Genomic DNA, 70203 nt, shown 5'->3' with positions numbered 1-70203 from the left:
CAAAGTAGAGCTGTGCTCCATAGGCTTTTCAATGGCTGATGTTTTGGAAGTAGGTTGCCAGGCCTTTCTTCTGAGGCACCTCTGGGTGGACATTTAACCTTCAACCATTCAATTAGCAGCAGAGCACGTTAACCATTTACAGTACTGGGGGACTCCTGCCCCTTTAATACCAGGAAGGGGGGGACCCTTTGAAACAACAATAAAGGAAAAAAACAAGAGGAAAAAAAAATCCTTTGATACCCAGGGTTGGTGGTAGGGGGCAGGTTTGGAGACCATTGTTGTCGTTAGCTGGTGTAGAGTTGGCCCCCAACTCATGGTGACCCCATGCACAACAGAACGAAACGCTGCCCCATCCTGCACCATTCCCATGATTGGTTGTGGATCAGACCACTGTGATCCATAGGGTTTTCATTCTAGTCCTAGTCTGGAAGCTCTGCTGGAAGCTGTCCAGCATCCTGGCAACACGAAAGCCTCCACTGACAGAGGGGTGGTGGCTGTGCCTGGCGCATTGGCCAGGAAGCCAATTCCGGGTCACCCACCCGGAAGGTGAGAATTCTACCCCTGAAGCACTGCATCATGGTCATTGCATGGCAGGACAGCTATCCCCACCTGTTACAGACGAGCCACAGGGAGCGGGGAGATGTGCAAGGTGGGGATGAAGGATGACGGCAGTTATCTGCGCTCTGCATTCCCTGAGGGTGTGCATGCAGGACGCCAGGGGGCGCCATTCAGATCAGAGTGACAGGAGAGCGATAGGGGATTTGGAGCCACAAGATCCCCTGACGGATGACGGCAGAGCACACTGAGGAAATGGTACTCTTTCTAACCTGCACAAAGGCTTCGCACTGCAGAGACGCAGCCCTCAGTCCCTTCATTGTTTCTCTCTCCTCCCTTGTGAAACATCTCTTCTGCCACTCGGACCAGCTGCTGGTGAATCAGTTCCGACTCATGGTGACGCCGTGTGTATCAGAGCAGAACTGAGCTCCAGGGAGTCTTCAATGGCTGGTTTTTCAGAAGTAGATCACCAGGCCTTTCTTCTGAGGAGCCTCTTAGAGGGACTCTAACCTCCAACTTTTCAGTTAGCAACTGCATGCATCAGCCATCTGCACCACCCAGGGATTCCTCTTCTACCACCATTTCCTGGTATTTCCTGGTTAAGAAACTGGCCGATGAAGGGAAGTCAGGAAGTAGAGGCTGAGTGGTGGGGGACTTAGTAGGAGGAAGCCCCTGAGGGCGGAGCTCTCCCCTCACTGGCAGGGAAGGGCCTCAGAGCCTGCACCTCTCACCCCAGGAGCTGAGCGATTTCCCCCCCATTTTGTAAACCAGGGCTCTTTTCCCTGAAGTTTCTACGAGAGACCCAGAGCCCTCCCACAGAGCCTGTTTACACACAGACTGCCCCATGCTCTGGTACAGTTCAACTGCCGATTACTCTCCTGGGACACCGGTGAAGAGCCCAAGGAATGTTTATGAGCGCGGTTTGTTTGGAAATCATTTCCACAGAGGCCGCTTGTCTCGCAGCCTGTCAGACATCCCTGAGAGAACAAGAAGGCTCTTCCTCTTCCCACCGTCTGCAGCTCGCCTGAACGTCCAGGGCAGCTCAGAGAACGCCCTTCCTACTACTTTTACTTTACTGGTCCAGCTCAAGGGGCAAGACTTTTAACTATTCCAAAGCCTTCTTGAGAGTTTGTCTCAGAAATAAAAATGCCAAAACAAGAGCTTCGGGATGAACAGCCTGGTTTAAATTGCAGCTCTGCCCCTTAATAGCTGTGAGACCTCCTGTGTTGGCTTATCCTTTCTCACCTCTGGTGTCCTCAGCAGAAGGGAAACAGTAAGGGCTGTCTCTTGTGCAGCCTAAATGGGATAACATGTCTGGCATTACCACAGCACTGGGAGCGTCTTAAGAGTTCAATAAATAGTAGTTATTATTATTATCATCAATAATAATGACAATAATACCAGCTATGTTCAAAACCGAGCTCCTCTCCAGCCCCCAACCTTCACATTAGGAGAAGCTTGAGAGCATTTGAAACGGAAAACAAAGATGAAGCTGGAAGATTTGCTTTTCCCTACAAGTGGGGGTCCTGAAGTCACTGTAAAAAGATTCCCTCGCAGAGATAAGGGGATTCTCAGAAAGGGTCAGGGGCCCAGAGTTGATGGATAAGAGTCTAGGCAGGCAGAAGGCACTGGTGTGGAGCGAGTGCATTTCCCAAACCACAAGACAGCCAGAAAAAGATAACATTCTGGAAATCGGCCCTCAAGCCCCACTCCTCCAGGGGCAGGAAGCCGAGAGGCTTTTCTCTGTGACACCCAGAAAGAGGCGGCATCAGCCTCCAGGTACCACGATATGTGTATTAGAGACTAATGTTTGCTGAGCACGGCTCTGTGGGTCAAACCTTTCCTCAAGCTCCAGGCTGGGGTGCTGCCAAGTGGGCAGTGCCAGGCATAGGGCATCTTTCCTGGGGCTGCATGATGTCAGACCCCCACTCTGTCCTTTGCCTTGGTTCTTTGCCTTCAACACAAGGATTCCACCCTGGTCCAATCTGTTAATAGTAAGACTTAGCTTCTACGTATCCCACCCACCCCCCTTTTCTGGAAGAGTTTTATCTTCAGTCCTCGCACTTTCAAAAGCTGAAACTGAATCAGAGAGAAGTAAATGACTTGTCCAAGGTCACAGATGGCAGGGATAAAGCCAAAGGAGGTTCTTCCATTCTGTCAACACCCAGCCTAGGGCACTTTCTACTACACTAGCCTGTGGCCAGCTATCAATTGACTCATGGCAACCCCATGTGTTAAAGAGCAGAACCGCTCCATAGGGTTTTCTTGGCTGCAATCATGGGGTCGCCATCAATCGGAATTGACTCAATGGCACAAGACAATAATCTTTATGGAAGCAGATTGCCAGGCAGGCCTCCCTTCTGCAGCACTGCTGGGTGGATTTGAACTGCCAATTAGTAGTCAAGCACGAACTGTCTGCACCAGCCAGGGACCTTTTCTACTGCAGCAGTGGTTCAATCACTGACAAGCAGCATCAGCATCACCTGGAAACCTGTGAGAAATGCCAATTCTCCACCCACTGAACTGGATGCTTTAGAGTGGGGCCCAGCAACCTGTGGTTTCTCAAGCCTCCCGGTGAAGAGAGCTGTTGAACGTTCAAACTCAAGCCATAAATTCTGGCCAAGCTCACAGTAATCTCAGACATTTTTCCAGGGCTATTTTACAAAGCTGCACAAAACTCATGCCAAGTGTCCTAGGTACGGTCATACCTACGTTCCCGGGTAAGGTACATACCTTTCTCAAGAGTTAACATACCCACAGACTTTGAAATGCACTAATTAGGACCTAAGAGTCCGGTTTATATCAGCTTGATAGCTGGAAGTCCTTCTGAGCCACTCAACCAGAGCCAACCAATCATGAAGAAACCAAACACCCCGTAGTCACCAATGAATTATCTTTCCCCCCCAAATTAAAGACTTCTCACTTAGCCAATCACTCAGAGCTTCTTGGTTAGCATTTTCCTCACTGTCTTTAAAAACCTTTCCTTCACTTTCTAAAAACGCTTCTCTACCAGCAGATTAATCATTCACTAAGCCCTGTTTAATGGACCGTTTTCCCTACTCCACAAAGCCCTGGTATTTAGTGTGTTCCCAACCCACTGATGGTAAGAATCCCCAGGAGACAAGCCCCCATAGGATCTGCTTCCCGGCCTTATCCAAACATGGAATTTGCTTAGGTCTCACCTACACCTGCTAATATGGTTGAGGAGTCAGTCTTTTTAAAACTGCCCCAGGTAATTCTTACGCTTCGCTAAGTTTAGAAAACAGTGACTAAATCTTGCTGCCTAGAGGGCCCAATGTAGGAAGGCTTTATAAAAATCCTGGTGTGCCAAGAAAAAGTATTGTACACCCAAAACACAGGCTCTCACTAAACGTACAACAGCAGGGACACCTGCCTATGCTTTGCCCCTCCAATCGCTGTGGTCTTGGGCCCCTTGGGTTAACCTCCACCTTCCCTCAGTGGGATCGAGGTAGGGAAACCAGGGCGGAAGAGTCAGGGAGATTCTACACGCCTGCTTTCCCCAGGGGTGGGAGCTAACTCAAGCTCTTCATCGTGCAGAGTCCTGTGCAAGAGACCAGGAGGTGGCGACCACTGCCAGGGGACACCCCTTTGGAAAAAAGAAGCTGCCATGTTAGTCACCTAAATTCCGTGGGACAGGGCTGAGAGTCATGCCTCATACCACTCTCTGCAGCACTGGGCTCGGAGGAGGTTGTGCAGTTTTTCTAAATATGATGTGGGGTGAAGAGAAGGGAGCAGCCTCCCCTAGGAATTCTGCCTTGTGTCTTCGGTTCATGAAAATTTGCCCGGGGGCCTTAAACCAGTTGCTATCCAGTCGACTGTGACCCATGGCAACTCAATGTGTGTCAGAGTAGAACTATGCTCCATAGGGTTTCCAGTGGCTGATTTTTTGGAAGTAGATCCCCAGGCCTTTCTTCCAAGGCACCTGTGGGTGGACTGGAACTTACAATCTTTGTTAGCAGCCAAGTGCTTCAGGAACAGTGTGGGCAAAGTCTCCTAGAAGATGGATGGGCTGCATAGGAGGCTCACCTGCGGGTGTGGGTATTTTAAAATAAAATGCCAGTCTTGGGCCAGTGCGCACAAACTGAATCAGAATCTCCAGAGGTGGGGCCACAGCACTGGTATCTAAAGGTCCACTGTGATTCTGATCTGCAGACAGGGCAAAGAAGCACTACCTTAGCTCACTAACTTGAAGATGAAAACTGGCGGGCGCGGCCTCCTCCATCCCTGGCTCCCCCGGGACCTGTCACCCCTGAAAACCACAACGAGGTGGAGGGCAGACTAGTCACCAAGTGTACACAGGGTGCACAGCCCGCACCAGCCCTAACGCCCCGTGGCTCGGAAGGCTCTACCTGGAGCCACCGGTCACAGTCCAAACGGCGCATTTTATCAGTGAAAAATAAACACACTCAGTAAAGTAGTAAGGCTCGGCTGGCAGTTTAGAGCTAGCCGGCCAGACGCCGAAAGCAACAGCCGGAGCACGCTGACAGGACGCTCCGTTAACTCCTGGCGACCAGAGGCTCCCGGGCCGCCGTACGTCAGCGGGGCGGGGCCTGGGCGAGAAGCCCCGCCCCGACAAGCCCCGCCCCGAGGTGGCCCCGCCTCCGGCATGGCCCCGCCCCTCTGGCTCACGCCAAGTGTGTGGGCTCGACGACCCGGGCGGCGGAGCCGACTCCCACCTGGGGGCTGTGGGATCGCGGGAAGCCACGAGCCCGCGGGCGCGTTCCCGCCAGCCCTGCCCGTCGCCCGGCGGGCCACTTGACAGCCCGGCCGGGCCCGGCCCACACCGTCTGCCGCTGCCCCCTCGCCGGGCCGTCTTACTTGGTGTGTTGGCGCGGCTCCCTGGCGAACCACACGGCGGGGCGGTAGAGGGACGTGGTGGGGCGCGGACACCCGCGGCCCTGAGCTCCCGCACCGCCCCCCCAACCCAGCACAGCCGCCGTCACCGCCCCTCGGGAGCCGCCACGGTTACATCATCCGGGTTATGTAAGAGCCCCGGCTTCCCAGGGCGTTTCTCTACTGGGAATCCGGCAGGGTCTCCGAGCTGGTCCGTCTGCGCCGCAGCTGAGGACACCCCCCCCAACCCTGGCTTTGAAGAACGCTTCTCCAGCCCCAGCCTCGGAGTATCTGGGGATGCGGCCCTGCTGTGGGTCCTCGAGGTCTGCGTGGAAATCGGGCGTTCAGTACATATTTGGGGCACACCTGCGTGCTGGGGATGTCGGGGATGCAAAGATGGCACCACAACGCACCTTCTAGAATTTGGTGACCCATAAAATCATGTGAACTAAAAAGGCTGAATGGTGCTATAAGGATTTCTCCATATAATGGGTTTTATGAAAAAGGGTTATTGTAATAACTAGCATTTTCTCAGTTCCTAGACACTTGATTTCACTGAATGCCCTAACTCAGCGGAGAGCACCGCCAGGGGCTATGAGCCTGGGTGGTAACGTCCACGACACGCTGGCGGGAGGCAGACCCGCTGAGTGGTAAGCCTGTCTCCAAAATCCAGACTTTTCCCTGGAGTCCTGAAAGTAGTGACGGTGCCAGAGAGACCCTGTATCTCCCCTCAATCTCCGCCAGCACCCCCCACCCCAGCCCAGATAAACAGTGAAGTAAAAAAGAGCATGGTAGCTGTGCTGACTCAGATCCCAACAGTGATGAGGCCCCCTTTCAACTCCCCTTTTGTAGGAGTCACGCAGCCCTTGCGCACACCTTCCCCCATCTGACCCCCATCACTATCACCAAGTCAGAGATAGGTAGGCCTTCCTGCTGCACTCTTTACCAGTCACTTGGTTCAGTTCTGTACGGTTTGCCCCCTTTCCCAGAGACTGGGCCACTCTTACATAAGACGTGCTGAGCCCGGCTGGTTTGATGGCCTCATTGCCCAGGATATAGGATCACTACCTACCCCACCCCCAGTGGGTATGTTTTCATTTCAGAATAACTTTTGAAATAAATTTCTCCAGAACAGCTTGCCTCTCTGCACAGGGCTCTGAGGTTCCTCTGCATTGCCCTTATTCCTGACAGAGTGTTGAAAGGAAGTTTAAACAAGTGGCGTTTTGCAAAACCACCCAGCCTGGTGTGATTTTTAATGCCTGTCCGGCTTGGCTGGGAGAACATTTTAGATCCCCAGAGTTACACCGCTGTGCTTTCTACCCTTTGTTTTGTGTCAGTGATGAAAAAGGTGTCAATCTGCTCCGAATCCCTCTTTCCACCTCAGGAAATACGCTTTTGGCTCACAGAGAGGGCTTGAGAAATAGTTTTCAACCACAGAATCTATTGAGGGCTTCACAGCACCTTGAGGAAAAGGGGTGGGTGGAAACCCAGCTCTCTCAATTAGCTGCATGAGCCTGGGCATGGGCAGGCTTAGCAAAATGCCTGGCTTCATAAGAGGCGATAAAAAAAATCATCTCCTTCCTTCAGTTTTCTTCTCATTCCTTGCTCCTATTACAGTACAGCCATGCAGTGAATATTCAATACATGCTTGAGGTTTAGCCTAAAATATCCACTAGGTACCAGACTAAGACTAGGAAGAAAGGCCTGGCGATCTGTGTCTGAAAATAAGCTAATAAAAGCCCTATGGCTCACAATAGGATACTGTCTGATATAGTGCTGGAAGATGAGCCCCCAAGGTTGGAAGGCACTCAACAATGGACTCAAACCCAACCAAACCAAACCCACTGCTCTCGAGTCGATTCCAACTCATAGCAACCCTATAGAACAGAGTAGAACTGCCCCCACAGAGTTTCCAAGGAGCGCCTGGTGGATTCGAACTGCTGACTTTTTGGTTAGCAGCTGTAGCACTTAACCACTACACCACCAGGGTTTCCCAATGGACTCAAGCATACCAGTAATTGTGAAGATGGCACAGGACTGGGCAGTGTTTCATTCTGTTGTACATGGGGTCGCCATGAGCTGAGTGGACAGCAACTAGTAACAAGTACCTGTCTTTATACACTCTTCCCTAGGAGGCTTTACAGAAAGGCAACCCTCATCTCAAAAGGGGCTTCCACTCTTTCCTGGGAGATGAGTAACACAGAAAGAAAAAAAAAAGGGTGGTGTGGGGTTAATGGAAAAAGGCTCCAGTTAAATAAGAGTCAGCTGATCTGGATTCTGGTCCTGCCACTGACTCCCTGTGTGACCTCGTGACAGTGGTAATGTGCACCGAGGGCTTACTATGCGCCAAGCACCATGGATTCTCTCACTTAACTCTCACAATGACCCATAAGGTTGTTCTTGCTATTAGCCCCATTTTATAGATGAGTAAACTAAGACTTAGAAGGATCAAGTACCTTGCCTGGGGTCACAGTATATACATGGTAGAGCCCAGGCTGTGTGACCGGAGCCCTGACTCTCACCCACTGTACCATACCACCTCCTTCTGACAATGCTGTATGGGAGCAACTCACTTAGCTCCTTTGGGCCTCAGTTTTCTCATCTAAACAAAAAAGGGGTCAGACTAAGTGACGTGAGTCCCCTTCCAGCTCCGACCTTCTTTAATAAGAGAATTACATAAAGATGTTAAGTAAGTTCAGCCCAAGGTACTTTTAAGACTGACATCAAAGTGAGTGCAGCTGCTTCATTTCACAGGGGTAGAAAGCCTCTAAAGTATTTCTTATGTGTCCCAGGCTCCAATTTGCTGCTCAAAAAGCCAGACAAAGAAAGCATTCTCCAAAGCTTCCTTCCAGTTGATTTAGAGCACTGAAGCTCATTTTGACAAAACTGGATGGAGAAGCAGAAGGTATGGACTAAGAAATCTATGGTTTCCTGCACAACACAGACGCGTGATTGGAAGTCTGCATGTTTCTCTCTCTCTCTCTCTCTCTCTCACACACACACACACACGCCAGTGTTCATATATTGCCTTCCACTGAAGCTCAGTACCAGTTTTTCCAGCCAAGTTGTCATGGCAACACCAGCTGCCAATGAGATCATGGAAGATGGGGTCATAATGGCAATGGTGCCTCAATATTTTACCTAGCAAAGCCACTTAGTTAATAGGATGAATAACCATAAATCCATAGGAAGCCCAGGCACAAGTCCGTGTCGGCACTTGGTGTGCAGTTGGGGGTGGGGAATAGAAATGAACAAGAAGGGAAAGGAATGAAAAGGAAGAGAGGCTGAGGAGGGGTGGGAAGGAGAGCTGTGTGCTGACCCTTGCTGGCCCTCATTGTGGACCATGAATAGGACCTGACCCTGTCTGTGTGTGGGTTAAGAAACTGGTCATCTTTAGTGACAAGAAGGAGGGGTGGGGGTGTGGTGGACTCCCAGCCTTAATCACAAAGGGCTTCTAAGAAAACCAAGGCAACTGTTTTGTGGTGTTCACAGTAGCGGAGGAGAGAAGCAGATGTACCTGGTAGACAACAACCTGGCCTCCCGTTCGGCGGCTCACACAGTCGCCCATTCTGTTCAGAAACACTTTTCTGGCTGCCTCCCTATATTCCTTGATGTCCATCAGCTCCTACAGACCAGTTGGCTGCTGCCCATCTGGACCAACTCCCTGAAGAGAAATCCATTGGAGTTAACTTTTATTTTCTGCTCAAAAGAATCCCAGTGGGTGCCTCTGGCTAAAACTCTGGGTAGCAGGGTGGGAGAGAGACTGTTACACTGAATACCGTCTGTCACTTTGGCTTTTGTGCCATGTGCATGAAGTACTTACTCAAAAATCACGAAGATCTGCTTTCTTTCCCCAGCCTGTTCCACCTCCAAGGACTGGACATGTTGGCAGTGAGTGGCCAAAGGTAGGGGCACTGGTGAAACCCGGGTCCCAGTCTCCATGTAACTGAGTTTTCAGGAAGTGGCTTCCTACAAACAGGGCTTCTGGTCTTAAACATGCATGGAATCTGTTCCTAGGGCTCTCGTTTCATGTCAGGCAGGTCCTGCCCCCCTTGTAGAAAGCAGCAGGTTTCCTCTGGTGGCGCTCAAGGGCAGGAGCAGAACATCAGCCTAGAGGATGCTCCGCGAGGCTGTGCAGCTCGCCCTCACCAGCGCCCCACAGACAACCTACCACCACCTTTGGCCTGGGAGAAGGGGCCCAGCACAACCCCTAGTGCAGCAGAGAAGGTGCAGACACCGTGCGGCACCATAGCAAGGCCGGGACAGACAGTCAGAAGACTGTGTTCAGCTCCGACTCCTCGCACTGGGACACTCACCCCTCTGAGCCTCAGTGTGCCCTCAACAGGAAAGCATAGCTGAACAGTTCACACAGCAATATATTGTTGCTGTTAGCTGCCATCCAGTTGGCCCCTGGCTCATGGGAGCCCATGCACAGCAGAATAAAATGCTGCCTGGTCTTGCACCATCCCCATGAACTGTTACAGATGTGAGTGTTGTGATCTGTAGGGCTTTCATTGACTAACTTCCAGATGTAGATCACCAGGCCTTTCTTCCTAGTGCATCTTAGTTTGGAAGCTCTGCTGAAACCTGTTTGCCTCATAGCACACACAAGCCTCCACTGATGGGCGGTGGCTGTGCATGAGCAGCACTGGTCGGGGATTGAACCTGGGTCCTCTGCATGGGAGGTGAGCATTCCACCACTGAACCACCACTGTCTCACAGCAGAGTAGCAAGGATGAAATAAAAGGATTTATCTCATAACAGATGGTTATGCTCTACTTACTGTGCTCATGACAAATGAGGAAACTGAGGCACAGAGAATTTAAGTGGCAAGTCCAAGATCACACACATCTAGAAAGTAGCAGACTTTCTAGATGTGTGTGATCTTGGACTTGCCACTTAAAGGATTCCAGTCAGTACTCTGGCTCCAGACTCCACATGCTTCACCTTTTTTTTTTTTTTTTTTAAGGATGGGGGACATATCCCATGGAGGCTTCTCCTTGATTTCTTCTTTTAGTCACTGCTGTGGGGATGGAAGCTTCCACTAGCATCCCCTCCCCTTTTTTTGGTTGGTTGATTTGTTCCTGTGTGTGGCTGGGTGACTTAAAAGTCCCTCTACCAGTGACCCCAGCCCACATCTCTCCCCACCCCCTACACACACGGTCAGAGGCACTGAGAGAAGGAAGGCGTAACATTAAGACCTGCAGGCAGCTAAGACAGCTTGGGCTTTGAGCCTGTGAGTGTACGGGCCCTTTCCGTATGCGTGGAACAACCAGATGGCGGTGCGCTTGCAACTATTTCATATTAGGTGACTTGGTCATTCTGGGGAGATGTGGGAGGACTAAGGAATACTGATATTATTTTTATGTTTTTAAATATATTTTATAATTTCTGTGATGTTCAGGTGCTGCCTCCATTTTATATCTGTTGCCTAATGTATCCTAATTATACACACACATAAGATATTGAAAGGATAAATAGGAATTACTGTTGTTCGTTGCCATGGAGTTAGCTCCCTCGCATGGTGGCCCCATGTACAACAGAACAAAACGTTGCCTGATCCTGCACCATTTTCATGACCATTGTTATGCTCGAGTCCATGGTAGTGTCTGCTGTGTATTCTGAGTGTCTTCCAACCTAGGGACTCATTTTCCAGCACTATATGGACAATATTGTGATCCATAGGGTTTTCATTGGCTAGATCACCGGGCCTTTCTTCCTAGTCTGTTTTAGTCTGGAATCTCTGCTGAAACCTGTCCACCATGGGTGACCTTGCTGGTATTTGTAAGACTGGTGGCATAGTTTCCAGCATAGCGTCGTGCAAACCACCACAGTACGACACACTGAGAGGCGGGTGGTGGGAACAGATGTCAGGCGTGAGGTTTTACTGATGTGCACAGGCGCATTCCTGGGGCCTCCGAAGGATGACAGACAGCCTAATATGCTTCTCTTCTCTCAGGAGCTTCCATTCGCTGTTGAGGACGGTGGAGCTTCCCTCCAGTCAGTCGCATCACCTTATCCAAGAGCCTCTGCAACTAATTCCATGGGGGGCTTGGTACAGCCAGAGGTTTATTTCATTAAGCACATGAGGGAGAATGACAAATATTTTCTCAAACTGAGCTCTCAATTATTCGTGTGGCAAAATAAATTTCAGATGATTGGGTTTTCAATTTTGATTCACAGAAGCGATCAAACATGTTCACAGCAGAGAATGTGCCTACTTATGTGAGTCTTAGAATATTGGCCATTTGTGAGGCAGATACCTCTTTGCACTGGTAATAAAAAGGCATCCGTGATATATGTCATGGATTGAATTGTGTCCCCCCCAAAATATGTGTCAACTTAGTTAGGCCATGATTCCCAGTATTGTGTGGTTGTCCTCCATTTTGTGATTGATGTAATTTTCCTAAGTGTCGTAAATCCTAATCTCTGCCTATGGTTAATGAGGCAAGATTAGATTATGTTAAAGAGGATTAGGGTGGGATGTAACACCCTTACTCGGGTCACATCCCTGATCCAGTGTAAAGGGAGTTTCCCTGGGGTGTGGCCTGCATCACCTTTTATCCTACAAGAGATAAAAGGAAAGAGAAGCAAGCAGAGAATTGGGGACCTCATACCAGCAAGAAAACAGTGCCAGGAGCAGAGCACGTCCTTTGGACCCAGGGTCCCTATGACTGAGAAGCTCCTAGACCAGAGGAAGATTGATGACAAGGACCTTCCTTCGGAGCCAATAGAGAGAGAAATCCTTCCCCTGGAGCTGATGTCCTGAATTTGGTTTGGCCTACTAGATTGTGCGGCCAGAATGCTCATTAGAGGCAAGGATGGCGAGACTGCATCTTACATACTTTGGATATGTTGTCAGGAGGGATGAGTCCCTGGAGAAGGACATCATGCTTGGCAGAGTACAAGATCAGTGGAAAAGAGGAAGACCCTCAGCGAGGTGGACTGAGACAGTGGCTGCAACAATGAGCTCAAGCATAACAACGATTGTAAGGATGGCGCAGGACGGGACAGTGTTTCGTTCTGTTGTGCATAGGGTCGCTATGAGTCGGAACTGGCTCGACGGCACCTAACAGCAACAACAACTAGATTGTGAGAGAATAAACTTCTGTTTGTTGAAAGCATCCACTTGTGGTATTTCTGTTATAGCAGCACTAAATGACTAAGACAATATATTAAGTGGAAAAAAAGCAGGTTTCAAAATAATATGAATAGTCTGATATATAAAAATACTTAAATATACATAGACATGTGCTGGAAGCTATTAAAAATGAAGACTGTTTACCTTTCAGGGAACAGAAGTAGGAGTTGGGGTAGGTTTGAACTCTTCTACATTTTACTTTGTACTCTTTGATACTATTTGAATTTTTAGCCATAGCATGAATCACTTTTATAATAAAAATAAAGTTTTGAGATATTCATTTTAGGAAAACAGACGGGTTGTAAGAGGGAGCGTCTAGTGATTCATATCATGTTTCCAACTGTGGAGAAATACCGTCTCAGGTCGGGCCTCTTGGAGGTGTAGCCTGAGGTGGGCTTCAAGTGAGGTGATTCACTGAGGCAGTGGTCTCAGAAGAAACCAGAATGAGAGGAGGGAAGCAGGGCAGGAAAAGGGAAGAAGCTGAGAAAGGATTTTGTTACGGATTAAATTGTGTCCCCCCAAAATGTATGCTGGAGTCCTAAGCCCTACACCTGTGGATGTAATCCTGTTTGGAAGCAGGGTGTGTGCTAAACCTAAACCCTTCTAAGTTACATGTAGGGCAGCGTAGGCAGAGAGGCGCACACCCAGGGTAAGGCAGACACCACCTGAGGATTGCCAAGGAACCCAGGAATGCCTAGGCTACCGACGAGGAGGGAATCCACATGGCTGAGACCCTGTTTTGGACTTCTGGCCTCTAGAACTGTGAGAAAATAAGCTTCTGTTCCTTAAAGCCATCCACGTGTGGTTGTGTTACAGCAGCACTAGGAGACTAAGCACAGATGTGGTTTCAGATGAAGTGTAGCCTCCGTCTGACCCCACGAGAAGCACTGGCGCATGAGAGCGCCACAGAGTTTGATGTGCCCTGAGTTACCCCTCCTTGCCCATACTCAGTCATTAGCTATGGGTACCAGGGTTGGGTGGGAGGAGGGTGGTAACTCACACAGATTTCCTGGCAAGCTGGCTCTAACCAACCAAGGCCAGGCCTCCAGGAAAGGCTGCAGGTGTCAGCCATTAGGGCAACACCTGCTGCAGCTGGGGACAGTCCCACTTGGCGGGCAGAAGAGGTCCCAAGGGAATCCAGGTGGGGCTTCAAGCCTTTTCCCCAATCAGTTGGGAATTGAACTGAAGCTGGCTGCCTTGTAAACAAACTTATAAACTGTAAACAGATTTGTGAAATGCCTTTTTTTTTTTTCCTGGGTAATGGAAATCCATGAGCTATAAACCATTTTAAAAGCTGAAACAGTCAAATGAAGAAAGAAGGAGTACAAACATAATTGTTTGGAAGAGTCCAACCAGACTAAAAAAAATCTTGGAATTGTGGGGAAATCATTAAAGGCCTGAGGAGAGGAGCTGCTTCCGGGGCAGTGCTGCTCACGCAGGAGGTGGCCAGTGGCCATTGATGGTGGTGGAGAAGGCAATAAGTTCACGGGCAATGCAAATCTTAGAGTAGGTTATATCTCACTTCCTGTTTTGGTTGTTGAGAAAGCTCAAGGCCTGATCTGAACCCAGGGTGTTGGCTCAGCAAAAGGAATATGGCTAATAAAGGCAGGGGTTGATCTAGGAGGGACCTTTGGAGCCATGAAACTTTTTAGGAGGCTTATAAGAAGAGATCAAGTGTCTGCTGCTGTTGTTGTTAGTTCCACAGAGTTGGCTCTAACTCATGACGACCTTGTATAGAATGGAAGGAAACACTGCTGGGTCCTGTGCCAGCTTCACGGTCATGATACATGTGTAAAAGCCCTCAGCACAGTGCCGGCTACAGGACAAGCACACAGAAGGGACAATTTGCCTTTCCTTTGCCTGTGAAGCTGAGCTTTGCTTCCGTGCAATACAGTAAGAAAGTTCCAACTTTAAAAGGTGAATGGGCTAACAAAGGAGATGTTCTTTTATATATATATATATATATATAATTTTTATTGTCCTTTAACTGAAGGTTTACAAATCAAGTCAGTCTCTCACATAAAAGCCCATATACACCTTGCTACACACTCCCAATTATGCTCACCCTAATGAGACAGCCTGCTCTCTCCCTCCACTCTCTCTTTTCGTGTCCTTTCACCAGCTTCTAACCCCCTCCACCCTCTCATCTCCCCTCCAGGCAGGAGATTCCAACATAGTCTCAAGTGTCCTCCTGATCCAAGAAGCTCACTCCTCACCAGCATCCCTCTCCAACCCATCGTCCAGTCCAATCCATGTCTGAAGAGTTGGCTTCGGGAATGGCTCCTGTCCTGGGCCAACAGAAGGTCTAGGGGCCATGACCACCGGGTCCTTCTAGTCTTAGTCAGACCATTAAGTCTGGTCTTATGAGAATTTGGGGTCTGCATCCCACTGCTCTCCTGCTCCCTCAGGAGTTCTCTGTTGTGTTCCCTGACAGGGCAGTCATCAGTTGTAGCCGGGCACCATCTAGTTCTTCTGGTCTCAGGATGATGTAGTCTCTGGTTCATGTGGCACTTTCTGTGTCTCGGGCTCGTAATCGCCTTGTGTCCTTGGTGTCCCTCATTGTCCTTTGATCCAGGTGGGTTGAGACCAATTGATGCATCTTAGATGGCTAAAGATGTTCTTGAGATAAAACAGAAAATATATTTGAAAAAGACCCCCCTCCTATTTCTAGAAGTAGCAAAATGCAGTCTCCCAAGATAGCTAAGATACCTCGGCTGCTATAAAGACATCAGGCTGGCCTGACATGTGAAAATACTGAAATTCAATCTCTACAAAAGAGAGATTTGTTTTCTTCTTAGCTGTGCACTCATAAAAAGAAATATTGCCACTAGAACCAATAAGAAGGATTGTCTGTTAATTCCTTTTTTTAGCATCTCTACCACCGACTCATCTACCCACCTGAGGATTATAACTTTTGTGGAGCAAACTTTACCTCCAGCAGGCCCCTGATGGTTCTCATGTCTGTGGACTGAGTCTGCACCCTGAGAAGCCCACAGGAAGAAAGAACAAGCAAAGCAGCTGAGGGCTGGAGGTTTATCTTCCCCCAGGGTATTCAAGGAAGGCACTGAAGAACAAGTTGTACCGAGTTTATTTCATCAACACTGAAGAATGCCCATAAAGAAATGAAGCTCCAGACTCAGAGTTACACAAAACTCAAAGTTACCAACCCCTTTGCATCTTCTCATGCTCAAACAAATGGAAACGACATGTGATACTAGAAGTGGCATTATATTACCCTCACGGTCACAATGTAGATGAAATGACCTGGGTGAGTCTATGCTCATGTGTGTTCTGAGTGCACACATGTGGCCCTTGGACCCAGGGGTGCAGGGTCAGAAGCTCTGGGGCTGTGATTCTGTATTTTAAACAACAAACCAAAAACCAAACCCATTGCGGCTGAGTTAATTCCAACTCATAGTGACCGTATAGGGCAGAGCAGAACTGCCCCATAGGATTTCCAAGGCTGTAATCTTTACAGAAGAAGACTGCCACATCTTTCTCCCATAGACCAGCTGGTGGGTTCAACAAGGCTGCCTTTCAGTTCACATCTGAGTGCTTAACCACTGCGCCACCAGGGCTTTTTATTTTCAACAAACCTTCAAGTAATTCTCCTAGCTCCCTGAGCTCTGAGAACCACTGGTGTGGCTGAACCCAGTGAAATGGCTCCATTTTTGCGACTTTCACCTGGCATATCTATAAAAGCCAGTTGTTGTCCAGTCGACTCTGACTTATGGCAGCGCATGTGTGTCACAGTAGAACTGTGTTCCATAGGGTTTTCAATGGCTGATTTTTCTGAAGTAGATCACCAGGCCTTTCGTCCGAGGCACCTCTGGGTGGACTTGAATCTCCAACCCTTCAGTTAGCAGCCAAGAACATGAACTGATTGCACTATGCAGGGACTCCTGTCACATCTACAGATCCAGTCAAAGAATGGGAACAAGGTGATTTTCCACACGATGCCCAACATAGCAAATAAAGTTAAATGGCTTCAATGTGTAATTTATCTTGGCTGCAGTCTTTTCTCAGATGGGAGCAACTGAGTATCCCTTCCAGCCATAAGGATCCATTCCCTTGAGGTTTCACCACATCTGGAAGAGGTATCACCATGCTCATTTCCCCCAGAATACCACAGTCTGAAGATGTCCCCACCAAGGACGATGGCCACCTCTTCACCTCAGCCTTGGCAAGGCAGTTTCATCCCCCAGGTGTATGCAGCCCACTGACATGAGTGCAGAACCCTGTGGGGCCTCCTACAAGCATTTTCCATCAAGAACTCAAACCAAAAAAATCAAACCTGTTGTCATGGAGTAGATTCCAACTTACGGTGAGCTCATGTGTGTCAGAGTAGAGCTGCGCTCCAGAGGGTTTTCAGTGGCTATGGTCTTTCAGATGTAGAACACGAGGCCTTTCTTCTGAGGCACCTCTGGGTGGGTTAGTAGTTGAGCACTTAACCATTTGCACCACCTAGGGACTCAATCAAAGAAGCCCCGCTGAGGGAAATGATACTGATCACTCAAAGTGCAGACAGCCTGTTACAGACTGACTTGTGTCCCCAAAAATATGTGTTGTAAATCCTAACTCCAAAACCTGTGGGTGTAATCCCATTTGGGGTTGGGTTTTCTTTGTTATGTTAATGAGGCCATGTCAGTGTAGAGTATATTTTAAGCCAATCACCTTTAAGATATAAGAAGAGATGGGGAAGACAGATGCCACTCCACATGAAGCTCACCAACGAACTGAGGAGCAGAAGCTGAAAAGAGACAAGGGCCTTCCCCAGAGCTGACAGAGAGAAAGCCTTCCCCCAGAGCTGGTGCCCTGAATTTGGACTTCCAGCCTCCTAAACTGTGAGAAAATTTATGTGTTTATTAAAGGCGCCCACTTGTGGTATTTCTGTTACAGCAGCACTGGGTAACTAAGACACAGTCCATCGCTCCCTAGACAGTCCAGGAGACATCTCTGGATTAAGCCAGGCCTGCAGAGAACCACAGTCTGGGCCATTTGCCTTGGCTCCGAAACTTCTTCCCCTTAAGTATGCCTCCTCATAACCATCTCACCATCCATGGAGGGAGGCTCTAGTGAATGACTGTGCAAAGCCTGCTCATGTATTTTGTACAGCACGCTCAGATGTCACCCCCTGAGTCACAGAGACCCCTCTTGGGTGAAGCACATGGCCTTCTCAGGCGGACTTTGGCTGTGTTTCTCCAGAAGGGGCATACTTTTACTCTATGGAAAACGTGCTACTCCTAGCTGTTCATCTTTTCCTGACTGCTTTGGTGGCAAAGAAGCTCAAAGCCAACATTTTACTTCAGGTTTTAGCAATTGTTTAGGATCTCCGAGCCAGCTTCTCTGTTGCAGTGGGATGGGGTACATCTAAGAATGAGCACACTTCTCCGAATCTCTCTGGGCCAAGAATCAAATGTTTTGGTATAGGAACAAAAGAAAACTTGAGAACCTCTGCCTTCTAACCATCATAGCTTTTCCTATGATTCTATTTTTGTTGTAAAAAATATATATATAACGCATTTGCCAAATCAACAGTTTTCACCTGTACAGGTCAGTGACACCAATTATATTATCATGCCGCGCAGCAATACCTGAGTAGTCTGCTGCCAAGTTCCCAGTCTCCATAAACAGCCACTCTCCTCCCCGCCCCAGTCTGCTGCCAAGTTCTCTATCTCCATAAACAGCCACTCTCCTCCCCCCCAGTCTGCTGCCAAGTTCTCCATCTCCATAAACAGCCACTCTCCTTCCCCCTAGTCTGCTGCCAAGTTCTCCATCTCCATAAACAGCCACTCTCCCCCCACCCCCGAGTCTGGTGTCAAGTTCTCCATCTCCATAAACAGCCACTCTCCTCCCCCCCAGTCTGCTGCCAAGTTCTCCATCTCCATAAACAGCCACTCTCCCCCTCCAGTCTGCTGCCAAGTTCCCCATCTCCATAAACAGCCACTCTCCCCCCCCAGTCTGCTGCCAAGTTCCCCATCTCCATGAACAGCCACTCTCCTCCCCCCACTCCTCCCCCTGGCAGTTCTCCATCTCCATAAACAGCCACTCTCCTCCCGCCTAATTTTTTCCTCCCGCCTAGTCTGCTGCCAAGTTCTCCATCTCCATAAACAGCCACTCTCCTCCCCCCCCAGTCTGCTGCCAAGTTCCCCACCTCCATAAACAGCCACTCTCCGCCCCAGTCTGCTGCCAAGTTCTGCATCTCCATAAACAGCCACTCTCCTCCCCCCCAGTCTGCTGCCAAGTGCCCCATCTCCATAAACAGCCACTCTCCCTCGCCAGTCTGCTGCCAAGTTCTCCATCTCCATAAACAGCCACTCTCCCCCGCCAGTCTGCTGCCAAGTTCTCCATCTCCATAAACAGCCACTCTCCTCCCCCCAGTCTGCTGCCAAGTTCTCCATCTCCATAAACAGCCACTCTCCTCCCCCCTACTCTGCTGCCAAGTTCTCCATCTCCATAAACAGCCACTCTCCTCCCCCCCCAGTCTGCTGCCAAGTTCTCCATCTCCATAAACAGCCACTCTCCTCCCCTTCCAGTCTGCTGCCAAGTTCTCCATCTCCATGAACATCCACTCTCCTCCCCCCGCCCAGTCTGCTGCCAAGTTCTCCATCTCCATGAACATCCACTCTCCTCCCCTCCCGCCAGTCTGCTGCCAAGTTCCCCATCTCCATAAACAGCCACTCTCCTCCCCGCAGTCTGCTGCCAAGTTCCCCATCTCCATAAACAGCCACTCTCCTCCCCGCCCCACTCCTCCCCCTGGTCACCACTAATAAGCTTTGGCCTCTACGCATTTGCCTATTCTGGATATTTCATATCAATGGGATCATACAACATTTGTCCTTTTGTGAGTGATTTACTTCACTCAGCATAACATTTTCAAGTTCATCCACGTTGTAGCAATGTATCAGGACTTCCTTCCTCTTAATGACTGAGTAATATTCCACTGTATGTGTGGACCACATTTTATTTATCCATTCATCTGTTGATTAATATTTTGATTGTTTCCACCTACAGGTCTGTTTTTAACTATATATTTTCCTTGCCTTTTTTCTTATATTTCTTATATTCTTATATCTAAAGCTCCTTCACACTTGTTGTGGAATAAGATATAAAAAAAAAAAATGTAAAGAGAGAAAGAAAGGAGGGAAAGAAAATTCTTTTACCACGCCATTTCTGGGGAAGGGATTATCTTGCCACTTTTACTGGCATACATATTTGATAAGTCACCACCTATACTGAGACACGGATTTCTGCAGCACTCAAGGATATCCATACCTATCAGAAACTGGGCCTTTGGGGCCCAGCCACTGATGTACCCAAAGCACTAGCCAATATCCGCAGTCTGCTAACAGGCATGGTTTTTCACCACTCTTTCCACCTCTGCAAGGCCCCAGGACCGGAGCTTCAGAGGCAGTCTCAGGGAGTAGTGCTGGCCCCTGGGCTCCGTCTTCCACACCCATATGCCAGGAGGAGAGAGTGGAGGGGAAGCAGGTGTGAAGCCACCACTTCTCATGTTCCCCTGTTGCAGACTCCCCCACATTTGTCACTCACGAGGCCACCAGCCAAGTGTCTTGGCAACGCTGTTAGTTGAGGACAGCCACTGGGGCGTGAGTGGGAGAGCTTCCATTAGCTCGCCAGAACCCCGGAGCCACCTCCCAGGGGCTGTAGGGTTGGAGCTGTCACATCGCGGCGCGGCTCCCATGCCTCAGGCAGGCCCGGGTCTTCAACGCCAGCGCTCTTTAAGGAGTCTGGATGCAGCCTCAGAGTCATTCCTAACACAGCGTAGTCGTGACTGAAGCTGGACTGGAGAACAAAGCTGTTTGCCATCTCGTCCACAGCATGCCTGAGCCAGGGGAGCCTGCTCATTCTCCTCCACCTGTGCGGAGTCTGGGGTTTGCTGACCTGCCTATCTAGGCTTGACTTCCTGTCTTTTAGGCTGGAGCCTGAGCTCAGGACGTAGTGTTGGGGCTTTACGGGAGGTGCTAGTTGACGTGTGGCCTGGGTTGATTTAGAAACGAGTCCTGTTGGTTTCCAGTGTTGTTCATTTGTGTCCTAACATTAGCTGAGTGACTGAGAAGTCGTCTGAGGAAAGGAAGGTGGGAACGGGAGTCCACAGCCCCCTTGCCTGCCCCAACGTCTGAGCTCGCAGACTCCCCCCGGGCCCCTACTCTGCGTGGTCGGGGGTGGGCGGGCGCGGTAGAACCCAGCCAAGCGTCCCGGGGGCGGCGGGGGCAGGGGCCGCGAGCTGCTCGCCCACCAGGTCTTCTGCCTCCGCCCCAAGGGAATTTAGGAAAGGCAACCGCGTGGAGAGCGGGGGCGGGATCGGGCTTTCCCCACTTCGCCCAACAGAGGGCGCGACGAGCCCCTTCTCCTTACCTGGGAGGACAACGCGACCAAACAAACGCGACTCCCGGTGGCGATGCCTGGGGCCTGCCTACAAAATCAAACGGGAAGTCTCCGCGGGACTCACGAGTCCTTTTCTCTGAAAGCCACACAGGGAAGTGAGCTACTCAGTTTGAGCTGACACGTCTGGTTAAGGGAGGCGCCTCACGTGGAGGGCCACTCGGATGGGTTTGATTATTAAGCACCAGGAAATAAGCAGCTCAGCGCCGTGCAAATATGCAGACTAGGGAGGCTGCGCATGTGTCCCAGCTAGGAGCACAAGGACGCTGGCGCCACGCTGCTCAGGCACTGCTCCTAGGGACACCCAGGGCGGCATTCTGCCTCTAGGACTCCAGAGCACGGGGCCTTTTGTGGAGAGGCTGACTCACGGAGGGACTCAGTCCCCCAGTCGCCAGGAGGTCCCCCTCACATACTCCACAGCACAGCCTCGCCTGGGGTCCAAGCAGACTATCCCCAGCCCACCGATGGGGAGAGGGGAGTGCGCTAGTGGTCGCTGTTTGGTGTCCTCCTAGACTTCCAGACCAATGGATTTACAAAAGGCTTGCAAACCTTCACCTGTCCTAATGTAGAGGAGCATTTAAACTCAGAGACCAAAAAGCACCTACATAGATGACACCTCAGTTCATGCAACCTGACACCAAGCACACAAAGCTGGTTTATGTCACACACAAAACTGGTTTATGCCCACAGCTATCAGCAAATCACAGAGACAGGCACACATACCAAGGGAACGAAGCAGACTCAAGCCAAGCAAACCATCTGCAGGAGCCCTGCCTGAGCACAGTGTGACGGGACCACTCCCCCTGCCATGCTAGGCTGGCAGGCCACTCCAGCCCCAAGGGGATTTACTTCCTTGTCCTTGGATGCCCCCACCAATCAGACCAAATCCACCTGATTTGGGGTGGGGAAGGGCTGCTCTAACTTTCTCCAAAAGCAGCTGGAGTTATTAAAAGAGCATCTTCCTCCTTATCATAGTAAAAGCCATCATTTATTGGATACAGAGGTGCATTGGAAGAAAGGCCTGGCAATCTACTTCAGAAAAACCAGCCATGGGAAACAGTTTTACTCTGACACATAGTTACCATGAGCCAGGTGCTATGAATACACTGAACGTGGTTCTTACACCAACACTGCGGGGTAGGTTTTATTATCCCCATTTTACAGATGAGGAAGCTGAGGTTCAGAGAAACTGAGGGCCTCATCCAAGGCCACTGGCAAGTAAAGCTACGATTTGTCTTCTATGAAAGTCCATGCTCTTTCTATGACGGTGCCCACGGCTGTGGCTGAATCACACCCCTGCAGCAGCAGCAGCAACACCAAAACCCCTGGGTGTTCTTTACCCTGTAAGTCGTTGGAACTGCACCCTGATTTGAAAGGGTCTCCCATTCTTTGCCTCTTTCACCTCATCCCTCAAAAAAAGAAACAATGCCTTTGAAAACTCTTAGGTATAAAATTCGCCCTATGAAAAAAGCCAAAGTGCCTTTCCCAGGCCCAGGCAGGCAGGGAGTTTCTTTAGTGTTCTAGATTGTTCAGTGCGTTTGGTGGTTTCAGAAATGCCTGCAGGAAGGATTTGGTTGCCTTTACAGCATGCCCTCTTCCTGAGTTGGGTTGTGTGTATGTATGTGTGTGCTTATATACGTGTGTGTATGTGTGTGTGTGCCTGTGTATAGATGTGTGTGTGTGCATATATGTGTATGTGTGTGCAAATGTGTGTCTGTGTGTATGCTGTGTGTGTGCGCATGTCTGTGCATGTATATGTGTGTGTACATGCATGTGTGTGCGTGTGTGTGTACATTTGTGTGTCTCTGTGTGTGTAGGTGTATGTGTGTGCATGCCAGAGTGGGGGCTCTCAGTCTTCATCAACGGCGACCCTCTACTTGTAGCACAGGTGGACACAACTGCTGCACAGCACGAGTAGGACCAGCATGGTGTGACTGAGCACAAGGACCCCTACCGCAAAGAGGTACAGGGTTTTGTCACAGTAATCCTGTGGCTGCTGGAAAGGGGGGATAAGATCAGGCAGGTAAACAGAAAAGACCCAGTAATTTCCCAGGATGAACCAGAGGAAGGGGAAAAGGCTGAGGGTGAGGTGCGTGTCGTACTTGTGCGTGTTCTGCCTCCAGGGATATTTGTCATCGTCGTCTTCGTTAATCACCACAGCCTTGGACAGAAGCCGCCTCATCCTGGTGGAGTCATACAGCAGGAGAGACACCTGGGGTGTGGTGGGAGGTGAGGGGCCAGAGGGCAAAGCAGCAAAGAGGAGGGAGGAGAGAGAGAGAGATTACGAACGGTGAACACACTAGATTTAGAAATGTTGCCAAGGAGGGAAATTTAATTTTGAGGAATTAGAGCTGTCAAGGATGAAGGCACAAATCCACAGCCAGCATCCTCGGTGGCATTTCCCTGTTACACGGTTGAGTTGGTTTGGACAAGGGACTGGTTGACTTAAACTCATCTATGAACCCAAAGTTGCACTGTTATTGTGGTTCACTTCAGTGTCCTTGAGGCCAGTTCCTCCACCTCCTTGGCTCCAGTGACCTGCTCCCCACAGTCTTTGTGGCCACCTCCCCCTATGACCACACCCTGGACCTGGCCATCAGCTGGGAGTGCTCTACCTCCTCCACCCCACCCGTGACTGCTAGAGCCTACCTATCCAGCTTCCTCATCCCTCATGCCTCCAGGAACACTCGCTGGACCTCTCTGGGCTGGGCTAGGAATCCTTTGGGTTTCTGTAAGTTTCTGTGTGTATCTCTATCATTCCTTTACCACAGTGTACAGCAAAGATCTGCTTATGGGCCTCTTGCCAAAGGGACTGGAGCTCCAGTAAGATAAGGGCTAAAAATTGACCTTTGGGCTTGGAAAGAGTGAGGCCACTGGTGACCTTGATAAGGGCAGTTTCAGCAGAGTTATAGTATAGGGGTGGCCAGGTTGCAGAGGAGCAAATGGAAGGGGTGGGGAAGTCAGGGCAGACAGCTCTTAAGAAACGTTGGCGGGGGCGGGGGAGGCAACCTAAAGGTTGGGAGAAAAATTTTGGAGAACCATATATCAGATAAGGGCCTAATATCCAAATATATATATAACTTCTACAACTCAACAACAAAAAGACAAACAACCCAATAAAAAAATGGGCAACCAAAAAAAAAAAAAACCCAGTGCCGTCCAGTCAATTCCAACTCATAGCAACCTTATAGGACAGAGTAGAACTGCCCCATGGAGTTTCCAAGGAGTGCCTAGCGGATTCGAACTGCTGGCCCTTTGGTTAGCACCCGTAGCACTTAACCACTACGCCACCAGGGTTTCCAAAAATGGGCAAAGGACTTGGATATTTCACCAAAGAAAACATTCAAATGGCCACCAAACACATGAAAAGGTGCTCAGCATCATTAGCCATCAGAGAAATGCAAAGCAAAACCACAATGAGATGTCACTTGACCCCCATTAGACGAGCAATGATTTAAAAAAAAAAAAACCGTGTTGGAGGGGTTGTGGAGACACTGGAACCCTTATCCGTTGCTGGTGAGAATGTAAAACGGTACAAGCGTTGTGGAAAACAGTTTGACGGTTCCTCAAAAAGCTGAACGTAGAACTACCACGTGACCCAGCAATCCCACTCCTAGGTATATACGCAGCACCACCAAAAGCAGGGATGCAAACAAGCCAGTGTACATTGCAGCACTTTTCACAACAGCTGAAAGGTGGTAACAACCTAAATGGCCATCAACAGATGACTGGATAAGCCAATGTGGTAGATACACACGAGGGAACATGACACAGCCATAAGGAGAAATGAAGTTATGACACATGCCACAGCATGAACGAGCCTGAAAACATGCTGCTGAGGGAAATCAGTCAGACACAAAAGGACCAATACTGGGTGGTCTCACGTGTGTGAGATAAGCAAATATATGTATAAAGAAACCAGAGATCATTAATGGTGGCCAGCGGTAGGAAGGAGGGGGAAAAGGGGAGTATTTGTTTGAGGGGCATCAAGTTTATGTTAATAATGTTAATAGTGGTGGAATGTTTTGGAAAAAAGTAGCAACAATGGTGGCACAACATGAAAAAGGTGATCGATGTCACTGAATCGTAAATGTGGAAGCTGTCCTCGCAAATGTTTTGGTGTATATTTTCTCACTACAAGAAAAAAAAAAAGTGAAAAACTAAGTAAAAGAAAGAAGCCTGGGTGAGAAGGGAGAAAGGCTCGGGGTGTTTCTGTGTGAGGAGAGGCCTCAGCGAATGTGCCTGAGTAGTGAAGGCCATGACTACTGAAGCAGTCCCCCTTCGCGCCCCAGGTACCAGGTGTGGGCAGTTAGGGTAGCTGGGCTTCAGCCCTCATGTGCCTCCTGGAGGGGTAGGGCACACGCACTCATGTGTGGTGTGTGTGTGTGTGTTTGAGAGACAGTACCATGTTTTACACAAATAACTTGAGCCTTCTGTGTTTGTTTGCCAGCTGTGCCCTCCTCCCACCCCCAGGTATTTTCATAAGCGAATACGCTAATTTTTTTATACCAATATGTGGAAGAGGATTGGCATGGCTCGTAAGGGTACCTCTAGGAGGGAGGGCATGGCCGGCAAACGAACTCAGAAGGCGCACATTATTTGTGTAAAATATGGTATGTGTGTGTGTGAGAGTATATGTGTGTGCGTGTCTGTGAGTATGTGTGTGTGCATGCACATGTATGTGTATGTGTGTGGCGCGCACCCAGGTGCTCACTCAGGCGTGTCCGTGGTGTCCCCAGTTCCCTCCTACTGGTCCAGATTCCCAGGCTCTGGGTAGCAGTATGTAAAGATTAAGGAAGTCCTATCTGTTCTCAGCCAGAGGAAGCCTCCACCTGGGAACACTTCCCCTGCCCCACCCCCTCCCCGCAGTTTCTCTCTCTCTCTCTCTCTCTCACACACACACACACACACACACACACACACACACACGGCTCATGACTCATTCTCTCCCTACCACCTTCACATCCCGCCACCGCTCCCCCCGCCCCGCCCGGTACTGTTTGCCCCCTCATCCTGTTGTACAATTGAGACTGGATAGGGGGTGAGATGGACAGACTTTCCTTCTGTTGGCACAGTACATTTCCATCCACGTATATTGGGACCTGGTCCCGATGCTAATGACCCCTCTCCTTGTGAGGCCCCCCCAGCAGGCTTTCCCACTGCTACCCTGAGGCCCCTCTACAGGCGGCTCCCCCACCCAGCCCCGCCCAGCCTGTTGTCTCTTCTCCAGAACGTTTGCTCCACTCCCCATCCCCAGGGCCCAGGAGTTACTGTCCCTTCTGTTAAGTCAAGAGCACAGGCCCTTTGGGTACCCTTGGGGGAAAAGACCAACTGGCTTCTGGTGGATGGTTCCTGAACACTTCTTTTTTCCAGTTGCCATCAACTGGGCTCCGACTCATACTGACCCCATGTGTGTCAGAGTAGAACTGTGCTCCACAGGGTTGTTGTCATGGATTGAATCTGTCCCCTCAAAATATCTGTCAACTTGGTTAGGTCATGATTCCCTCTCTTGTATGATTGTCCACCATTTTGTCATCTGATGTGATTTTCCTATGTGTTGTATATCCTAACATTATGATGTAAGGAGATTGATTAGTGGCAGTTATGTTGATGAGATCTACAAGATTAAATTGTGTCTTAAGCCAATTTCTTTTGAGATATAAAAGAGAGAAGCTAGCAGAGAGACTTGGGGACCTCATACCACCAAGAAAGTAGTGCCAGGAGCAGAGCCAGGGTTCCTACTCGGAGAAGCTCCTAGTACGGGAGAAGATTGATGACCAGGATCTTCCACCAGAGCTGACAGAGAGGGAAAGCCTTCCCCTGGAGCTGACGCCCTGAATTTGGACTTGTAGCCTATTAGACTGTGAGAGAATAAATTTCTCTTTGTTAAAGCCATCCACTTGTGATAGTTATGTTATAGCAGCACTAGATGACTAAGACAGTTGTCAATGGCTGACTTTTCTGGAAGTAGATCCCCAGGCATTTCTTCAAAGGAGCCTCTGGGTGGACTCAAACCTCCAGCCCTTCAGTTAGCAACCAAGCATGTTAAACATTTGTACCCACAGGGCCTGGATCCATGCTGTGATGGAAAACGGATGCCACTTTGAAATTCTGCTCCCATTTTACTATACCAAGGACCAACGCTCCCCCCGATTCTGATAGCCTGTGATGCCTCTGTCTCAGGTGTTCCTTTTGAAAGTGCAGCCAAGGAAAACACAGTCTTCCTTGCTAAGGAACCTTGGTTCCCTGTGTTCCAAACTGTCTAGCAAATTGAGCTCTGACTTCTTTCAGAAACCTAGCCTGTTTATCTGTTCTTTTCCAGGTGTTCAGGCTCCCCACATCCCCCCAGCCTACCCTCATGGCGCCCCAGCACAGGGAGAGCAGGGCTCCAGAGAGGAACCTTGACAGCCGAGAGCATGGCAGGTTGACGAGGTGAAAGACTGCGCTTGAGTGAAGTGCAAGGTTAGGACAGAACCAAGAAATGGAGCAAAGAGGGAGCTGGTGAGCAGAGATGGAGAGCAAGGAGGCAGAGCTGGGCCTGTGGGGCGGATGGTGGCTTCAGGTCTGGCTCGCTACTTTTAAACTTCTGGATGGAAATGAAGGTGGTAGCGGCCAGCAGGGAAGGGGAGTCAGAGCCGGAGAGGAACAGAGAGAGGTGAGGGCTAGACACAGATGCTGCCCAAGAGGAGAGCCTGGTACTGGGGTAAGTGTTCATGTACTGTTAGGGGTTGAATTGTGTCCCCCCAAAAAGATATGTTGTGAATGTGACCTCGTTTGGAAATAGGGTCTTTCAATTGTTATCAGCTAACTTAGCATGAGGTCATGCTGCAGTAGGGTGGGTCCTATCCCATCTGAGTGTTGACTTGAACGAGAAGACACAGACAGTCATATGCAGACGGAGGACGGCCACGTGAAGACGGGGGAGAAATCAGAGCGATGCCGCCTCAAGCCAAGGAACACCAAGGACTGCCAGGAACCACCAGAAGCTAGGAAGAAGCAAGCAAGGGTCTTTCTTCCACTAGAGCCTTCAGAGATAGCATGGCTCTGCCGACACCTGGATTTCAGACTTCTAGCCTCAGAACTGTGAGACAATACATTTCTGTTGTTTTAAGCCACTCAGTTTGTGGTACTTTGTTACAGCAGCTCTGGGAAACTAATACATATCCCTTATCACAATTAATGCTCCTTTTTTTTAATAGCCTTATGCAAGAGGTATTAAATAAATACATGCATAAAACCAAAAAAACAAACAAACAAACCTATTGTCATCAAGTCAATTTCAACTCAGAGTGATCTTAAAGGACTGAGTAGAACTGCCCCATAAGGTCTCCAAGGAGAGGCTGGTGGATTTGAACTTCCGACCTTTTGGTTAGCAGCAGAGCCCTTAGCCACTGAGCCAGCAGGGATCCAAATAAATGCATAGGAGGACAAAAACTGAAGCTGTCAGGCCAAAATGTTACCAGTGATTTTCTCTGGGTGATGGATTTACAGGTGATTTCTATTTGCTTCTTTGCGCTTATCTGTATTTTTACTTCCTACAATGAAAAGTTATTTATGAAAAAATACAACCTAAGTAGTTAGTCTAATGTTGGCGTATACTATCTCAGTTAACGCTCATACTAACCTATGTTGATGTTGTCAGTTGTGACCCCCTGTGGCAGAGTAGCACCACTCCACAGAGTTTTCAAGGCTGTGACCTTTCAGAAGCAGATCACCAGGCCTGTCTCCCGAGGCACCTCTGCGTGGGTTCAAACTGCCAACCTTTTCGCTAGTAATCAAAACCAAACCCCATTGCTGTCGAGTCTATTCCGACTCATAGTGACCCTAAAGGACAGAGGAGAACTGCCCCACAGGGTTTCCAAGGAGTGGCTGGTGGATTCGAACTGCCCATCTTTTAGTTAGCAGCCGAGCTCTTAACCACTGCACCACCAGGGCTCCCTTTGGCTAGTAGTAAAGTGCTTAACTATTCGCACTACTCAGGGACTCCTCTTAACTGTGAGGTGTATGTTATTATCCCGCTTCTGTGGATGAAAAGACTAAGGCTCAGAGAAGTTAAGTCACTTGCCCAGGTCCACAGTCAATAAGAAAACAAGCTGGACATTGGTCCCCACCTCTCTGACCGCTACACTACCCTGCACTGATGCTTACATCAGAGGATGTGGGGCTCTCCCCTGGGGCGGGAGAGCTCTGCATCTGATCTAACTGCCCAGGGTCTTCAGGAATAGGCTTAGAGCCTGGCTGGGCGGGAGAACATTTCTGTAAGGAAGGAATGTGAGGACTTAGCTTTGAGTGCAGAGCTGGCACATCCAGCAGGGCTTCCTGGGAGAGGGGGCCATCTGCAGGGCCTGCTGTGAGCAGGGAGAGGTGGGGAGGAACCGCCTCAGGGAGTGGGGAGTGTTGTGTGTGTGTGTGTGTATGTGTGTGTGTCGCAAAGGTAAAGAGTGCTGGGTTTGGGGAACACGAGGAAACCGGTTGGACTAGAGCAGGGCTCAAGGGTGGGACTGTGAGGTGGGGCGGGCCTGGGTTGAAACATCAGCTCTCTACTTACCTGGAGACCCTGGCTGGTGCAAGTGGCTAAATACGCTCAGCCACTAACCGAAAGGGTTCAAGTCCACCCAGAGGTACTTAGGAAGAAAGGCCTGGTGATCTACTTCTGAAAAATCAGCCACTAAAACCACTATGGAGCACAGTTTTACCCTGACACACATGGGGTTGCCGCGAGTCAGAGGTGGCTTGACGACAACTGTTTTCTAGCGGTGGCCCCTTACTCGGTGTAATCTCAGCCAAAGCAGCCACCAAGCCTCAGTTTTCTCGTCTGTGAACGGGAGCTGACTGCACTGTTCAGGTTTGGGTGCCCAGCATCCACCCTTTCCTGGCAGGTCCCTTCCTTTGGAGGGGGCGGAGCAGAACTGCCCCGTAGGGTTTCTAAGGACTGGCTGGTGGATTTGAATCGCCGACAGTTTGGTTGGCAGCCGAGCTCCTAACCAGTGCGCCACCAGGGCCACCGGTAGGAGGGTGAACCCCGGGCTACCCTCCCTCAGAGGCTGCTTCCCTACACTGCCTCTCACGCACTCCAGAGGGCGGCAGGACGTCTCAGCTCCGCCACAGAGCCAGCTGCTTTCCCAGGGCTTTGGCTCTGGAGCCTGGGGAGGCTGGGAGAGAAAACCAGCTGGTTCGTTCACTCCACTGCTGGCCCAGGAGAGGCTGTAAGTGGTTCCTGAGGCTGGAGTCCCCCCAAAGGCGTCTCAAAAGAAAGGTCTGGTGTTCTACTTTGGAAAAACCAGCTGCCGAAAACCTCAGGGAGCACACTTCTACTCTGACATGCGTGGAGCCACCGTGAGTCAAAGTCAACTACATGGCACCTGTGTTTTTTAAGTTAGCCAGAGTTGGTATTTGTTTCTCGTAATCAAGGAATCCTTCCCGATGCAAGTACCTGCCTCAAAGAGGCGTTGTGAGGACTGAATGAGGCCAAAATGGGGTCAAGTCCTTAGCACAGTGCCCTGCATATCAAGCATTTACGGCGTGGTTCCAATTATTGCTGAGAAGAGACCTTGGAGGATGCGGTGACGTGTTACAGGGATGCTGCTGTTGTTAGTCGCCAGAGTCGGCGCCAACTCATGGCGATCCCACACACGACAGAACTAAACGTTGCCTGGTCCTGCACCATCTTCATGGTCATTGGCGTGCTCGAGTCCATTGTTGCAGCCACTGTGTGTTTTGAATGCCTTCCCACCTAGGGGGCTCATCTTCCAACACTATATCAGACTATACTCTGTTGTGACCCATAGGGTTCTTATTGGCTAATTTTCAGAAGTAGATCGCCAGGTCTTTCTTCCTAGTCTGTCTTAGTCTGGGTGCTACGCTGAAATCTGTCCACCATGGGTGACCCTGCTGGTATTTGAAATGCCAGCGGCATAGCTTCCAGCGGCATAGCTTCCAGCACCACAGCAACACGCAAGCCCGCTCAGTACGACATACTGCCAGATGGGTTGTGGGGTTACAGAGATAATGACCACTAAATTACTGGTTTTCAAACTTTCTTTTAACATGACTCTGCGTAACAAATACGTTTTACACCATGAACCATCAATTGGGCGAATGTATGTCCTAGTTTGCTCGGAAAAGTCCTGGTTTATGCTGTTGTCCTGGCATGGTTATCATTAGAGTCCCCAGTACCCTCGAAAGTGTCCCAGTTTGGATGATAAATTATATGGTCTACTTGCCCAAACACATGTATACGTGTGTAAGTTCACACACTACTTAACTTAGTGTGCAAGCTAATGTGGTCTACGCTCCTTCGTGGTTTTTTGTGGGTTGAACCTACTAAACTGATCTCATGCTCCTCCAGCGTGCCACGATCCTCAGTTCTTTTTGGTAACACCAGGGTATGTTAACCCACCTCTCCTCAGCTTCCTCTCTGGTGCAATGAAATACTGGAATGCCACTGACGCATTTCACAAAGGATGCTGGGAACTGACATGCAGTGTTGGGCGGCGGGGCTGAATACAAAGCACTATCATCGCTAGTAAACTTGTGTATCCAGGGACTCTGAGGCCATTTGCCCTAACAGTTATGACTCCCTGCGTATTACCTTGCCATAATGAGCACAAAAATTTAATTTGGCTTCAAGCAGTTTTCGATTGCCAGGAAAAATCAATGCTGTTTATTAGGGCCCAGTTTGTTCATTAAAATAAATTATGTTTGGGTTCTAGGGCAGCTTTCATAAAGGAAGAGCTTGCTGTTATGAAGAGGAACAGACCCCGCGGACAGCAACATCTCTGAAGGAAAGTTCCACTGAGCAGCCTGATGCCAAGGTCGGCAAGTGAGAGAGAATGGGCAGAGGGAATTAATGCCAAAACTTTGCCTTGTTTTATGGGTCTCTATGGCACTCAATTCATAGGAACCTTCCCCTAGCCCCACAGGGCCACAGGGGATATGCAACCCCTGAGCCCAGGGCCTTTGGGTTTTCCTTGAGGCTAAACAGACTGCCAGGTTGTTAGTTATCTAGTGCTACTATTTCAGAAATTTATTCTCTCACAGTTTAGAAGCTAGAAGTCCAAATTCAAGGTGCCTGCTCTAGGGAAAGGCTTTCTCTCTGTTGGCTCTGGGGGAAGGTCCTTGTCTCCTTTCAATATCTGTGGGCCTGGCATTCCTTGAAGATACCCATGTGCCCTGGCTTCAATCTTCCCCTGGTCTAGGAGGTTCTCAGTGCAGGGGACACTGGGTTCAAAGGATGAGCTCTACTCCCAGCTCTTCTTTCTTGGTGGTAGTAAAGTCCGTCTCCTCTCTGCTTGCTTCTCTTGCCTATCTCTTACAAAGGTGTGACTCAAGTAAGGTGGTGACTTCAGGAAGGACATGACTTGAGTAAGGGTGTGACTCAAGATACACCCCACACTAATATAGAGGTTTAGGATTTACAACACATAATCACACAATACCACAAATGGAGGACAATTACATCAGATCACAAAATGGAGGACAATTATACAATACTGGGATTCTTGGCCTAGCCAGTCTGACACGTTTTTGAGGGATACAGTCCAATCCCTGACATGGTGACCCCATGTGGATGGGGCTATAGGTTATAGGTTATAATCATGTGTATTTGTGCTACCCAGAACACTGCCCACACGACTGCTGTCAGAAGCTGAGCACTTTGGTGAGGGAAACTCAGATACAAAAGGCTCCAGAGAGGGTCAGGAAGCAGCCCCGGTGTGGGACATGAGGAGGTAGGAGGTGTCAGGAGATACCCCAGGTGAGGGTAACTAGCAGGTAAGACAGGTCCAGGTATAAGATGTGATGTGGTGGGAGGGGCCAGGAAAATAAGCAGGTGTGGGTAATGAGGTGGGAAGGGGTCAGGAGAAAGCCCAAGTACAGGATGTGAGGAGGTGGGGGGGGCGGTCCAGAGGATCTCCCAGGTGTGAGTAAAAAGTAGGTGGGGGAGGGGCATCAGGATGCAGCCCAGGTATAAGTACTGAGGAGGTGGGCAGGGTCAGGAGAATAAGCATAAATAGATAAATAATTTTTAAAAGGCTCCAGCTGCCTGTCCCAAATCAGACATTATTTCCCAAAACAGAACCGAGCTTATGGTTACTGGTTGCATATGAGAACAGCAATCTTTAGGACATTCCTGTGATGTATTAGATCAATATCATGGCCAAAATCACCGCCTGGTATCTTTCAAGGCCGCAGGCCCCAGAAGGAAACTGGCAAAGAAATCAGATAGCGGGCCCAAATGAAATTTTATTTATGGCACTCTAGATTCTGTTTTCTCTTTACTGTTACTTAGTTTTTATAAAATCATTTGGAGAAATAGATGCTTATGGTTTTCAGCTCTTGATATAGGGAGCTTTGAGACGGGCCTGAGCAGCTAGAAAGTGCTCGTGATAAATGGGAGTGGACCTAGGGTACTTTGGCAGGGCGTGGTATTTCTGTGGCTGAGGGGTGCGGAAGCTTAACTGCAGGCTCTGCATCACCCTCAATAGCTCTTCTTCAGGTGCTTTTCCTGTTTACGAGGATATCAGGACAACTTCTGAGCAAATCTGCATCTATACTGACACAAGCTTGAGAGTCCTAGAGAAACCCTCCTACTCCCCAACATAAAGAGCTCTCCGTTGATTGATGACGACAGCCAAATAATTCTATTCTAGTTATTTGAGAACTAGGAGCTATAAGTAAAAACCAAAATAAGAACCACTAAAATTAAACACGTTTACGCAAATGGAGCTCGACTGCCCTAAGAGGAAGCTGTTTCAAAGAGGCACAGAGAAAGGCTGCCACGACGTCGGCTGATATCAGCGTATAATTGGCAGCCGGTGGCTCCTCAGCATCAGCCGTTGTTAGACCAAGGACACAACTCGGAACACCGAACTTGGGACAGCAGGAAGGAAGTGGCTGCAGAGAAGCACAGCCCCAGTGAATGCCCGTCACCTGGAAAAATCAATGGCTTTCCAGCCAGCCCTCATTATCTCGTGTAGCTCTGTCGCTTTTACAACCGTGACCTTGAGGGGAAGTTCTGGCTCCCCCATAAGAAGCAAGCAATTAAGGGAAGCATTCCAAAGTGAAATGCATAGAACTACAAACAGCAGATACTTTACCTTTAAGGTGCCAATTATTCCACTCACTAGCAAATATAAAGGAATGAGGGGCTGTATGGGGCAGTCCTCCAAAAACTTCATTCCCACACAGCGCGCGAGGGAAGAGAAGGGCATTCAGGAGCAGCAAGCCTGTTATGAAAAGGAGCTAAACATCCTACAAAGCCAAAAGGTGAACCCCGCAAACCATTGCATGACTCCTGGTCGTGAGGTCTGCTCAGCCTCCCCCCTACCACCTGCTCTTCAGGACACTATCACCCGGGATTGACATGACAGCTCGGCTCTCGCCACAGAATGGAGCAGTGCAGGTGTCACTGTACCCTTTGCCTGGTGTTACCTGCCTATAGGTGTGCTCTGCTTTCACAGATCGTACCAGAGTTTCACAGGAGTCCCTGGATGGTGCAAATGGTTAAGACTGGTGGTTCGAACCCACCCAGAGGCACCTTGGAAAAGAGGCCTATTAGTCTGCTTCCGAAAGGACACAGCCTTGAAAGCCCTATGGAGCAGCTCTACCCTGCACAGATGGGGTCACCACAGTCAGAATCAATTCCAACGATAACCCACGTTTTCAACGATTCATTTTACAAAAGAATTCCAAGGATCCCCTTAAACCCCCAGGTCCCTTGATTTGCTTAAGGTTCCATCTATGTGCCACTTTCCTAGTGGTACAAACAGTTTGAGCTTGTTACGAACTGAGAGGTTGGTAGCTCGAATCAACTCAGCAGCGCCTCAGAAGAAAGGGCGGGTGACCTCCTTCTACAAGACCACAGCCTGTGGAGCACAACTCCACTCTGGCTGCTGGTGATCTCCTTCTACAGGAGCACAGCCTGTGGGGCACAGCTCCACTCTGGCTGCTGGTGATCTCCTTCTACAGAAGCACAGCCTGTGGGGCACAGCTCCACTCTGGCTGCTGGTGATCTCCTTCTACAGGAGCACAGCCTGTGGAGCACAGCTCCACTCTGGCTGCTGGTGATCTGCTTCTACAGGAGCACAGCCTGTGGGACACAGCTCCACTCTGGCTGCTGGTGATCTTCTACAGGAGCACAGCCTGTGGAGCACAGCTCCACTCTGGCTGCTGGTGATCTGCTTCTACAGGAGCACAGCCTGTGGGACACAGCTCCACTCTGGCTGCTGGTGATCTTCTACAGGAGCACAGCCTGTGGGGCACAGCTCCACCCTGGCTGCTGGTGATCTCCTTCTACAGGAGCACAGCCTGTGGAGCACAGCTCCACTCCGGCACACACGGCGTCGCCATGCATTGGGATCGACTCATTGGCAATGGGTTTTTTTCCTACAAAAATACATCCACAATGTAAAATGAGGCTCACGTTCATTCTGCTTCAGGGCCAGGTTGCAGGAAGGAACCGGCAGAGACCTCCCCACTTGCACAGAAGGCTCCCACTCTATCGGTGGCCAGTACCCGTTGCTGTCGAGTCAATCCCACTCATGACGACCCCATGTGTTTCAGAGTAGAAGTGCACTCCATAGGATTTTCAGGGACTGATTTTTAGATGGAGATTGCCAGGCCTTTCTTCCGAGCCACCTCTGGGTGGACTCAAACCTCCAACCTTTCGGTCAACAGCTGAGCATGTTAACCATTTTCACCACCCAGGGACTCCATATTAGTGGCAGTGAGCCTATTATTACCATTGACCAGGACCCCAAGCTGGGAAACTCAAGTTTACTGACACCTCTTAGCAGCTAGATTTGGAAAACTGCCAAATCAATGGCCCCCAAACCTCGCCCTTTGTAAGCAATTCTTTCTCTGCTTTTTTCCAAGTCATTGCTTTCTAGGTCTATTATTAACCACTCATGATATGGTGTGTCTATTTAAAATATAAGAAAGAAATGCCTCTTCTCCTTCCTGAGCAGCCTGGCTGAGCCAGGCGTCAGGAGGGTAATAGCACACATCCATGCTGTGCAGAACGCTAGCTGAGCCCCCACATCTCCCAACATCCTTCTGGCTAGGTGATGGGCTCTAACCAATGGTCTGTAAGCAGTTAAAACTGGTACCTGAGGCTTTCTTCTCTTCCCCTGCTTTGTCCACCTGGGAACCATGGGTGGAGATGGCCAGTTCCCACGATTGAGCAGCATGGAGCATTAAGTCCGCACATTGCCCTGGAGAGTCCCCTGGTCCACACAGAATTTGCATGAGCAAGAAATAAACCTCCGGAGTGTTAAGCCGCTAGGATTTCAGAGTTAATTTGCGACTGCAACAGAGTTAAGTGACCCTAACTAATACATTTGCCAACAGAGCCCAGGAAAGGGAATTATCACTGTAGGACCAAAGTCTTCTGTTTAAGTGATTTTTGAAGTCTTCATTTGACATTTTATTTCCCATTAATGCCTTGGTATGTAAACAGAGGAAGTAAGCCACTTTCCTGTGACTACACTGCATTACCCAGAAATTTATGAAAATTTTGAGGTATACCCCCTAAACCCAAACCCACTGCCATTGAGTCGATTCTGACTCATAGCGACCCGATAGGACAGAGTGGAACAGCTCCATAGGGTTCCCAAGGGGTGGCTGGTGGATTCAAACTGCTGACCTTTTTGGTTAGCAGCTGAGCTCTTAACCACTGTGCCACCAGGGCTGCTGCTTCAAGGTATGCAGGGACCCATAAATTTAGGGCCTCAAACAGAGTAAAGGCAAATATTTGTCTTTGTCCCATTGTCAACCTCTGAAGGCTTTCGTTTCTGGGTATCTTTGATAATTTAGCCAACTCCATTTTTAGATGGCAATACCTTCCAAGTTTCAGCCCAACCTTTCACACGAAGAAATTTACGAAGTCGATGCCAAATTTGTTAGGTACGAACTGCCTTTATCTCAATTCAAAACCCAGCTATGAAATGAATACTGAATGATGGTTTATCTATCTCTTCACTGCTAATGAATAAAAACAGCTGCTGCTCACAGGAGTCTATCAGTGCACAGATGGCTTAGAAGGATCCTAATAAATTGAATAAAAGCCATCTTTTCCCCTGCGTTCCTCACGAGATGCTAGGAACGACCTTAATTCTAGATGTTCTTTCTGTCTGATCTGCAGCATCACAATCGCCCCCTTTAAACTGCAGAAATCCTCCCAGCACGGCTGGTAACAAGTACCAGCGCTTGATGCTAGTGGTGATTTTAACAAGCCTTCCTGGGAATTAGCCTGCAGGCGCTTGTCTTATTTTATGCGGCCTTATTGGTCAATGAACTGCCCAGGTAAGTTCATTTTCCAGATAACTAAACCGCAGGTTTCCAAGGCTGAGACTCTTTTACTCCATAGATTTTGCATAAAGCATTTTCTTAAGTGCCCTCCTGCCTTCCTGACTGTCCCGAACATCTTATAAATACTTCTTGAGCTGCTTTGTAACAGTGATAGCGTCAGGGACTATTAGGAGCCGTCAAGTCGATTCTGACTCATCGGGACCCTATGTACAACAGAAGGAAACACTGCCCGGTCCTGCACCATCCTCACAATCGTTGCTGTTTGAGTCCGTTGCTGTAGCCACTGTGTCAGTCCATCTGGTTGAGGGTCTTCCTCTCTTTCGCTGACCCTCTATTTTACCAGGCATGATGTCCTCCTCCAAGGACTGGTCCCTCCTAATAAAATATCCAAAGTACATGAGACAAAGTCTCACCATGAGCATTCTGGTTGTGCTTCTTTCAAGACAGATTTGTTCATTCTTCTGGCAATCCATGATATATTCAATATTCTTTGCCAACACCATAATTCAAAGGCATCAATTCTTCGGTTCTCCTTACTCATTGTCCAGCTTTCACATACATATGAAGAAACGGAAAAAACTATGTGTTGGGTCAGGCACTCCATAGCCCTTAAGGTGACTTCTTTGCTTTTTATCACTTTAAAGAGATCTTTTGCAGCAGATTCGCCCAATGCAAAGCATCTTCCACAGGCATCGACTGTGCATCCAAGTAAAACAAAATCCTTGACAACGTCAATCTTTTCTCCGTTTATCATGATGTTGGTCATTGGTCCAGTCGTGAGGATTTTTGTTTTCTTTATGTTGAGGTGTAATCCATACTGAAGGCTGTGGTCTTTGATCTTCATTAGTAAGTGCTTCAAGTCTTCTTCACTTTCAGCAAGCAAGGTTGTGTCATCTGCATATCGCAGGTTGTTAATGAGTCTTCCTCCAATCCTGATGCCCCATTCTTCTTCATATACTCCAGCTTCTCAGATTATTTGCTCAGCATACAGATTGAATAAGCGTGATGAAATGGTACAATCTTGACGCACACCCTTCCTGACTTTAAACCATGCAGTATCCCCTTGTTCTGTTCAAATGACTGCCTTTTGGTCTAAGTACAGGTTCCACATGAGCACAATTAAGTTTTCTGAAATTCCCATTCTTCACAACGTTATCCATAATTTGTTATATCCACAGTCAAGTGGCTTTGCATTGTCAAGAAAACACAGGTAAACATCTTTCTGGCACTCTCTGCTTTCAGCTATGATCCATCTGACAGCAGCAATGAAATCCCTTGTTCCACATCCTCTTCTGAATCTGGCTTGAATTTCTGGAATTTCCCTGTTGATGTATTATTGTAACTGCTTTTGAATGATCTTCAGCAAAATTTTACTTGTGTGTGATGTTAATGATATTGTTCTATAATTCCCGCATTCTTTTGGATCTTTCTTTGGAATGGGTGCAAATATGGATCTCTTCTAGCCAGTTGACGAGGGAGCTGTCTTCCAAATTTCTTGGCATAGGTGAGTGAGTGCTACCATCTGTTCGTTGAAACATCGCAGTTGGTATTCTGTCGATTCCTGGAGCCTTGTTTTTCATCACTGCATTGACCTACTGCGGAGCCTGTTGATGAGGCTCTATCGTTTGCCCCAACACTAAATGACCCCAGACTACTCGGCCGTTTTAGTTCTTCAAAATTTTGTTTTGTTCCTTTATTTGCTATCAGACTGTCTGCTTTTAATTCTTACAGATCTAAGAGTACTTCCTATGGACTGAATTGTGTCTTCCCAAAAAATATGAAGTCCTGTGAATGTGACCCTGTTGGGAAACAGGAGTTTTGTCATGCCATACCTGACATACGGTGGGTCCTAAACTTAATCACTGCTTAGTGATGTCTTACAAAAAGCAAAATAAACAGAGCACACACAGGGGAAAGAGACCACGTGATGACCTTTACAAACCCAGGAGTGCTCGGGAACCAAGGAATGCCTGGGGCTGCCAACAAGGAAAGACCTTCCTCTACAGCCCATGCCCTTATTTGGACTTTTAGCCTCCAAAATAGTGAGACAATAAATTCCTGTTGTTTAAAACCGCCCACACTGGTATTTTTGTTACATCAGCACTAGGAAACTAAGACAGTACTATTTTTCACAACAACCTCTATGCCCCTTTAATTTCTGCTCCGATATGCCTAGAGCTTAGAACCCAGAACACCAGACTTGCTAGGTTTCTATATAAATAAAAAAATAAAGATAGCTAAATTCCATACAGAAGCCTTGGTGGCACCATGGCTAAGAGCTTGGCTGCTGTCATGGCTTCAATTGTGTCCCCTGAAAATATCTGTGAACTTGGCTATGTCGTGATTCCCAGTACTGTACGATTGTCTACCATTTTGTCATATGAGGTGATCTCCCTATGTGTTGTAAATCCTATCACTATGATGTAATGAGATGGATGTTGTTGTTATTTGGTGCCATCAAGTTGATTCCAACTCACAGCAACCTTAGAAGGAAACACTGCCTTAGAAGGAAACACGGTCCTGCGCCGTCCTTACAATTGTTATTATGCTTGAGCCCATTGTTGCAGTCACTGCGTCAATCCATCTCATTAAGGGCCTTCCTCTTTTCTGCTGACCCCGTACTTTACCAAGCATGATGTTCTCCTCCAGGGACTGATCCCTCCTGACAACATGTCCAAAGTACGTAAGACACAGTCTCACCATCCTTGCTTCTAAGGAGCATTCTGGTTGTACTTCTTCCAAGACAGATTTACTCGTTCTTCTGGCAGTCCATGGTATATTCAATATTCTTCGCCAGCACCACAATTCAAAGGCGTCGAGTCTTCTTCTGTCTTCCTTATTCATTGTCCAGCTTTCACACGCATATGATGCGATTGAAAATACCATGGCTTGGGTCAGGCACACCTTAGTCTTCAAGGTGACATCTTTGCTCTTCAACACTTTAAAGAGGTCTTTTGCAGCAGATTTGCCCAGTGCAACGCATCTTTTGATTTCTTGACTGCTGCTTCCATGGCTGTTGATTGTGGATCCAAGTAAAATGAAAACCTTGAAAACTTCAATCTTTTCTCCGTTTATCATGATGTTGCTCATTGGTCCAGTTGTGAGGATTTTTCTTTATGTTGAGGTGCAGTCCATACTGAAGGCTGTGGTCTTTGATCTTCATTAGTAAGTGCTTCAAGTCCTTTTCACTTTCAGCAAGCAAGGTTGTGTCATCTGCATAACGCAGGTCGTTAATGAGTCTTCCTCCAATCCTGATGCCCCGTTCTTCTTCATATAGTCCAGTTTCTCAGATTACTTGTTCAGCATACAGATTGAATACGTATGGTGAAAGGATACAACCCTGATGCACACTGTTCCTGACTTTAAACCACTCAGTATCCCCTTGTTCTGTCCAAACAACTGCCTCTTGATCTATGTAAAGGTTCCTCATGGGCACAATTAAGTGTTCTGGAATTCCCATTTTTCGCAACGTTATCCATAATTCGTTATGGTCCACAGAGTCTAATGCTTTTGCATAGTCAATAAAACACAGGTAAACATCCTTCTGGCATTCCCTGCTTTTGGCCAGGGTCCATCTGACATCAGCAATGATATCCCTGGTTCCACATCCTCTTCTGAATCCAGCGTGAACTTCTGGCAGTTCCCTGTTGATGTATTGCTGCAGCCACTTTTGAATGATCTTCAGCAAAATTTTGCTTACGTGTGACATTAATGATAAAAAAAAATGATATTGTTCGATAATTTCCACATTCGGTTGGATCACCTTTTTTGGGAATAGCCATAAATATGGATCTCTTCCAGTCATTTGGCCAAGGAGCTGTCTTCCAAATTTCTTGGCAGAGACGAGTGAGCACCTCCAGCGCTGCATCAGTTTGTTGAAACATCTCAATTGATATTTTGTCAATTCCTGGAGCCTTGTTTTTCGCCAATGCCTTCAGTGCAACTTGGACTTCTTCCTTCAGTACCATCCATTCCTGATCATAAGCTACCTCTTGAAATGGTTGAACGTTGACCAATTCTTTTTGGTGTAATGACTCTGTGTATTCCTTCCATCTTCTTTTGATGCTTCCCGCTTTGTTTAATATTTTCCCCAAAGAATTCTTCACTATTGCAACTTGAGGCTTGAATTTTTTCTTCAGTTCTTTCAGCCTGAAAACTCCAAATGTATCCTTCCCTTTTGGTTTTCTATCTCCAGCTCTTTGCACATGTGATTATAATACTTTACTTTGTCTACTCAAGGCACCCTTTGAAATCTTCTGTTCAGTTCTTTTACTTCATCATTTCTTCCTTTTGCTTTAGCTGCTCGATGTTTGAGAGCAAGTTTCAGAGTCTTCTCTGACATCTGTCTTCATCTTTTCTTTCTTTCCTGTCTTTTCAATGACCTCTTGCTTTCTTTATAATGAAATGGGATTAGTGGCAGTTCTATTGATGAGTTCTACAAGATTAGATAGTGTCTTAAGCCAATCTCCTTTGGGATATAAAAGAGAGAAGTGAACAGAGAGACAGGGGGACCTCATACTATCAAGAATGAAGAGCAGGAGCGTGCGTCCTTTGGACTCGAGGTCCCCACACTGAGAAGCTCCTCGACCAGGGGAAGATTGATGATAAGTACTTTCCTCTAGAGCTGAGAAGAGAAAGCCTTCCCCTGGAGCTGATGCCCTGAAATTTGGACTTGTAGCTTACTAGACTGTGAGAGAATAAATTTCTCTTTGTTGAAACCATCAACTTGTGGTATTTCTGTTATAGCAGCACTAGATGACTAAGACAGCTGCTAACCAAAAGGTCGGCAGTTTGAATCCACCAGTTGCTCCTTGGAAACCCTATGGGACAATTCTACTCTATCCTATACAGACCAGACCTCAAGGGCTCCCACTAGTAACGTTCAAATGCAGAGGTCTAATTTCTCTGATATGTGACAACTATTTTGGCTACTCAAGGAGCTTCCCAGCCCCAGCCCCCCAATCCAGCATACTTCTGGATAATTGAAATTGTTTAATATGTGTGATGTATTTATTTATTCATTCACCCAGCAGATGCATTACTACAGCAAGAGACACATTCTTCATACTGCTCACGACAGGTTTCCACATGGGAACACAGGGACTGGGAAGGGGCCTTGGGAAACCTCTAGCCTAGTGGCCTCCAAACCCCAAACCTGGGCTAGAGATATCAGAATCACCTGGGCGGAGATTTTTAAAAGCAGATTTCTGCCCTTACTCCAAATATACTGCATCAGCATCTTCCAGGGCAGGGCTCAGGATCTGTCCTTTTTCAGTGTTCACCAAGTGGTTCTGTTACGCCTGGCATGTGTTTGGAAATCATTGTCCTGGCCAGCTCTCCTGTTGTTGTTGTTAGCTGCCATAAAGCTGATTCCAACTCATGGCAACCCCTTGTGTTACAGAGTAGAACTGCTCCACAGAGTTTTTGGAGGCTGTAATCTTAATGGAAGCAGATTGCCAGGCCTTTCTTCCACAGTACCTGTGACGGTATATGTTATGTATCAACTTAGCTAGACTATTATTCGTAGTGGTTTGGCAGACACTATGTAATCACTTTCCATTTTCTGATCTGATGTGAGCAGCCAATCAGTTGAAAGGGCAGTGTCCTTGGGGGTATGGCCTGCCTCCAGTATATAAATGGATGTTCTGGCAATGCTCGCGCTCTCTCTCTCGGCCCTGGACTCTTCTTGTCACCTGACCTCTGGTTTTTGGGACGTACGCCTACAGAAGTCTCTGGCCTGCCGCCTCATCTGTAGATTTTGGATTTGCCAACCCCAGTGTCTTAGCTATCTAGTGCTGCTATAACAGAAAAACCACAAGTGGATGGCTTTAACAAACAGAAATTTATTCTTTCACAGTTTAGGAGACGGCTAGCAGTCCGAATTTAGGGCATCAGCTCCAGGGAAAGGCTTTCTCTCTGTATCAGCTCTAGGGAAGGTGGTTGTCATCAATCTTCCCCTGGTCTAGGAGCTTCTCCGTGCACGGACCTTGGGTCCAAAGAACACGTGCTCTTCTTGCTTGGTGGTAATGAGTTCCCTCTGTCTCTCTGCTCACTTCTCTCTTTCGTATTTCTTTCTTTTTTAAAAATTGTACTTTAGATGAAGGTTTACAGAGCAAACTAGATTCTCATTAAACAGTACACATTTTTCTGTGACATTGGCTGCCAACCCCACGACATGTCAACACTCCCCCCTTCTTGACCTTGGGCTCCCTATTGCCAGCTTTCCTGACCCCTCCTGCCTTCTCATCCTTGCCCCTGGGCTGGTGTGCCCATTTAGTCTCCTTTTGTTTTATGGGTGTGTCTAATCTTTGGCTGAAGGGTGAACCTCAGGAGTGGCTTCATTACTGAGCTATAAGCATGTCTGGGGGCCATACCCTTGGGGTTTCTCCAGTCTTTGTCAGACCAGTAAGTCTGGGTCTTTTTTGTGAGTTAGAATTTTGTTTACATTTTTTGCCAGCTCTGTCCAGGACCCTCTACTATGATCCCTGTCAGAGCAGTTGGTGGTGGTAGCCGGGCACCATCTAGTTGTGCTGAAGTCAGTCTGGTGGAGGCTGTGGTAGTTGTGGTCCATTAGTTCCTCAGACTAATCTTTCCCTTGTGTCTTTGGTTTTCTTCATTCTCCCTTGCTCCAGATTGGGTGAGACCAGTGGAGTATCTTAGATGGCTGCTCACAAGCTTTTAAGACCCCAGATGCTACTCATCAAAGGAGAATGTAGAACATTTTCTTATGACCTATGTTATGCTAATTGAGCTAGCTGTTCCCTGAGATCTTTTATATTTCAAAAGAGGTTGACTCAAGATACAACCTAATCTTGTAGACTGAGTCCTCATTAACATAACTGCCTCTAATCCTGCCTCATTAACATCAAAGAGGTAGGATTTACAACACATAGAAAAACACCATCAGATGACAAAATGGTAGACATTCACACAACACTGGGAATCATGGCCTAGCCAAGTTGACACACATTTTGGGGGGGACACGATTCAATCCATAATACCCCGCAAACTTGTGACCCAGCAGAGACCTACAGCCTGCCACCTGACCTGCAGATTTTGGGTTTGTCAGCCCCTGCAACCACGTGAGACAGCACAGGCCTCCAGCTTGCAACCTGACCGGCAGATTTTGGATTCACCAACCCCTGTGACCCTGTGAGCAAGCAGAGGCCTCCAGCCTACCACCTGACCCGAAGATTTTGGGTTTGTCAGCTCCTGCAACCACGTGAGACAGCAGAGGTCTCCAGCCTGCTGCCTGACCCACAGGTTTGGGACTTGCCAGTCCCCACAATTGCATGAGTCTTTTCCTTGAAGTAAATCTATATATATAGGCTTCACTGGTTTTGTTCCTCTAGAGAACCCAGACTAAGACAGTACCATTGGGTGGGTTTGAACCGCCAACCTTTAGGTTAGCAGTCAAGCATAAACCATTTGTGCCACCTTTCTGTTTAAAGATTAAGTGCCGACCCATGCTCGAAGCAGCTGACCAGCAGCTCAGGAGCCAGCTCACCTGTGAAGGCCATGGACATCGGCAGTGCCAGGGGGGCAAAGAGCAGGAAAACCAAGCAGGCTGCAAGAAGAAGGAGCAGGCATGGATTAGAAACATTCGGCCCCTTCCATTCCCTTTGCATTGAAGTTTCCTTATGCCTTCCCTGAAACCTTACCTTTTCTCAAGTCAGAGTCCGCCAGTGAAAGGAGGTCATTGTGGCCTGGGGGTCCTGCAGGGTACAAGCCAAGATTTGCATCTCTGAGCTTGCAGAATGTCTCTGGTGATCACACTGCCAGTGCAAAGGTCCAGATTGCCTGCAGGGCCTCTCCAAAGTCTGACAGCTTGTAGGGAAGGAGTTTATAGAGCTGCTGCTCTGCACTGCAGGGAGCCACAGCCCCGGCATTAACAGAGTCAGGCAGGATCAACCCATGCCTCCTGGGAACCTATACTGCCGCAGATTGTTCTTCCCTTCCCTGGATAAAATTCACTGACAACTCGATTTAGCACTTAAACAAGTTATTTCATGAAATCATGAAATCTTTTTCCCTTCCCACTTATTTGGTTATCTATTCCATATATGATATTATACCATCTCATACCAGTTGCTGCCGAGTTGATTCCGACTAATGGCGACCCCATGTGTGTCACAGTAGAGCTGTGCTCCAGAGGGTTTTCTTTATTCTTTTTTTTTTTTTTAATTGTGTATTAGGTCAAAGTTTGCAGCTCAAGTTAACTTCTCAAAAATTTATGACATATTGTTTTGTGACATTGGCTGCAATCCCCACAATGTGACAACACACTCCGCCTTTCCACCCCAGGTTCCCTGTGTCCATTCATCCCGTCCCTGTCCCTTCCTGCCTTCTCATCCTGCTTTTGGACAGGATTTGCCCATTTGGTCTCGTATATTTGATTGAACCAAGAAGCATATTCCTCACATGTATTATTTTTTGTTTTACAGGACTGTCTAACCTTTATCTGAAGAATGGACTTTGTGGTGGTTTCAGTTCTGGGTTAACGGATCTGGGGGGTCATAGTTTCAGGGGTTCCAGAGAGTTTTCAATGACTGATTTTTTATCACCAAGTCTTCCTTCCAAGGCACCTATGGGTGGACTTGAACCTCCAACCTTTCAATAAGTAACCGATTGTGTTAACTGTTTGCACCACCCAGGGACTCCTATGATATTATAATCAAAAAACCAAACCCACTGCTGTCAAGTCAATTCTGATGCATAGTAACCCTATAGGACAGAGTAGAACTGCCTCATAGGGTTTACAAGGCTATAATCTTTATGGAAGCAGACTGCCACATCTTTCTCCTGTGGAGTGGCTGGTGGGTATTATACACCCTCCTAAAACTTACTACTTACTACTGACAGCGCAGTGTAAGAGAACTCTGGACTGGGAGTCAGCAGGCTTGGGGCTTTCTCCCTGTTCACACCAATGATGCTCTAGGCATCGGGAAAGAACATGGGCTTGGGGGCTGGACAGGCCTGGGTCCAGATCCTGGCTCTGTCCTGGCCCAAAAACTGTGTGGCTTTGGGCAAATTATTTGAGTTCCTAAAGCCTCATTTTTCCAGTCTGAAAAATGAGTCAGCAGATGCACACACCAGGAGCTCAGTATGTGGCAACTACTATGATTAAGCAGTTCCTTTCCCTCTTAGGTTCTTGATTTTCTCCTCTGTTAAATGGCCTACAGATATAGGTTCTGCTTGGCCATATCTTTTTTTCAATTATGAATTCAAATGCCTCTTGGGTAGGTCTGCACCCCAGCTCCCACTTGTAAAGTCTAGGCAGCATCGCCATTTATGTTTTTTGCTAGCTCCTGTTGCCAGTCCTGACAGCAGATGCAGGATCTCTGGATATTGTGGCAGCTGCCTCACCATCCACCCCTTCCCCTCTAGGTAACAATTACCCCAGTCTTTGTTCCAGTATCCCCACCTCCCCACCTCTCCACTTCTATGCAGTTTATGTGATCTGGCAGAGGTTAACTCCGCCCTGGGTTTGGAGAAGGGCATGAGGTTTAGCCCTAAATTTTCAACATAGTTCCACTCACTGGATATGTTATCAGCTGGTGAATGGCTCATGACTCATTTTATGCCAGGGAGACACAAGGCAAGAGTTATGATAATTCTGATAGAGCTTAGAAACAAGGCTTCTCTCTCTCTTTGTAAGACCAGGGTGGAACAGCAGGGATTTTCGTGAGGGAACATCATGAGCTTGAGCAAACAGCAGAAAACCACATCCTGGAAAAGGACCTATTATCAGCAATATTAATCAGGGCTTGCTTAGCTCACTTAACCACAAGGCTGTTTTTCTTGAGCAACCAGGTGCCAAGCATGCGCCGTGAAAAAATAGATGACAGCTATATGACTCTCCACCAGAGACAGGAGTGAGCAAAAGTCCCTCACAGAGAATCGAACTACGATCTTAACAAAAGGACCTCAACTGGGCATGTGCAAAAAGCAGGCTCTATGCTATACAAGAGCAGCTCCATCTTGAAAGAAATAATGCATGTGCATTTCATTATAATAAACTAAGCCCCTTCCTAGAAGACCATGCCTATCCCCAGAAAACCCGTGAATAAAGATGATACTATTATCCTTAAACTATAAGAGCTGTGACCTCCCTGACTCTGATGAGTCAGTCTTTTGAAGAGACTTAGTCCCCCGCTGACTCCTTTTACTTGTCACAAGTAAATTAACTTGCCAAAGTTACCACCAACTCTGTCTACCTCATGTATTCTTGCTTGGGGAAAGACAAGGACCCTTGGAGTCAATTGGATATCGGTAACATTTGGACATAGGAGAGGAAGCAAGTCACTTTGGGGGTTATTAGCAGCCATCTTGCCACCATGATGGGGAGCCAGTCTGAGACTGGAGCTGATACCACAGAAGGCTAAGAGGAGAGGCAAAGAGAAATTACGTCCTTAAGACATGCATCAACCACTGAATAACACCACCCTGAAGCTAAACTCCTTCTGGAATTTCCATGTATACCAACCAACAAGCAGCCACTTCCTGCAGAGTCAGTTCCAGCTCCTGGAGACCCCCGTGCGTCAGTGCAGAACAGTGCTCCACGGGACTTCCAGTGGCTGGTTTTCTGGAAGGCGATGACCAGAACTTTCCTCTGAGGAGCCTGGGTGGACTCAAACATTCAATCTTTCGTTTAGCACTGAGTGCATCAACCATCTGCACCACCCGTCGACACCTTGGCCCCCATACGCTGCCCTTAATGCCAATCTTGAGTTCACCTGGAAGAAGTATGGAGGAGGGCCGGCACGCACCTTGGGTTGTCCCAGTTGTCATCCCTCCCCTCCAGCCACCCTTCTCTGCATTAGCGACAATACTGATCATCAGAGCTTGCTTCCTGGATGTGCAGCCCGTGCCGTCCCACAAGCCCCGGTGCTTGGAGGACCTGCGCTTGGTTAATGCTTTTCTGTTCCCATCTTGAAATTCTTCATGATTTTATCTTTGAACCTGTGTTTTGAAAGTGAAGTTCGATGGGACAAGGAAGCCTGCAGGTGGCAGAGAAGACCGTGCAGCATGCGTGTCTGCTCTGCATTCCTGGCCATCCTGGGGGCACAAAATTCCAGTGGCCCCACAGTGTGTGGGAGTTCAGCAAGATCCAGAGTGAATACAAGGTAAGTGTGTCATGATGTCAACTGAGAAAGCAGAGACCCTGACAGCACTAGGAAGCCACACTTCCCATGCCACCCAGGACTTGCTTCACATGCAGACAGGAGGCAGTGGTGTTCTGGGGAACACAAGTGACCAGGAGCCTACTACACGCTTTCTCTCTCATGATATTTCCCTGGATCAGCCAACCACTTGCCCTGAGAGTGATGGCACAGAAGCAAAGGGGAAGACAAGAGGAACCATGGCTCCTTTTCCCTCCAGCCCCCCTTCCGGGTGAAGGTAGAACATGGCTGTCCAGTGTGCACACGTCAAGAGGTGATACACAAACGGTGGTGAGGGCACAGACCTTCTGTTGATGGTGGCAGAATAATTTGGGGAGGGATAGTGGCGACAGCAGCACAACACGATGAACATAGTCAGCGTCACTGAGTGGAACATGTAAACACTATAGAATTGGTAAATGTTTTGCTATATGTATTTTACCACAAAAACAAAGCAAAACAGAACAGCTGACTTGCTTTTGTGCAATGTTTCCACTCTTCCGGTAAGAACAAATACACATGAATTGTGTCATTTTGGTGATTCTGCTCTTGTATTTACATTTAAGCTGGCATCATACAATATTACTAGTAGAATGTATGTTAATAAATTAGAATTTTATTTTTTCTTTACTTAAAAATAACATTAAATGACAAATAAATAAAAATACCATGACAACTCTAGACAGAGACGGTAGAAGAAGGGAGAAAGCTTTCTGTCACAGCGCCTCTAGTGGCACTTTCCCTGCGTTCTCAGCAAGGTGCCCACGTTTGCATTTTGCATGGGGTCCTGCAACTTGTGGATCACAGACGACACAGCACTGCTGGCAGTTGTGCCAGAGGAAAGGCAAAGCTTCAGGTAATCTAGTACAGCTGTTTAATTTTCAATTTAAAGCCGGGTCAAGGAAGAAATTTCTTGCTAGTAAATGGTAGAAAATCAAGGGGCTAATGGGTCCCAGTTCCATTTCTGACTTTGGAGCTTGTTTCCAGGATGATAAAGTGATCAGCATCCCCGAAACCTGTCACTATCCTGCGAGCTTATGAGAGATGGTGTCATCTGGCCACATGTTTAACCCATGTGTTCACTGGCCACACATGTAACCCCCACGCTTAGTGGCCACACATGTAACCTATGTGCTCAGTGGCCACACGTGTAACCCACATGCTCACTGGTCACACGTGTAACCATGTGTCCAGTGGCACAGAGACATGGAGCGCATCCTGGGGGAGGCACCTGCCACATGACTCTTCACAGCCAGGTTGACAGGGAAAACTCAAGCCAGACATCCCTGGTGACCACCCAGAGGAGAGCATGCTGGTGAACATGACCGCCTGACTCATGTCCCACTGACTCGCATATGACCCTGGCAGCATTCTTAACCCCTTGCTTTTCAATGTCCTCATTTTATAAGTAAGCATAATTACAGTACTTACCTATTTAAAAAAAAAAGTTGCCAGCAAGTTGATTCCAACTCATGTGACCACATGTGTGTCAGAGTAGAACTGTGCTCCACAGGGTTTTCAATGGATGAATTTTTGGAAATAGATCACCAGCCCTTTCTTCCGAGACACCTCTGGGTGAACTCAAAACCTCTAACCTTTTGGTTAGCAGCTTAGCATGTTAACCATTTGCACGACGCAGGGATTGCATTTACCGAATAAAAAACAAAACAAAACTTACCCAAGAGACTTGTTAAAATATTCAAATGTCCTAATCCATGTAGCGAGCTTAACACAGTGACTACCACACAATAGACACTCAATAGATGTTAGCTACTGTTATTACTGTTATTTGCCCTGCATGACTTCATCTTCATTTCAGGCCCCAGGGGTCAAATGCAGAACTGGGAACTCAGCAAATGAGTGATATTTTATGGTTCCTACAGACTCTGAATAAACTGTGTGCTTGTTTCCTAGGCCTGCCGTAACAAGGTACCCCAAACTGGGGGCTAAACAAGAGAAATTTATTCTCTCACAGCTCTGGAGGCTAGAAGTCCACAGTCAAGGTGTCGGCAGGGCCACGCTCTCTCTGAAGGCTCCAGAGGAAGATCTTTCCTTGTGTCTTCCAGCTTTGGGGACTCCTGGTGGCACAGTGGTTATGAGCTTGGCTGCTAACCAAAAGGTTGGCAGTTCAAACCCACCAGCTGCGCCTTGGAGGTCCTACGAGGCAGTTCTACTCTGTCCTGTAGGGTTGCTGTGAGTCAGGTTTTGGTAGTCCCAGGCATTCGCTGGCTTGTGGCAGAATAGCTCCAATCTTTACCTCATCCTCATGTGGCCGTCTTCTTGTGTGTCTGTGTCTCTGTCTCTTCTTCCCTTTTTATAAGGACACCAGGCTTATTGGAAGAGGACCCAACCCACTTTAGTATGACCTCATGTTAACTAATTACATCTACAAAGATCCTATTTCCAAATAAGGTCACATTCACGGGTAGTCAATGTGGGGTAGTAGCGGTTCAGCGGTAGAATTCTTGCCTTCCATGCGGGAGACCAGGATTTGATTCCTGGCCAATGTACCTCGGTGCAGCCACCACCTGTCTGACACTGGAGGCTTGTGTGGTACTATGATGCTGAACAGATTTCAACAGCCTCCAGACTCAGAAAGGGTAGGCAGAAAGGCCTGGCCATCTACATCCAAAATCAGCCAATGAAAACCCTATGGATCACAATGGACTGATCTGCAACTCATCACAGGGATGGTGAGGACCAGGCATAGTTTTGTTCTGTTGTGCACGGGGACACCATGAGTCAGAGGCCAACTGAAGTCAGCTAACAACAAAACAGGTACCTGGGGGTTAGGACTTCAATATATCTTTTTTGGGGAACACAATTAAACCCATGACAAGCTGACATTTGGGTTGTTCTAAACTTATTGTTGTTGTACTTCAGATGAAGTTTTACAGAGGAAATTAATTTCTCATTAAGCAATTAATACACATATTGTTTTGTAACATTGGTTGCCAACCCCATAACATGTCATTTTGTTTTCTGGGCCTTTCTAATCTTTGGCTGAAGGGTGAACCTCAGCAGTGACTTCAGTATTGAGCTAAAAGGGTGTCCAGGGGCCATACTCTCAGGGTTTCTCCAGTCTCTGTCAGACCAGTAATTCTGGTCTTTTTTGTGAGTCAGAATTTTGTTCTACATTTTTCTCCAGCTCTGTCCAGGACCCTCTATTGTGATCCCTTATCAGAGCGGTCAGTGGTGGTACCTGGGCATCATCTAATTGTGCTGGCCTGGGTTGTTCTAAACTTAATCCTTCTGTGGCCCTAGCTTCATTCCCTAACCCTGTCCTCAGGTGGAGCCTTGGCTCCATTAGACTCTGCCTCTTTGGATCACCACCACTCAGGCCTAAGAAGGCTCACTCCTGCTCCCTAGCTCTCCAGAGCCATAGTTCTCAGATTCTCAGTGTCCACCCTTGACCTAATCCATCAGAATTGCTACAAACAGCACCTGGGAATCTGTATTTTAAAGCAGCTCCCCAGGTGATTCTGAAGTCAGTGGTCCACCCCAACCTTTTAGAAGGAGGCTGGAGATTCTTCACAAGCTCAGTGTGAGACACTGGGGCTGGGCGGGCGGGGTGCTAGGGTATCACTGGAGTAGAAGTGATTAGCAATTCATAATACGAGGGCTGCTTTACCACTGAGTCCCCACACGACCACCCAAGGCACAGTCAGGGGTCCGAAATCCTCACCTCTCCCGTGATCCCCTGTCTCCTGGGGATCTGGTCGCAGAGTCATCAGTCACAGAGATCTCTGAAATATCACCCGGTGACCTCAGTGATAACTGACACCCATAACTACCACCAAGAAATACAGTTTTGCCTTCGAGTTTATTAAGCACCTATTCAAAAGTGTCTCAAAGTGCTGCATTCTGATCTCAAGAGAAATGAGAATTTCTATCTACAAAGTCAGTTTGAAAGAGTAGATTGTAAGAGCTAAATCAACTGGGAGGCCCCAAAGTGAAAATAATTCAGGATTACAGCAATGGTCCACCTGTCTGTCAGTTTGTCCTACTGGGGTGTGGTAGCTGGCATGTTGCTGTGGTGCTGGATACTATGTCTCTGGTATTTCAGACACCAGCAGGGTCACCAGGCAGAGTTCCATCCTGTTGTACGTGGGGCTACCATGAGTCAGAGCTGACTCCATGGCAACTAATAACAAAAAACGTATGAAAGGCTGCAAGAAGAAGAACGTCCGAGGGGCGTCTTCCCCGGAGGACTCCTGGTGGGGCTGGCCTGCCATCTTGCTGGCAGCTTGCAGTGGATTTAACAGTGCTGTGCGCGTCATCACCGGGGGCAGCTGCCTGCAGCCTGTCAACAGGACGGGTACATTAGTAGGTGTTCAAGACACTTTACACCCAGCTACTGGACAACATTGGCAGCCAGAAGTGTAAAAAACTGTTTTCAATGGGGAAATCTTGGTAGGAAAGATTTCGGCTTAATGTGTGCTCAAGGACCTCCAGAGCCTGTTTCCTATCAGTAGCAAGTGTTATCTGCTGCTCTCTTCCTCAAAGCTAAATAATTTGGTGGGGAAACTGAGACCAGGGACCCAGTATTTTTCTCTGCAACATCACCCTTCAAGGGGTGCCACTGAGCTACCAGATGCCCCAGAGGCAACTGGAGACAGTGCAGACAGATAAGTTCAACTCAGTTCTTCTTTCTAAACTGGCCTCCCAGCTCCCCCATATCTGTAATGGCACCAAGACCTCAGTCATCTCTGCCACCTCTGCCCTCTCCTGGCACTCTGGGTACTCTGTCTCCACCTCACATTTCACATCCATCCCTCTTCTCTATATCTGCACCAGCGCCCCACATCTCCCCCTCACCTAGACTATTCCACAGCACCCACCAATCCCCAGCGGTAATGGTCAAGGCCAGTTTGCATGAGGCGCTATTGGTTTAGCACCTGCCCTGCTCTGCATGGGGATGAACCTCTTTTTAGATATCCATCTAGTCATTCCTGCTTTTAACTACGGTTTGGAGAGAATGTGCAAAACTGGAGAGAATGTGCAAAACCGGCATCCTGATTCTTGCCATCACAGACCTCCCAACCTCGAAAGGGAGAGGAAAACTGTGCTCAAGTTCACAGAACGCTGTGAGTCAGAATCCACTCAACCGTAACAGCTAGCCGTGCAGAAAGCAGTAGGAAGCCCACAGGAGCCAACAGTCTCGAGAAAACCAAGGAAAGCTTCTTCCAGAAGGCAATGTTTGCAGTGGGTTTTGATGGATAGGTATGGTTTTCACAGGCCAAGTTACGAGGAGATTGCTCTTCAATCAGAGGGAAGATCCTAGAGGAAATAAAAGATTCAAGGAAGAACAGCCGTGGTTCTCAGGGTCTGTCTCGGGGTGGGCGGCCTCTCTCCCAGTTCTTCTCCGGAGCCTGGGCTTCCCTGGCCTTTGCAGGCTGCTGTCCTCCTGCAGAGTTAGGTGGCCTCCCGGGTTCCCCGACAGGTGCCCATGGCCGGGTTCACGCACTCATCACATTTAATTAAGTGAGCCTGTGAGGGCTGGAGGTCGGCTGTGCAGCCACGGAGCAGTCATCAAGACTTCACCGCTCCCCAGTTATTAAAGCGGCCCTTAGGGTAGCAGCTGGGCACAGGAAGCCAAGGTACTAAGGTACCAAGCAGCAGAGTGAGCTTGACCGCGAGGAGGAACAAGCGGGGCTGGAGGCCAAGGCTGCGCAGGGCCCTGGAGCACTCCGGAAAGTTCTTCCAGGCATGCTGCTGGACCAGGACTACACTTGGCTCTGTCACTGCCCTGCTCCCGGACGGACAGACGAATAGATGGAGGGATGGACGGGTCTCTCCTCTGAGGTCTCCCCTCCCTGCACTCCGTAGCTAACATCCTGGGGGGAGAGCTGAAGACTGTTCTTAAAATACACCTTCTTTTTCTAATTACATAAGTGTGTGTAGGTCTGGGTTGGGTAGTACTTTACAGGAAATGTGGAAAATGCAGAAAAGAATAAAGAAGAAAGTTCAAGTCACTGTAAAGAAAAACACTGGGCCCAATTTTATCCTATTTGGGATCAGATCAAGGAGGCCTTTTCCCAGTCTAAATTCTAAAAGGAATGTCAATTGTGAAAAAATTTTAAACATTCAGAAAATAAGTACCAGAGTGAGCTTTTAAATGCCCACTGCACAGGTTTTGTGTGTGTGTATGTGTGTGTGTTTCTTTTAAGTTTTTCAACTTTTTATTTGGAAATACTTCCAGTGTATATTTCCCAAGGGTAGGGATATTCTCTTACATAACCTTAGTTCAGCTGGCAACTTCATAAATTTACATAGATAAAATATTTAAATCTACCATGCATATTCCAATGTTGCTGACTAAGAAAGACTTTTAAAACATCCTCCCTGCCTTAGCACAGGATCCAGTCTAGAGTCCAGTACTGCTTTTAGCTGTCATGACTTTCTAGCCTCCTTGAATCTGGAGCATTTCCACAGCTCTTCGTTTTCTGGAGTCCCTGGAAGTGCAGATGGTTAACATGCTTAGCTGCTAACCAAAACGTTTGAGGTTTTGGCTCTCCCAAAGGCAACTCAGAAGAAAGGCCTGGTGATCTACTTCCAAAAAATCATCCATTGAAAATCCTAGAGCACAGTTCTACTCTAACACACGTGGGGTCGCCATGAGTCCGAATCGACTCGACAGCAACTGGTTGTCGTTCTGTTGTCTTGTTTTCTATGAAATTGACATTTTTGAAGAATACAGTCCTCCCCACTCTTTTTAAAGAGAATGTTCTTCAGGTTGTGTTTGTCAGATGTTTCCTCGTGTTTAGTTGTTGCTAGTTGCTGATGAGTCGGCTCTGACTCGTGGAGATGCCATGTCCAACAGAACAAAATGTTGCCTGGTCCTGCACCATCTCCACGGCCGTTGGTACAGATGTTGGTATACTTAGGCATTCTTGGCCGGACTAGGTCCCTCGCTGGCAATGTTAATTTTGAACCTCAGTCAACATTTTGCCCAGTTTCTCCACTGTGTAATTACTATGTTTTCTGCCTTGCCACCAATGAACAGTCTGTGGCAAGTCTCTAAGTCCTTGCAAATACCTTGCTTGTCTTAAAACTTCCTGGTGGATTTAGTATCCACTGATGATGCTTGCCTGGTCCAGTCTTTACCTCGAGGCACATGGGAGGAAGGAGACAGAAATGCATTTTAGAAGGCCCAGGGGATAAAAGATAGCCTGGCATTTTCAGGGAAGCAAAAATGTTTTAGTCTGGCCTGTTTCTTCAGGGCGAGAAGGGCAAGAAGAAGAGATGACACAAGAGGTAAGCAGGGCCAGATCATGAGAGGTCTTTCAAATGATGGGAAGCATATATTCTATTCTGTGGTGTCTTAGGCTGGCTTCCCTAGAGAAGCAAAACCAGTAAAGTGTATATACATGTATGTGTGTGTATATATAGAAAGAGCAAGACAGAGAGAGATTTATCTCAAGGAAATGGCTCACATGGTTGTAGAGGCTGGCAAGTTCCAAGTCCATGGGTCAGGCGTCAGGCTGGAGATTTCTCCTGGCTCATGTAGCTGTAGGGGCTGATGAACCCAATTGGCAGGTCAGACGGCAGGCCGCTGGCTCACAGGCTATGGAGGCTGATGAATTCAAGATCAGCAGGCAAGACAGCAGGCTCAAGTCCCAAGAAATGGGGGTCAGATGATGATGAGTTGGATGCAGGATCCAGAGTAGGTAAGCGAGCTTTGTCAGAACATCCATATATATACTGGATACAGGCCACATCCCTGAGAAACTCCCCTTACAACTGATTGGCTGATCACATCAGTCATATCATGGAGGGTGACTACATCATTGCATAACTGCCAAATTACATCATTACATAACTGCCAAACCATTGAGAATCATGGCCCAGCCAAGTTTATACACAACCTTAACCATCACATGTGGGCAATGGGGAATCATGGAGCAGGGAGGGACCTTCCCGCTGTCCCATAGAGGATGAGCTGAGGCAGGGAGAGCAGTTAGGCAGCCTTGCCATAGTCCAGGCTGAAGATGGCGCTGTTTACAAAATGAGAGGAGAAAGTTGAGGAATCAAGGAGACCACAGGTAGGCCAATGCCTCCAGGTGGGACCAATCAACACTTTTATATCACCTTCCAGGGCATGTGAGGTGTGAATGACCCAGACCAGTGGTTTTACTGTGTAGCCAGGAAACATCCCTTTTCTGGGAAAGTAAATCTGACCGGAGTATGGAAACCCCGAGAGTAGCATGTTCTCTCTTATCAGCCTAGTGTCACTGCACAGCTCTTTTTGCATGCAGAGGAAGGTTGCATGTGTGCCCACCACACATCTGTCAGTTTGTTGTACTGTGTCAGTTTATTGTACTGTGTCAGTTTGTTGTACTGTGGTGGCTCGTGTGCTATGATGCTGGAAGCTATGCCAACAATATTCAAATACCGGCAGGGTCGCTCATGGTGGACAGGTTTCAGCAGAGCTTCCAGACTAAGACAGACTATGGAGAAAGACCTGGCAATCTACTTCTGAAAATTAGGCAATGAAAACCCTTTGGGTCACAACAGAAGATTGTCTGATTTAGGGCTGGAAGACGAGCCCCTTAGGTTGGAAAACACTCAAAATACACAGTGGTGACAACAGTGGACTTGAGCACACCAATGGTCTTGAAGATGGCACAGGACCAGGTAACTTCATTCTGTTGTACGTGCAGTTGCCATAAGTCAGAGCTGACTCAATGGCAACTAACAATAAATGTGTGTGCAAGTGGGGTAATTTTAGGAGGATCTACAGCAATAACATAGCAGACTGTGTTTTCTTTCCCTGAAGGCAGTGAACCAATCTAGTGTTTTCATTCCTGCCAGAGCATTAGTGCCTCTGGGCAGAGGCTCCAGCATTCTGCCCACTCTGGGCCCCACAGAAGTAGGTGTGCTCTGGTGGTGAAGGGGTGGCAGCCCCAGAGCCGTCCCTGGCAGTGAAAGTTCAGGGCTGTTAAGTTAAGTGAAAGTTCAGGGAGGTTAAGATGGAGGCTGGGCATACCAGCTGTGTTCAAAGGTCATATCTAGCAGCTGGTGGCCTCATTCATTCATTTGCCCATTTAGTCATCCAGTAATATTTATTGAGCTCCTACTGTGTGCAGGCATTACTGGAGGGGTTTTCCTGGGAGGAGTGGTGGGGAGGTGGGGGCCGGTTAAGGTACCTACAGTGTCGAATGTAAATACAATAGCAGCCAGGCACCCATCACCTCACCCCCTTGTTCCTCTGACCCTTCCGCCCACTTCTACCCCCTGATCGCTGCTCCCTGCGATTACAACTCTAAGATGCGTCATTCAGGGCTCCCTGCACTGTTCCGCTTACTCATATTTCATCTAGACAAAGATTTCAGACCACACATCTCACCATCACACATCTCACCATGAAGGAAATATCTTAATCAATGGTGCCTCGAGTCTCAGGATCTGTGTTTAGGATGTATTCCAAGTGTCAGGTGTAGACTGAGCCTTCTGTTATGTGGTCCAGACCCAATGGGTGGGGATACGGGAGGAGTCCAGTTTGGTAAGGAGTGAGAATGGGGTGGAAGTGAGGAGAGCTGTCCCGAGTCCCATCCAAATTCACATCTCCTGCCATGTGTCCCGGCTCTGCTCCCCTTGTACATTGACTGGGTCATTGACTCCCTTCACTCAAACTTCTTCCAAACACATGTTATATTGAAAATACACACTCTGTACACAGAAAGCTACAGAGTCAGGTAAAGTAGAAGTAGAAGGCAGCTCACCGTCTACCCCAGCTGCTACCGTGGCCACCCCGAGCCAGGCACAGCCCAGTGCACGCGGCTCACACAGGGTCTGGAGCCTGAATCCTCCAAAGCTTGGCATTTCTCAGAGCTGGCACTCACCATTGCTGCTGATCTTAGTAATGCACCGGCGATGTGCTCGCTGCAGACCACCTGGCATTGTTCTCATCCATTGGCAAAGTTCTGGGGATCGAAAACAATTTATTAGAAAGGCTGGTGGAAGGTTGCATGAAGGACCCACTAGCCACCCCAATGCATGCCGGTGCCTCCTGCAGGGCCCCCTAACGGTCTGCTTTGGGGTCTGGGTGCAAGCCATCAAGCCTGGTCTGCCAGCCTTGTTGCTGGTCATCAGAGCTGAGAGAAAAAGCTTTTATTTCCAGATGAGGGAACTGGGTCTCAGAAGGCCGAGAGGTTTGCCCGGTGATCCCCAACTCGGAAGATGCAGGACCTGAAGGCCACAATAATAATAGCCAGTTGTCGTGGAGTTGACGGTGACCTATAGTGGACCGACACGTGTCACAGTAGTACTCTGCTTCACAAGATTTGCAATGACTGATTTTCGGAAGTAGATAGCCAGGCCTTTTTTCTGAGGCACCTCTAAGTGGACTCAAACCTCCAACCTTTTGGTCAGCAGCTGAGCGCATTAACCATTCTCAGCACCAAGGGACTCCAAATAGTAATAGCTGTCACTTACTGAGTGATACGATGTGCAGGCATTGTGTTAGCCCTCCATATACATCAGCTCATTACTTAATCCTCACGACAATCCTGGCTGTGTGTGTGTGGGAGGGCGGTTATTAACCCTACGTTACAGATGAAGACTCAGAGCCTCAGAGGTGAGGATTTGTCTACTGCAGGCTCTGGCAGCTGGCAGAGCCACAGTTTGATCCTTCTCACCTGAGCACACGCAACCAGCTGCTCTCCATCATACACCTCATTAGGGGCTGAAGAGGAAGGGCAGCCATGGACTTGACCACAGCAGCCTGGACAGAGGCCTCAGGGGACTGTCTTCCCAGGTCTGCTTCACTGTGGACTTTTGTGGTCTGAGCAAGTCGGTGACACCATGAGCAAGGGCTTCACTACTTGGAAGAAATGTTAATGAATTTTTAGACACACAAGAAAAATCCAGCTAGTCAGGTAAGAAGATAGCAAGCTCTCTTGCTGGCAGAAATGAGGTCAACCCCACCTCTATATGTGGGGAGGGGGCCGCTCTGCCCCTGATGCTCTGATATGGGGCAGCCCTGCTGCTTTGTTGCTTGGGAGTGGGGCCTCCTGGGGGCTTGCTGGTCCAGGCAGCGTCTGGGGCAAATATCCTCTCTTCACACACAGTCTACCAAGAGGAGCCATTCTGGGGAGACTATGCTCCATCTGAAAGCAAGCTTTAAAAAGTCAGAATTCCTAGCACTGCAGTTTGCAGGCAAGGGAACGTGGCATCCCAGTGGTGTGGGCTGCAAGCCTTCCCCGGGGAAAGACCCTCGTTCAGCTGAGCCTGGCAGTGCCAAGAGAATCTGTCTGTGGCACAGGGACAGAGGCGGGAAGGGTGACATAAGAAGGCACAGCTGGCGGGTGCTGTGGCCCACTGTGGTGATCTCCTGCCACCAGGCAGGCAGTTCTTGCTCTGGCAGCTTCTCTCCCCTACTGACCCTCTTAGCTCTGAGGCAGGTGAAGCAGCCCAGCTTCAGGCTCCCAGGCGTGAGAATGAGCTTTGTGGCTCTCATCCCCATCACTTTGCTCCTGGGATGTGTCATGCTCAAGGCCTCACTTTGGTAGCTGGAGAGCTGTCGTCACTGCAGTCGGAGTCAGACTGATGGGGGACGGGTCAGTCCCAAACCAGGGGTTTATTACCAGGCCCCAGCCAAGTCTTCCACATAAGTTAAAAAAAAAAAAAAAAAAACTGTTGCCGTGGAGTCAATTCTGACTCATGACGACCCCATGTGTGTCAGAGTAGAACTGCTCCATGGGGTTTTCAATGGCTGGGTTTTCTTTGGAAGTATATCTCCAGGACTTTCTTCCAAGGTGCCTCTGGGTGGACTTGAAACTCCAACCTTTGCATTAGCAATTGAGTGCATCAACTGTGTGCACCACCCAGGGACTCCTTCCACAAATGTTATCTCATTTAATTCCTCCAATTAGCCAGGAGGCAGGGTGGCCCCTATTTTACAGAGAAAACTGAGATTCCATCAGTTAGTTAGCTCAGTCATCTAGCTACTAAATGGTAGAACTGGGATTCGGAATGACGCCTCTGTGACTGTTTGAAACCTCAAAGGCCACAGTCTGTCCACCTCACCTCAGAGCAGGAATAAAGGGGAAGAAAGCTAGAAAGGAAAAGCTTCCCAAAGTGAGGTCAGGGACCACACAAGGAGACTGCTGTGGCTTCTTGATAAAACCCGGGGGTGCAGGATCTTATTTAACCAGGTAGGTATTATTATCCCCATTCTACAGATGAAAAAACTGGGGGTCAGAAGAGTTAAGAACTTGCCCAAGGTTACATAGCTAGGCTGGAACTCACGTGTCTTACGATTTGCCAAAGTTGAGATGCCTGCTCACGCTCGGCCAGAAGTGCCTTGGAGAGTTTCAATTGCAACAATAGGCCACAAAGAGCTTCACGCACCCTTTAACCCCTACGAGATGCACTAAGCAATTCCCAGTGTTCCTTTACTGTTCCTGCCTCTGATGCTGCCTTTCCTATCCACTCCTCTCCCAGAAGCATCTGTGGAAGATGTGTGTGAGTCTGTGTCTCTCTGGGGCATAGTCTTCAATACCTGTATGATGGATAATTCCATCTATGACCCACTACTCAAACATCCTTTGATGCAGCTCCATTTCTTCCCCCCATGTCCTTGCAAAAACTGTCACCTTCGTGTCCTGACATACAGAAGATCAGAACTGTACCCCTGAGGAAACAACAGCCTCCCTCCTTATCCCTTGACTTGGCTTCCCCTGACAGGCCTGAGGTTAGGGCACTTCACTGGTCCAATGGGGTTAGCCAGGTGCACGACATCTTATTAAGCAGAAAACAGCCCCTGAGTCATGGAGAACCCATCACTGTAGGCGTTACAGATTTATTGCTGGTGTCCACGCTTAATGAGGTTATTACCACAGGGGAGCCAAAGAAGGTAAGTAAACCTTTCCACTGCAAACCCTGCTGGAAAAGTAACCCTCCTGTACTGACAGGGGAGCCAAAGAAGGTAAGTAAACCTTTCCACTGCAAACCCTGCTGGAAAAGTAACCCTCCTGTACTGAAGGGGAGCACCGTTATGTGAAAGAGCAGGCCCCTAACACCCTGGGAGGGCATGTGGTTCCTCCTCTCCCTTCTTAGTGAAGGGAGCGCTGTCTGCTTGCTCCGGGCAAGGCTTTCCATCTGACGGAGGCCTCTTCACTAGGTGCCTGCTCACTCTGTTACCAGCCCCAGATGTCCTTCATTCCTGCTGTCTGACAGTTCTTGCCAACTTCAATAACACAGGCCATAGGTACCACAGACGTGATATATAAATAACATTTAGAAACTCGTGGAACTTTCTTCCCAGGGGTTGATGTGGACTTCAAATCTTCCAGTCACAGGCCACAACGTTTTCCTCACTCATCATTGTTGTTGTTAGCTGCCTTTGAGTCAGCCCCTGACTCGTGGTGATACCATACACAACAGAACAAAACACTGCCTAGTCCTGTGCCATCCCTATGGTTGGTTGTGAACTGGACAGATGTGATCCACAGGGTTTTCAATGGCTGATTTTCAGAAATAGATTGCCAGGCCTTTCTTCCTGGTCCATCTTAGTCTGGAAGCTCTGCTAAAACCTGTTGCGCATCCTAGCAACATGCAAGCCTCCACTGACAGACAGGTGATGGCTGCATTTGAGGAGCGTTGGCTAAAAATCAAACTGGGGTCCCCCACATGGAAGGCAGGAATTCCACCACTGAACCACCACTTGCTCGTCATTCATTATAGAAGGAAATATTAGAGGGAGCAGAAATAAGGACAAACTGTTCATATTGGTGTGGTGAGGTTGACAAATTTCCTTTGAAACACGTTTGATTTTTTCTCTCATACCTACAACCCAAGATACTCCATTTTTAAAATCCGCACTGGCTTTGTGGAAACCATCTGTATTTGCTGGTGTCATATTATAACAGCACAAACATTTCTACCTTGGGCCATTACCTGGGGTTTGGAGGTACATGCTTTAGTTTCCAGGGAACTTTGAAAAACAATTTCACACTACAACAAGTAGGTTTTCTAAAATGTGAACATCCCAGATCGACTCATCTTTAGCCTCTAACTGCACGGATGTTAGAAGCGACGACGTCCTTCTTGTTAGTCACATCAGAGCAAACAAGGCAGCACCGAAAGAACAAATTAAGGCTGAGCACGGGTAACAGGTCCAGTTTATAAATTCTTATTCCTCTGGGGCCTTTATTTTCATAAACTAGCATGATGGATGCAAACAAGACAAGGATGTTGAGCTGCTAGTTCTGTCAGAGTTCTTGAAGAACTCTCCCAAGAGACTGGAGGCTGACAGGACAGCCAAGCGTTGGCATCTGGCCAGAAAGGGGAGACAGAATTCCCAGGTGGAGCCCAAACGCTGGCCAACACGCCTGTATGTGTGCTCAGCTGCACTTACGACGAATGAAAGGTTAATATGAATGACTGTGAGGTATCATTTTCCACCTATCAGACTGGCAAAGATCTAGTTCGGGGAGGGAAACAGGTGAGAATATAACGTATGCAACTTTTGGGAGTCGATTTGGCACAATCTAAGCAGGCAGGAAAATATACAAGTGCAATTTCATTCAGGGGATTTTCATTCACTGATTTTTGGAAGCTTCCTTAGTTATCCAGTGCTGCTTTAACACAAGTGGGTGGCTTGGACAACAGAAATTTATTCTCTCATGGTCGGGAGACCTGGGTTCGTTTCCCAGCCAATGCACCTCATGAGCAACCGCTACTTATCTGTTAGCGGAGGCTTGTGTGAAGCTATGATGCTGAACAGGTTTCAGCGGAGCTTCCAGACTAAAACAGGCTAGGAAAAAAGGCCTGGCAGTCTATTTCTGAAAATCAGGCAATGAGAGCACTATGGATCACAATGATCTGATCCACAACTGATTATGGAGATGGTGCAGGACTGGACAGTGTCTGGATCCGCTATGCACGGGGTGGCCATGAGTCAGGGGCAACTCAGTGGAGCTGACGACACTATAGAGAGCTGTGTAGTGAAATGGGGCCCTGGCTAAGGAGGGAGCAGAGGAGGGTGCTGGGGCACATACGGGAGTGTTTTCGTTTCCACACTATACCCTACTACCACTTTACTTTTCTTCCCTGTGAGCAGGTTTTACTTTTATAATTTAAAATATCCAAGAAATATTATGTGAAAGGAATAATAGTTTAATTATTCCTGAAAATTCCTAAGATAAAAAGTAGTGGGTAGGGGCGTAGACAGACGAGCAGGAGTAAGTCTACCTGAGAACAGAACAAAAAGTAGAGATTCCATGTGAAGGGGGTGGGGAAATGTTATTTTTCTCTTTCTGAATATTTTATTTAAAATTACAAAAATAAATTAACAGAAAAATTAGATCATAGAGAAAAGAAAACCATTTATCGTTATAAACAACATACAGAACTCCCACCCCAATAACTATTAGTGTTTTGGAGCTTTTCTTTCCACTATGTGGATATGCATGTGTACACACGTGTACATACATGCACAGGTATGCATACATGTGCACACACATGCATATATGCACACACATGCACACACACACACAATGTGACCCCCATGCACACACCTGCAACACACATACATTCACCCCTATCGTTACCACAGATGCACACACGTGCACATTTGAGATGACTGTAGCCATCGAGGAAACCCTGGTGGCGTAGTGGTTAAGAGCTGTGGCTGCTAACCAAGAAGGTCGGCAGTTCAAATCCACCAGGAGCTCCTTGGAAACCCTATGGGGCAGTTCTACTCTGTCCTATAGGGTCGCTATGAGTCGGAATCGACTCGACGGCAGTGGGTCGTGGTGGTGGTGTAGCCATCAGGCACATTAACTAACACTTCCCCTGCTTACGTATGTGTCCTTTCTGTTACCGTGTGGTCTTCATAACCATCATTTTAACAGCTGTATCATATTCCACAGAGTGGGAAATATCATATTATACTTAACCATATCTTGTTGGATGTTTACTTACAATTTTCACTATTATGACTCATCCTAAGAGACATACATTTCCAGGAAAATTGCTTTTCTTTTCCATACATTAGATGGTCCCTTTATAATAAATAATTACATGTGAAATTATCGAGTCAAAAAGTATGAGCAATTTGATGACTTTTGAGATACAATGGATTTCCAAAGGAGTGGTGTCCATTCACAGTGCCACCAGCAATACAGGAGACTGCCAGTTCACCACACTCTAGCCAGTGCTGGGTGTCTGAGCGATTGAAGCATTTCTTAAACTAAATAGGCAAAAATGGAATTTAAGTGTTATTTTAATTTTTTTTTTTTTGCACATTCTTTCTATGCTTGTTTTCTGGCTGTATGTCCTCCCTTGTAAATTATTTTTTATGACATTTCATACAGATTCATTTCAATTCAAAGCAAAAATTATCTTTTTAGTGCTGAGCCCAGAAGAAAGAAAAGCTGTAATTTGCAAAGATAGCAGTGAATCTGCTTTTTTATATGACAGAACTAACTCATTGTGTGAATTTACAGATTCAAATATGCTAAGGAAGATCTGGTCACCCTTAACGTTGAGGATGTGAGGAACTCACCAAAGCTCCATAGCACATTTCCCTTTCAAATGGAAGCTCAAAGAGAGGAGGAGTCCCTCAAATATGGGAGGCTTTCAACAGAGTGGGTGTGGCCGATTATGGTGGTAAGGACTTCAGATGTCAGCCAATTCCAAACTTGCTAACCCATAAAAATAAATAATAAATAATTTTTTTTAAGTAAATTTTCTTATCTGTAGGAATCTAACACATGAGATTGGGGCATCCACTGGGCAATACCTTCTCTCCCGTGTCAATAAACACAGATTTACAAAGACAGGGATGGGACTGCCTCTGTCTCATATTTGCTTCTGTATCAGTAAGAGTAGCAATAATAGCCCCCGTTGCTTAATCTCCTAAAAGTTTAGTGATGATAAAGAGCATAAAGGGAATTAATTAATCAATAATTGCCGAATGACACTCTTAACACATTTTCAATTTTCAATCCAATTGATCCATCTCAGTGGTTCTCATCAGGGGTGATTTTGTCTCCCAGGGGACATCTGGTAATGTCTGGAGACATTTCTCATTGTCACGACTGGGGTGGGGGGTGCTGCTAGCCTGTAGTAGGTAGAGACCGGGGATGCTGCTAAGCGTCCTACAATGCACAGGGCAGATCCCCGCAAGAAAGAATTATCCAGCCCAAAATGTCGACAGTGCTGAGTTTGAGAAACCTTTGTATATCTGCTTAATATTGCCAGTGTGGGTGTTCAAATGTATAAAATAGTACTTTATTTTAAATCTCTGATTTATGTCATAAATCAACAGCAAGCCTGTATATTTATACAGCTTTTTTTTATATTTTTGTTAACCTTTAGCACTGGGCCAGTATTTAGCATGACTTATTTTCACCCCAAAGCTCCAACCTGAAGCAAGGACACACCTTTGACTCGGTGATTGTGTTTTTAGTGACTTACTTGGTAAATTAAGCTGTTCATTCCTAAACTAGATGGTGGGGTGTGGGACGCCAACTCGTTCTTGGTTTGGGATACCATTGACGGTTAAACATTAACCACCTCCACACCTGCTCCTGCAAAGCTATTGTTGAATATTTCCAACAAAGCTTTGGGGTGCTCAGCACGTGCGTATTTTACTATCTGCGGCTCTCTAAGCAGCCTACGCTGCTCCAAAGCCCAAAACAAACCCTTTGCAGTCAAGTGGATTCCAACCGATAGCGACCTTATAGGACCGAGTACAGCTGCCCACTGGTGGATTCCAACGGCCGATCTTTTGGTTGGCAGCCATGGATGGCTCTTAGCCACGGCACCGCCAGGGCTCCTCTAACTATTCCATCAGGCATGAAATCAGCAGAGGTTGTTGCACACCTACTGTGCGCCGGACGACCCCATTACCTCCCTACGACTCGCCTGTCGTCTGCTTCCTAAAAAAATGGACTTCCTTTGAGCTCTCCCACACTTTTAAAACTACCGAGTCAAAGCCACCTGCTCAGCGGCCCAAGGGGTGAGACACTGAGGTGATTTCTGGGATCCCCCCTCACTGCCCTGTAGTAGCGGGTTGTTTCCAACCCCCCAGTATAACTTGCCTCCGCCCTATAGTTCATTGCTTCTTCACGATTATTCTCTCAGCGAGAAACACCATTTTGCTTAGCCTCACTGAAGATGAAGGTCTTTCCCTCCACACAACTGAGAAAAACACTTCCACAACGCAGTCATTTTCCTTCCAGGAAGCATAAATCATCTATCTAAGAACGAGCCTGGAGAAACAGGAGTTTTTCTCCAGCTTGCAGGCTGCACAGAGCCGTCCTGACTCACCTTCGGTGCTGCGCTCCAGGGCTGCGTGCCGCGCGGGCCACCACTCCGGGCTTCCGCTCCAGGGCCCGCCGCGCCGCTCGGCGCCGGCAGCGCTCTCTCGCCGCCACGGGCTCGCCTTCCCTGTCTCGCTTCCGACTTCTCTCCTGCAGCCCGACAGCAGCTGCTGGCTTTTCCGTCTAGGAGGAGCGAGCGGGGTGTCTGCTGTCCCCACTCCCACTTGTGGGGTAAGCCTCCCCGCCGCGGCCGCCAGGGGGCAGCAGAGCCAACCCGGAAAACTTCGGGCGGCCGGCCACCCGGCCTAGGGTCAGTCCGCGCCCCAAAGGCTGCGCAGCGCTTCGGTTTTAGCGGGAGGTGCAGGCCTGCGTGCGACCCTCTTCTCACCTCCCGCTCTGCGGCCGTGCTGGTGGCCTGTGAGGATAGTAGATGGAACACGGGCTGCCTAGCAGAGGGATAAATAAGGCTTAGGACATGAGAAGTGCCTTAAGTACTTTGAGGGTTGTCCTGCAGAAAAGAGATTAAATTTATTCAGCGTCAGCCAGACAGAGTGCAGTTACCGGGAGGCAGAATTACGCCCAGTATAATAAGCTTTCTGACAGTTGCTCTGTGCAACCTGAAGCAGGCTACTTGGTGAGGCTGTGTATTGCGCGAACTTGAAATGTTCATAGCGCGGATGGCCACTTTCAGGGCCTGCTCTCAGTGCGCATCAAGTAGCAGGATTTCTCAACCGCTAATTTATAAGAAGCACCCTAGACTCTTTATTAAAATGTAAATTCCTGCCCACCTCCCAAAATTTTTCCATCTGTAGGTCTGGTCTGGGGCCCAGTAATCTGCATTTCTGCAAGCTTTCCTGCAAGTCCTTCTGTGGGTGCTCCGTAAAGAATCAGGAGGGTCCTATGCCATTAAAGGTCCCTTCCAACCCTAAAGTTCTAATTTTTGCTGCCGTTATTTTAATGGGAAAGGCCAGTCTCCCAAGCTAGGCTTAGGATAAGGCAGGCAAGTGGCCTATCCAGCAGTATTTAAGGAGGCGCTCCTTTCCTAGGCTGACCCTGCGCGCGCACAGCCCTGAGAGAAAAAAAAAAGTGCCTCCCTTAAACGGTGCACCCTAGCCTCTTCTCTTGTCTGGCCCAAGTCCTGGCCCTGGGCCAGGCCACACACAGAGCATATTGAAGTGGGGTGATTGTGAGTAGGGAGGGCAAAGCCTTAGGGATTTCCTGTACCATGGTGGGGTCTGGGAGAGCAGGAGCCTGGAGCTGGCCAAAAAAAAAAAAAGGACAGTGGCCCTTTTTGAGCATGTTTCAGCCCAGGGATCAAAACAGACTTAACTTTATGTTGTAGGACAGTCTTCCTGGGAGTTCAGTGAGAAAGGGAATACTGGCTAGTCTATCAGAAGGTTTTCCAGATGTCCCTGGAGACACAGCAAAACATCAAAGAGTTTTTTTCTCCCAAACCAAACAACTATATATTTAACTGATTATGAGACTCCAAGAATAAATGATATTAATAATAGCTGTATCACTTGTAAGATAAGAGAGGGAATTTAATATGGGAAATAAGTTACAAAAGTGTTGGAATTGCAGAAAAGTCAGAGGATTGGCTAGGGGAGGGGACAACCCAAAGATCAAACAACAGATGGCAGAAGTCTCTACTGGCCAAAATGCGATACAAAACAAGGCACCGTTGCCATCGAGTCAATTCCAACTCATAGTGACCATATAGGGCAGAGTAGAACTGCCCCATAGAGTTTCCAAGTAGCACCTGGTAGATTCGAACTGCTGACCTTTTTGTTAGCAGCCTTAGCACACTTAACCACTACACCACCAGGATTTTCAAAACAAGGTAGGTACTATTAGTATCCATGTCTCACAGATGAGTAAAGCGAGGCTCAGAGAGTAACTACCCAAGGCCACATAGCTACTAAATATGCGATGAATTTAACCCCAGGCAATTCAACCTGGAGTCCATGCTCTTGATCACTATACTATTGCCTCATGAATTAAAAGGTGCACTGGAGCCCTGGTGGCAAAGTGGTTTAGAGCTTGGTTAAAAATTTGGCTGCTAATAAAAAGATTGGCAGTTCTAATCCATCAGACACTCCTTGGAAACCCTCTGGGGCAGCCCTACTCTATCCTGTAGGGTCACTATGAGTTAGAGTTGACTTGATGGCAATGGGTTTTGTTTGTTTGTTTTTTTGTTTAGGGAAGTGATAGAAGTATTGAGTTAAAGTTGAATTCATGGCATAATTTTTTTTATACGTGCTTTAAGGTTTTTTGAGGTGGCCTATGTAATGAAGCCCTACTGGTAAAAGTGAGTTCATTCATTCTTTTACCAAACATATAAAAAAATTATATGTTTGGTTTGAGTGCTACTCCAAACCAGACACTGTGAATAAAATAATCATTTCATAAAATCCAATATCTCCCATAAAAAAAACAAACAAGGGATATTATTACAAAAAAGCAGTGAGTTAATGAGTGCATGCCTGAGTTTAATCACAAAGGCATCTGTGAGCTAATGAGTGCATACTTGACCTCTTGATGGACGTCACAGAAATGAAAAGAAAAAAAGTTACCGCAGAGTCAGCTCCAACTCATGGTGACCCCATGTGTGTCAAAGTAGAGCTGTGCTCCATACGGTTTTTAGTGAATGGATTTTTGGAAGTGGCTTACCAGGCTTTTCTTCCAAGGTACCTCTGAGTAGACTTGAACCTCTAACCTTTTGGTTAGCAGTAGAGTACATTAACCAGTTGCACCACCCAGAGGTTCCATAGAAATGAAGAAACATACTAAACTTGGCCAAAGACCAAGTGTTACCAAATAGGGAGCAATCAGAGAATCTGTCAGCACTGACTCCAGGTTGGCCGTGTTCACTACGTTCATTCCCACTCTCCTCCGGAGACTGTGTGAGAGATTGCATTTGCTTTTGTCTTTTATTTTGCGTTATTATCAAATAAATTATTTCAGTATAACTGTTCCTATTCTTTTCACGCTTTCCTAGGAGAGTGTTCCCCCCTGATGCCACCCTTCTGTTTGAGTCACTTTTTCTATATTTACCATCTACTGATTCGGAAAGCTTCCTAATTCAGGGGAAAGCCTTCAAGGTTTGCGATGCAGTGGGTTTCTCCTTATATATGGCCTTTCTGGCCTTGAGTTTATAATTGGTTGGACCACAATCTTGCAGATAAGGTACGTAAGATCCTTGTAGGGATTGGTGTTATTACGCCGAGTGGGGGCCTTTCGGTCTACTGAGAGGATTCATTAGTTCATGGTCTTGATGGGGGACAGTGTGCCCCTTGAAATTGATAAGGAGCTTGCTTTTAACAACTTGCTAACCCGACAGAGGTTTTTAGAGACAGACACAGAGAGAGAGAAGGAGCTGTAACACTGAAGAGGGACAAGAAACAGTGCGAGATGGTCAGAAGTGGACGAGAGATGGCAGAGCCCAGCAGCAGAGGCCAGAATGGGGTCTGGCGGCCATAGGCCCAAGCGAAGGGCCTGCCTG

General features: G+C 47.9%; 1 protein-coding gene across 3 annotated transcripts; it reads right to left on the bottom strand.

Moving 5' to 3' along the window:
• Window positions 1-14534: 14534 nt before the first annotated feature.
• Window positions 14535-66942, bottom strand: TMEM272 (transmembrane protein 272). 3 transcript variants are annotated; one of them, XM_049853341.1, is made up of 8 exons: window positions 66706-66942; window positions 58269-58349; window positions 44923-44976; window positions 44769-44828; window positions 36061-43335; window positions 20927-23165; window positions 16874-17014; window positions 14535-15169 (listed from the first exon to the last, which is right to left on the bottom strand). In XM_049853341.1, the coding sequence occupies exons 5-6, from the start codon at window positions 36139-36141 to the stop codon at window positions 22827-22829; spliced, it is 420 nt and encodes a 139-aa protein (XP_049709298.1). In that variant the 5' UTR covers window positions 36142-43335; window positions 44769-44828; window positions 44923-44976; window positions 58269-58349; window positions 66706-66942; the 3' UTR covers window positions 14535-15169; window positions 16874-17014; window positions 20927-22826. The 3 variants fall into 3 exon arrangements, 1 of the variants encoding a protein (XP_049709298.1); XR_007513167.1 differs by lacking the exons at window positions 14535-15169; window positions 16874-17014; window positions 20927-23165; ... (1 more) ...; window positions 44769-44828; window positions 44923-44976 and adding an exon at window positions 44996-52726 and having other exon boundaries at window positions 55860-58349; XR_007513168.1 differs by lacking the exons at window positions 14535-15169; window positions 16874-17014; window positions 20927-23165; ... (1 more) ...; window positions 44769-44828; window positions 44923-44976 and adding an exon at window positions 44996-56420.
• Window positions 66943-70203: the final 3261 nt, after the last annotated feature.

This window comes from Elephas maximus, chromosome 14 (genome assembly GCF_024166365.1).
Source record: "Elephas maximus indicus isolate mEleMax1 chromosome 14, mEleMax1 primary haplotype, whole genome shotgun sequence".
NCBI lineage: Eukaryota > Metazoa > Chordata > Mammalia > Proboscidea > Elephantidae > Elephas > Elephas maximus.
This window is presented reverse-complemented; position numbering and strand designations above follow the sequence as displayed.

Bases quoted from the DNA above. Each gene is read 5' to 3' on its own strand.
- TMEM272 (XM_049853341.1), bottom strand. From the start codon at position 36,141: ATGCTGCTCAATCGTGGGAACTGGCCATCTCCACCCATGGTTCCCAGG. The intron at 23,166-36,060 runs GTACCAGTTTTA...ACCACACCCCAG, and splicing joins GGAAGAGAAGAAAGCCTCAG to GTGTCTCTCCTGCTGTATGA.